Source organism: Dreissena polymorpha, chromosome 6 (assembly GCF_020536995.1).
Source record: "Dreissena polymorpha isolate Duluth1 chromosome 6, UMN_Dpol_1.0, whole genome shotgun sequence".
Classification (NCBI taxonomy): Eukaryota; Metazoa; Mollusca; class Bivalvia; order Myida; family Dreissenidae; genus Dreissena; species Dreissena polymorpha.
Window position 1 is genome coordinate 57,823,920 of NC_068360.1, and position 72,089 is coordinate 57,896,008.

The 72,089-nt window shown below is 34.1% G+C and overlaps 3 protein-coding genes and 1 long non-coding RNA gene across 5 annotated transcripts in view; 2 read left to right on the forward strand and 2 right to left on the reverse strand.

Moving 5' to 3' along the window:
• Positions 1-4,076: 4,076 nt before the first annotated feature.
• LOC127836499 (C1q-related factor-like) lies at positions 4,077-16,009 on the reverse strand. Of its 2 annotated transcripts, none has more exons than XM_052363148.1 (2): positions 15,815-16,009; positions 4,077-4,825 (listed from the first exon to the last, which is right to left on the reverse strand). In XM_052363148.1, exons 1-2 carry the CDS (start codon positions 15,981-15,983, stop codon positions 4,635-4,637), a joined length of 360 nt encoding a protein of 119 aa, XP_052219108.1. In that variant the 5' UTR covers positions 15,984-16,009; the 3' UTR covers positions 4,077-4,634. The 2 variants fall into 2 exon arrangements, with proteins under 2 accessions (XP_052219108.1, XP_052219107.1); XM_052363147.1 differs by lacking the exon at positions 4,077-4,825 and adding an exon at positions 11,067-11,680.
• Positions 16,010-29,910: 13,901 nt separating this feature from the next.
• LOC127836461 (uncharacterized) lies at positions 29,911-36,179 on the forward strand. The gene is made up of 2 exons (XR_008028772.1): positions 29,911-30,109; positions 35,620-36,179. It is a non-coding gene; the product is annotated as an uncharacterized LOC127836461 (long non-coding RNA).
• A 329-nt stretch (positions 36,180-36,508) lies between these two features.
• LOC127834712 (uncharacterized) lies at positions 36,509-56,143 on the reverse strand. Its single transcript, XM_052360731.1, has 4 exons — positions 55,737-56,143; positions 54,109-54,504; positions 50,254-50,649; positions 36,509-37,201 (listed from the first exon to the last, which is right to left on the reverse strand). The coding sequence occupies exons 1-4, from the start codon at positions 56,128-56,130 to the stop codon at positions 36,789-36,791; spliced, it is 1,599 nt and encodes a 532-aa protein (XP_052216691.1). The 5' UTR covers positions 56,131-56,143; the 3' UTR covers positions 36,509-36,788.
• Positions 56,144-67,914: 11,771 nt separating this feature from the next.
• LOC127836511 (uncharacterized) overlaps positions 67,915-72,089 on the forward strand; it is a 16,659-nt gene continuing 12,484 nt past the window's right edge. The window contains exons 1-2 of the mRNA XM_052363155.1: positions 67,915-68,047; positions 70,163-70,334. Coding sequence (XP_052219115.1) covers positions 67,993-68,047; positions 70,163-70,334 — 227 coding nt within the window. The 5' untranslated portion in view covers positions 67,915-67,992. The remainder of the gene's footprint in view (positions 68,048-70,162; positions 70,335-72,089) is intronic.

The following is a 72,089-nucleotide window of genomic DNA, read 5'->3' on the forward strand; positions in this document are numbered from 1 at the left end:
ATTAGATTGTTCATATTAAGTCCTTGAAAAATACATATGTGTTAATTGTAGTAATTTATTATTTATTGCACATTTACTTTTCGACTTTATATATGATCGTCCCCAATTAACTTGATACTCACCTTTATTCAATTTATAGAGAGCTTACTTTGTGTAATTTCTCAAGAGAATGGATAGAGTATAAATATATGATAATAACTCTTCTATGTTGTTAAAAACAATAAGCAAAGTTCTAACAGTGGTTATCTCCCTTTCTGTAACTCATTACATCATATTTCTGGACAGACTTTTAGTTTGTAATTTGCTTTTGCTTTTTTGTCGTCAAGAACTATATTTAATTTTAAATTACATTTTATTTACCTCGTCGATAGGTATGTTTGGATCGAGGCCGTCCTGTTTTTAGTTACAATATGTGCTGTTCGAAGGCACACATTTATATTGTTTATAGCATTTGTATATGCATCTACATCTTCAAAAGTTACTGGAAATATTTAACAAATGTATATACGAAATAAAAAAGAGAAAAAAGGTACATGATTGCCAGCTTAGGAACATACAACGTACATGTTGTATACGTCTTTACGTGTGTTAAAAAAGTAATAACGTTCAATGCGACGGCGTAATTTTCCCCTACAATTGATCAGCGTTGTTCATGCCCAAAATGGTCAGCTTTGTTTATATCTGCACTCGGTCAGCGTTATTTATACCATCCGTCATTATTCATACATATAATGAGTCAACGTTGGTCATACTTTTTATGGGTCAGCGTTTTTTATACCAACAATTGGTAAGTGTAGTTCTTACCTACATAGCTAGGCGTTGTTCATACCTTCAATTGGTATGTGTAGTTCATACCAACATAGGTAGGCGTTGATGATACCTTCAATTGGTGAGTGTAGTTCAGGCTTTCATATGTAGGCATTGTTCATACCTGTACATAGGTAGGCGTTATTCATACCTACCATTGGTAAAGTATAGTTTATAGCTATATAGGTCAGCGTGGTTCATACGTACAATAGGTCAGCGTTGTTCATACCTATAATTGATAAGTGTAGTTCATACCTGCATAGGTAGTCGTTGTTCGTACCTTCAATTGGTAAGAGTAATTTATACCTGCTTAGGTCAGCGTGGTTCATACCTACATAGGTAGGCGTTGTTGATAACTTCAATTGGTGAGTGTAGTTAAGGCTTTCATATGTAGGCATTGTGTTGTTAATACCTACAATGGATCAAAGGTGTTTATACATAAAATGGGTCAACGAGGTTCAAACGTAAAGAAAATGAATGAATACTCTAAGCAATATGTGTAGTGTTTTATACATATATTATGATGTATTTTGTGCAAGTTGTGTCAAGCAGTAAACAGCTCTCTTTGTAGATGTGTCTGGCTGTTAAGCGCTTGTGTCGGAGCTGCTTAGTGGATGACATAATTTGTACAATACTATCATCTCTTTTAGCTCAGAATGCTGAGCAGCAATAAATGTCATATGACAATTATTAGAGTTGCTTTTTGCCTGGTCTGTTCTTGGTAAATTGTGTTTTGGATCATATGTAGATCTGAGTGCCGTATCTGGTATATGATTTGCTCGGTTTCAAGTACCGAGTCTTTGGGCAATACTCAGTTTGATCAAACTCACTATCTATGTGTGGATTATTGGATTGTCACAAGTCATCGTTCTTCACGCAAAGAAATTGAAGTAATACTCTTAGCAATATGTGTAAATATTTATTGGTTGTGTTTTATACATATATTATGAGGTATTTTGTGCAAGTTGTATCAAGCAGTAAACAGCTCTCTGTGTTTGTGAGTCTGGCTTTTTGAGCGCTTGTGTCGGGGCTGCTTAGTGGATGACATAATTTGTACAACACTACCAGCTCTTATAGCTCAGAATGCTGAGCGGCAATACATTTGTTTTATGCTACGATTGTAATGCTCTTAAATGTGTAATATTGTGTTGATGAGATGTAAATAAACTATTAAATCTAAATCTACGTACAAAAGGTCAGCGTTGTTCCTGTCTATACTAGGTCAGCATGGTTCATACAAAAACTGGTTCCGTGTTTTGGGTCAGCGTTGTCAATACCTATAATCGGTCGGCGTTGTTTATAGCTACGTTTATTAATGTTTTCAATTGTTTGTTTAAAACTATTGAATACATAGCTCATTCGCGAAAAAAGGGAATTTTAAATCAAACAAAGGGAGTGTAATTGATCCAAATAAACGTTTCATTTTCCGAGCGAACATAATTTTCCTTAGCTTAAGCCATATATTCTCTTTGTCTTTGATTTAAAGCTCGATATAGTTTATGCAAAAATGAGACTTAAAAAATACAAAAACGCATCGGCTGTCGCATATCTCTTTCCGATTACAATATGAGGCAATTTCAATGTTCACGTTTCAGGCGAGACTGAAATGTTGAAAATAAGCTTTCTCATTTAACTTGGACTGTACTTCATGATTTATCAAGTTAATTGAAGTTGAATTGCACGGTGTTTCATCCGATTTTTGTCGATGCTGTTCAGTGTGTACTTGACATACACTCGATGTGGAAGTTCAAACCATCACAATGGCCAGGTAAAAACACTAAGTTAATCGTCGCTTTATTCTTGGAATAAAATGAAAAAACATCGTCCATAACCATCAGAACCAAATAAGTTTTCTTCCAAATTGAATCAATGGTTGGTGTATCATAATATGTCCGAAATGGCGGACCATAAACATCCTCGTGAAGTCATAAACGTCCGATATCATTATTTTTATTTTTGTTTTGCAGTATGCGATTTTTCTTAAGGTTGAAAAACACGTTTCACGAAAGAACTTATCCAACTTACATAAATCGATTTTCACAAGTAATTAAGTTCCATAACCTGATTACTATGAATCTTATTGCAAATTAATGTAAATGCATTTTCAAAATTGAGTATGAAATGGTTGCTATCTATGTCGGTTTATACGAGCCCCATTACTTATCAAAATCAACGAAAATAAAGGTAAACAATTAAAAATCAGTGTTCCTTATGGCAATTGCCAAAATTTCAACGCCAAATGTGGTCTGGTAAAATAGATGTTTGTAGATACAAAATGCTCGTTTTTATTATTGTTTTGCGTATTTAATTCCATTTTAATTTCCCGCAACGATATCTATTTATACGACACATGAACATTAACATGGTACCATTTTAGTGTTCGTGTGTCGTATGAATAGATATATTCGCGAGAAATTAAAATGGAATTAATTGTGCCACAAATAAATAAAAACGAGCATTTTGTATCTACAAAAATACATGTAATCATACCACATCTAGCGTTGAAATTGTGGCTATTGCTATAAGGAACACTGATTTTTTAGGTGTTAACTTTATTTTACGAACTACTTTACGAAATTTTCGATGATTTTGTGTGTATAGAGGCTTTAATTTTTTAACATGTGGCGCCCAAAGTTAATACATTTGTACATTATATGGAATGAATTATTTTGAATGCCTCTGCATTTAATGTTTGTAGGCAATGATTAAACGAAGGGTCGTCTGTCGATACAGCGTCTGCTACAGTCTCACAATTTACGGCCATACATTTTAATTCAAAAATTTGTTGTAAATTATTTATTGTAGGATGCGTTCAGGCGTTCCTGCAGCTTCTAAGCAGGAACACTCCGTTTTTGACGAGAACGTTGCAGAAGTGTTTTTGAAGGCGATGATCCCAGTTGTAATCATTATATGTTTATAATTATTTGGTTTTATGTTGACAAAGTAGTGGTTACGAACCCGAATAGCTCTATTGATAGAGTTTCTGGATTTGTTTCCTTGAAGAATTAACATAAAGAAAGCGTACAAATGTTAGTTTTAGGTAAATTTTTATGACGAAATGTTGCCTATTATGAAGAGGTGTGAACTGCACATTTTTGAAAAATATAATTTGACTGTTCTTCCTAAATTTAACAACGTGGCATCATATGCATCTGTGTGATTAAGGGAACTATATTAATTATTTTTAAATTGCATCTCATCTTTAACTTCAAGCCACAATGCTATTATATTTTATAAGTATAAAATGTTTCATGGTGTTGTTATTGACAAAAGTAGAAATCAAATAATGCGTCTGATTTGCTGAGATAATACGCAATAGGTTGCATAGAAGTAATTAAGCTTATATGTGTATATTTTCTAGTAGTACTGCTATTTTGTCAAGTTACACAAAGCGATTTAGTGTAAAACGTTTAAAGGACTTGAGTTTATTAGCTAATCACCAATGCAGCTGTTGTGTTTGACAGTTTATTTTACGAAACACTGTTTTAGAAGTAATTAGGTACTTTGCATACAATCTACAAGTCAGTGATTCTAGTATTTTTCACTACTAGAGTTATTTGTTAATTTGTCAATACCAATCTTAAATTCACACACACTTTATTTTAAACGTCAAAGCTTTCAAGCTAGTCAGCTTTAATGAGAACTCCACTGAACGAAGACCAGCTCTCAAAACTGCTTGCCGCTGTACAGTCGACCAATTGGACTGTGTCCCCAATCGAAAGGTGTAGGTAAGCCCCGTTGCTCACGCCGTAACTACCGGTATCTGCATTATCATAAGGGTCTGTATATGCCTTTATTCCAACCGAGATAACGTTTTTACCGAGGCTTCATTGACACAAATCTACTGCTGGACTCGCTCGTTTCTTCACCAAATGGAAAGTGAAATAATACAGCCCAGGAACATTGCATATGAAATGCCCCGAAGACTGGTAATACCGGCCGCCAATGTTGGTGAGGACGTTGTCGAATCTAAAAGGGAAATCTACCGGACCACTGGCTGTGAACGCTATGGCATTGTCTGAAACGTAAATATCAGACGTATTGCGCGTGTTATGCACATATAATTTATAATAATACTCGTACCTTTAAACTGGATTAAATTACAAATGACCTATATTTGAACTATGTGTTGGTACAATGTAGTAAAACATTAGTTATTAAATATGAACTTGTTGAAACAAAATTCGTAAATTGGACATTGGAAAACAGTTTATTAAGCATACTCTAAAAAACACAATGCAGATACAATATGAAAACATATCTGGAAAAAAAACGTTGAAACCTCTTCGGATATACCACAACAAAGGATCATTGATATTTACTCCGCTAACAACTGGACCGTAAAACTTAAAAAAATAATAATGTAGTAACGGAAATAACCGAGTATGCCGATTAGTCAAAAGTATAGCATGTTTTCTTTGTATGTATACACATCTTATGTCTTAAAATAGAAACCAACTGGACACACAACTTATCATGTACATCTCCATACACCTCTTTAAATGATTAAATTATGTACTTTAAATGCAAAAGGGCTAAACAATAAAGACAAACGCATAAAAATCTTCAAATGGTTAGACGACAAAAATTATAGTATATGCCTATTACAAGAAAGTCACTTGACACATACTTTAGCACAAAACTTAAAAGATGAATGGGACGGAGACATATATCTCAGTGGACAATATACTAATAAACAAGGCATTGCCTTTCTGATAAAAAATAATATAGGGATCACAGTCGATAATTTTAACGAAATAATAATTGGCAGACAAGCAAGTATAGATATCAAAATACACGAAACACAAATAACATTAATCAACGTCTACGGCCCTAACATAGACGATTCCACTTTTTACGAAACATTACAATCCTTTATAATTAATAACCAAGATAAAACTATTATAATCGGTGGTGATTTCAATACTGTCCTGAACCCATTAATAGATAAAAAGAATGGAAACCTTTATACTCATACTAAAAATAGAAACATTTTAAATAACATAATTGAAAACTACAATATGATAGATATCTGGCGTACAGTATACCCAAACGAAAGCAAATTCACCTGGCACTCAAACACAAAACCAACAATATTTTGTAGATTAGACTATTTTTAATATCTGAATCTCTTTGCAACATTATTGACACATGTAACATAAAACCAGGATTTATGACTGACCACTCTCTAGTTGAACTTAAACTGCACAATATACACCCTGAAAGAGGCCCAGGATACTTTAAAATTAACAACAGCATCTTATTAGATACACAATATCAAACACAAATAAAACAGGAAATAATAAATACAGTTGAAAATAATAAAGATGCAAACCCAAACACCCTATGGGAAGTAATTAAAGGAAATATACGTAACACAACAATTAGATACACATCATTTAAACAAAAAGAAACACACAAACTTGAAACTGAAACCATCAAAACCATTGAAACACTTGAAAAACAATTGCTTCAAACAAACACAAATGGTACCACCGACATTGAAAATGAAATAACATTAAAAAAACAAATATTAGATGGAATCTATCATACACATCTCAATGGAATAATACTAAGAGCGCGTGCACAGCATGTTGAACACAATGAAAAAAATACAAAATATTTCGCAAACATTGAAAAACGTAGAAGTGAACAAAAAACTGTACACAAATTAGTAGTCAATGGCAAAGATATAACAAACAGAACTCAAATACTAGAAGAACAACGATTATTTTTCGAAACCCTCTATAAACGAAAAAATGTTGAAAATAACACTCTTTTTAAAAATACACATCACGCTTTAAACCAGGAGGAAAAACAACTGTGCGACGGATTGCTTAATGAATATGAATGTGGATTAGCCCTAAAAGAAATGCAAAATAACAAAAGCCCAGGATCTGATGGCATCACAATCGAATTTTATAAAATATTCTGGAATGATATAAAAACACATCTAATCAATTCACTTAACTATTCATTTAACAACGAAAACTTAACTACGCTACAAAAACAAGGTATTATATCACTTATTCCAAAACCGGGAAAAAACTTAGAATCCTTATCAAACTGGCGCCCGATAAGTTTACTAAACAATGATTATAAAATTGCAACTAAAAGTATAGCAAACAGAATAAAAAAATATTACCATCAATCATTTCAAAATCTCAATCTGGTTTCATAAAAGGACGTTACATTAGTGAAAACGTTCGTCTTATCCAAGAATGCATAAACTATTTCAACAATTCAAATACTCCTGGTCTAATATTCTTTGCAGACTTTGCAAAGGCATTCGATTCGCTTGATCACTCATTTATGTTCTCTTGCTTAGAAAATAGGAACTTTGGTGAAAGTCTCATTCAATGGGTCAAACTATTCTATACCGATATTAACAGTATAATCATAAACAATGGCTTCTTTTCAAACAGTTTTAATATCGAACGAGGGGTTCGACAAGGATGTCCACTCTCATCATCGCTATTTATTTTTTGCATCGAGTACCTATCTCATCACATCCAATCAAATAAACACATAAAAGGCATATCACTAGAACCTGACGAAGAAATCAAACAATCCCTATTTGCTGACGATGCAACTTATTTTTTAAATAACAATTACGATTCTTTCCATAACCTAATAGAGTCCTAACCCTTTACGGAATGACATCGGGTCTTAAACTAAACAAAAGTAAATGTACTGTGCTACGAGTAGGTAAATTAAAACAAAGTAATGTTCAATATAAAAAAGAAATGAAATTTAATTGGACATCCGATGAAGCCACAACGTTAGGAATTACATTCACAAATAATGAAAAGGATACAGTTCTTAAAAACATACAGAATTTTAAAAACTGCTTAAAATCATGGCCTCATCGTAAACTTACACTAATCGGAAAAACACAGTATTGAAAACGTTTGCACTTCCTAAATTAATATATGTATTAACAGTTCTCCCAAATCCACCAAATGATGTTATTAACGATATAAAATCAGCAATATTTAATTTCATATGGTACGGTAAGCCTGATAAAATAAAAAGAACTCAGTTAATTCAATCTGTAGAAAATGGAGGTATCCAATTAACGAACATTGACTCATTCTTAAATGCAATCAAATGCAGCTGGGTTAAACGATACCTAGATAATACCAATACGAGTAAATGGAAATTATTCTACCAGAAAATCCTAAAAAAATATGGTGACTCCTTACTCTTTGAATGTAACATCCGCAATACTATCTTACATGAAATTGCAAACGAAAACATATTTCTGTCTGATGTTCTATCAGCGTGGAGTGATGTCACTCATAACTTAGAAACCCAAACCAGCAGTAAAACAATTTTATGGAACAATAAAGAAATAACTTCAAACAATAAGACGTTTTTCTATAAAGACTGGTTTGAACGAAGCATTAAATAAGTCGACCAATTATATGACTACAGAATTAAGGATTTCTACTCTTTTGATAATATATGCTACATATATGGAATACCTTCAAATAATTTTCTGAAATACTACACACTAATCAAAAGAATACCCATACATATAAAATCTGAAATCAATACAAATAATACACCATGTACTCAAACAACATTTGTAGAAAACATACTTGGAAGAAAAAACAAAAAAAAAATAAAATATTTTACACACTACAAATTAAAAACCCTACAGAAAACTCCAAAATCCAAAATAAATGGCAAGTCCTTTTTGGAGAAAATGAACTTAATTGGAAACACATATTTACCATGCCATATAAAGCAACTATTGAAAGCACACTGAGACATTTTCAATACAAATACATCCATAGAATTATAGCTACAAATAAATATCTAACTCAAATCTGTGTGACTTCTGCAGTGAAAACATTGAAACTATAGAACATCTTTTTTGGGAGTGCAAACACATCCAGCCTATTTGGAATCAATTAATATCTTTTCTTGAACAACATCAACTAAACGTTAAACTATCTTTCTTAAATGTAAGTTTCGGAATTAACTCATTGAAATCAATAGACTGTAATAATATTGTGAATTTTATGGTTATATTGATGAAATATTTTATCTTAAACATGAAGTACAAAAAACAAGTACCAAATTTTAATTGTTTTGTCCACAGTCTTAAACTAAAAATCCAGATTGAGAAAGAAATAGCCCTCAGTAAAGACACATTACAAATCTTTGAACAAAAATGGAATCGGATTAAATTCTCATAATGTTTTGTCCACTTATATACATTTCACTCTAATGTTAGTTTATCTCTCTAAAATAGTTTTGTTTATTTATTTTTTTATTTTTTTTATTTTTATTTTTCAATCTGACAAGATCATTGTGAATACACAACAGAACACACAAGTCCAGTATGCTTTTCTCCCGACTTTATACAACTCATCATTTTTCATAACTATTCCTCTGTTGTTCTTTTCTTTTCTCTCATTTTTTTAAATATATTAGCATATCTTGTATAACATGTCTGAACTTTATTGCTTTGTACAATCACTATGTTGTATGATCATATACATGTTTACATTGTATGTATGATATTGAATAAAAAAAAAAAAAAAAAAAAAAAAAAAGGTAATTGAAGTTGAATTGCAGGGTGTTTCATCCGATTTTTGTCGATGCTGTTCAGTGTGTACTTCACATACACTCGATTTGGAAGTTCAAACCATCACAATGGCCAGGTAAAAACACTAAAATAATCGTCGCTTTATTCTTGGAACAAAATAAAAACATTGTCCATAACCGGCAGAACCAAATAAGTTTTCTTCCAAATTGAATCAATGGTTGGTGTATCATAATATGTCCGAAATGGCGGACCATAAACACCCTCGTGAAGTCATTTAACGCCATAAACGTCCGATATCATTATTTTTATGTTTGTTTTGCAGTATGCGGTTTTTCTTAAGTTAAAATAATACGTTTCACGAAAGAACATTTCCAACTTATATAAATCGATTTTCACAAGTATTCAAGTTCCATGTAAATGCATTTCAAAATTGAGTATGAAATGGTTGCTATCTATGTCGGTTTATACGAGCCCCATTACGAAAATACGAAAATAAAGGTAAACAATTAAAAATCAGTGTTCCTTATGGCAATTGCCAAGATTTCAACGCCAGATGTGGTCTGGTAAAATAGATGTTTGTAGATACAAAATGCTCGTTTTTATTATTGTTTTGCGTATTTAATTCCATTTTAATTTCCCGCAACGATATCTATTTATACGACACATGAACATTAACATGGTACCATTTTAATGTTCGTGTGTCGTATGAATAGATATATTCGCGGGAAATTAAAATGGAATTAATTGTGCCATAAATAAATAAAAACGAGCATTTTGTATCTACAAAAATACATGTAATCATACCACATCTAGCGTTGAAATTGTGGCTATTGCTATAAGGAACACTGATTGTTTAGGTGTTAACTTTATTTTACGAACTACTTTACGAAATTTTCTATGATTTTGTGTATATAGAGGCTTTATTTTTTTAACATGTGGCGCCCAAAGTTAATACAATATATGGAATGAATTATTTTGAATGCCTCTGCATTTAATGTTTGTAGGCAATGATTAAACGAATGGTCGTCGGTCGATACAGCTTCTGCTACAGTCTCACAATTTACGGCCATACATTTTCATTCAAAAAATTGTTGTAAATTATTTATTGTAGGATGCGTTCAGTCGTTCCTGCAGCTTCTAAGCAGGAACACTCCGTTTTTGACGAGAACGTTGCAGAAGTGTTTTTGAAGGCGATGATCCCAGTTGTAATCATTATATGTTAATAATTATTTGGTTTTATGTTGACAAAGTAGTGGTTACGAACATGAATAGCTCTATTGATAGAGTTTCTGGATTTGTTTCCTTGAAGAATTAACATAAAGAGAGCGTACAAATGTTAGTTTTAGGTAAATTTTTGTGACGAAATGAAGAGGTGTGAACTGCACATTTTTGAAAAATATAATTTGACTGTTCTTCCTAAATTTAACAACGTGACATCATATGCATCTGTGTGATTAAGGGAACTATATTAATTATTTTTAAATTGCATCTCATTTTTAACTACAAGCCACATTGCTATTATATTTTATAAGTATAAAATGTTTCATGGTGTTGTTATTGACAAAAGTAGAAATCAAATAATGCGTCTGATTTGCTGAGATAATACGCAATAGGTTTCATAGAAGTAATTAAGCTTATATGTGTATATTTTCTAGTAGTACTGCTATTTTGTCAAGTTACACAAAGCAATTTAGTGTAAAACGTTTAAAGGACTTGTGTTTATTAGCTAATCACCAATGCAGCTGATGTGTTTGACAGTTTATTTTACGAAACACTGTTTTAGAAGTAATTAGGTACTTTGCTTACAATCTACAAGTCAGTGATTCTAGTATTTTTCACTACTAGAGTTATTTGTTTATTTGTCAATACCAATCTTAAATTCATACATCACTTTATTTTAAACGTCAAAGTTTTCAAGCTAGTCAGCTCTAATGAGAACTCCACTGAACGAAGACCAGCTCTCAAAACTGCTTTCCGCTGTACAGTCGACCAATTGGACTGTGTCCCCAATCGAAAGGTGTAGGTAAGCCCCGTTGCTCACGCCGTAACTACCGATATCTGCATTCTCGGAAGGGTCTGTATATGCCCTTATTCCAACCGAGATAACGTTTTTACCGAGGCTACATTGACACAAATCTACTGCTGGACTCGCTCGTTTCTTCACCAAATGGAAAGTGAAATAATACAGCCCAGGAACATTGCATATGAAATGCCCCGAAGACTGGAAATACCGGCCGCCAATGTTGGTGAGGACGTTGACGAATCTAAAAGGGGAATCTACCGGACCACTGGCTGTGAACGCTATGGCATTGTCTGAAACGTAAATATCAGACGTATTGCGCGTGTTATGCACATATAATTTATAAAAATACTCGTACCTTTAAACTGGATTAAATTACAAATGACCTATATTTGAACTATGTGTTGGTACAATGTAGTAAAACATTAGTTATTAAATATGAACTTGTTGAAACAAAATTCGTAAATTGGACATTGGAAAACAGTTTATTAAGCATACTCTAAAAAACGCAATGCAGATACAAAATGAAAACATATCTGGAAAAAAAAACGTTGAAACCTCTTCGGATATACCACAACAAAGGATCATTGATATTTACCCCGCTAACAACTGGACCGTAAAACTTAAAAAAAAAATAATGTAGTAACGGAAATAACCGAGTATGCCGATTAGTCAAAAGTATAGCATGTTGTTTTTTTTTTTAGACTAAGTTGTATACATTTGTTTGAAGAAAGTGTGTGTGAAGCACATATTTTATTTGTCAGACGAGATTTAGCCTTTACGTTAGATAAACGTTTATTATAAAGAAAATTAAGAATGCACAATAGCCGTACACTAATGGACGCAGGTGTTATGTTTGACGGGCCCTACGTGTCCCTTCAATGCGTGCTTCCAACCAATGATATTTAAAGTTGATAACTAGATATGCCACCAACAATATTGAAATATCAACATTTTCAAAGAGCAACACTACTAAAACAATTAAAGCAATAGATATGGCTCAATTGCGCTTCACTTCCAGGCCATGAAGTATAGGTATATTAGCATATGATACTGCGAATTGATACAAAAATGATCTTGGACAAACAATAACAAAGGGCTATAACGGCTCAAATATGCATCTCGTACACTGAACTTTCTTTAAATAAGATGTTCCCCGGAAAAGATATCCAACATCCGGACCTTAAGCCAAACAGACAACTTGATAGTTGTAAAGCCCAGGTTTTACTTGCTTTGTTTGGTCGATATGAAGTTCGAATAGTCTGTGTTGTATACAACTATAAAGAATTATACAACTATAACGAACCATTGTGAAAGAAGGACAGACAGACAGACAGACAGACAGACAGACAGACAGACAGACAGACAGTCAGACAGACACAGACAGACAGACAGACAGACAGACAGACAGACAGACAGACAGACAGACAGACAGGCAGGCAGGCAGGCAGGCAAGCAGATCAAAAAGATCAGACAGACAGACAGACAGACAGACAGACAGACAGACAGACAGACAGACAGACAGACAGACAGACAGACAGACAGACAGACAGACAGACAGACAGACAGACAGACAGACAGACAGACAGACAGACAGACATACATACAGACAGACAGACAGACAGACAGACAGACAGACAGACAGACAGACAGACAGACAGTTAATTCAGACTTAACTAAAAGTGCATCGTCTTCAAACTTAAATATGCACATTAGTTTTTGTCACGTAAAACGGTAGAGCAACATTACAGTACATCAATGTAATGGTCATTTAAGAATACAAACTCAAATCAACATACTCGATGTTAAAAGCACCTTAGTTATATCGACCCCGCAATGAAATTTATGAAACTGTATTATTAAGAATTGTATTTCTTATATGAAAAGCATCTTAGACATATTGTCATGCATTATAAATTACTAACTTGTAACAAGACATGAATACGTTTTGGAAGTTTTATACTGACGGGATAATGTAAAGTATACGGCTGGTATACGTTTTTCACAGATCAGTGAAACAGCGGCATATACATATAAAATGGTATTCGTCTTCAACATCAAAGGCATTGCAACATAACGTTCATTTTGCGAAACTCTACATTTGACAGGCAAAGAGCAGATGTCTAGCATGTAAGTCTAAATAGTCTTCATATTCCAATGAGGTTTTGAAAACGGTATAAATGTCTAATACAGAACTGTTATTCAATTTTTATACCACTCTTGTTTAAAATTGGCAAAAGTATTCAATTGTTCTCGCTAATAAAACTTTTTACTTGAACAACGTTTGAATTTTCAAATACATCACCAAATCAAAAATTATTTTAAATATTATTGACAATTTACACCCGATTTGTATAACCCGTTTTGCATTTTTTAAAGCTTGTTTGTTAACAATTTAAATAACGATATTTTAATTGTTTAGAATGTTACACCAATAAAATGAAATTTCAACAAATCTGTTTACATATAATTGTCATTTATCTATTTCTCAATAAACATCAACACTTCATGTTTTTATTTAAACCTGTAGTTATCGTTTTAAAAATTGTTAATGTTTGTGTTCAACATGAAAAGACTTTGTGAAACCCCGTCCTTCTGAAGCATAATGTTATATATAACCAAAATAAAATGGTGTCCAATAAAGACAATTTTTGTTGTATTTCATATTGATTAAATTGAAGCAAGTATATATGTACGGCCAAATTAGCTTTGCCAGTTTTTAACTTTCAGTATAATTCAATATAATTTAACACTTTGCTTAAATAGTTAAAGTCTTAACATTTAGCCCCCAATAATTGCAAGATAAATTGTGCTTAAACTTCAGCCGGTAACTTTCCGTAAATAGCCATTTCTTACCAAAACAATAGTTAAGTTATTCAACAGAAAAGGTACGTCAAATTCTGGAAATGCAGAATTAGGTTGAGGTCATTATTTAAAAATAAATTGTCTGCTTCAGTTATACTAAAACACACATACCGTACATGAGGTTTTCGAAAAACTTGGTAATTACTTCTTAAGATATTTTATTTGCAATGATCATTTGATTTTAAACGTTGCAAAAAGTTCATGTGTTTGTGTTTTCTCAATTGTTTAATCTCCAACATGTTTTGCCTAGAACAACAGGCTTTCTTATTGCGAATTAAGTCGTTATACTGTGTCTTAATTGTTCATAAATGTTCTCGATTTATATCTGTTTTACTCACGTTAAAAATTTTACTCACGTTAAAAATACGTAAAGCGTCGTTATTCAAATAATTTTGTGAAGAATTGCATTCGCTATCAAACCATTCTGTCTGAAACTAGGGTTTGTTTTATACATCCCTGTTTAAGAAAATAACCGGTCCGCAACACCGCGAATGTTTTCATTAATAACTATTCACTTAATTGACGATCTACTTGATTAATATAAATGTTACACACTATTATGAAATACAGGCAAAAATATATGAGCGAAATTTCCCTCATAACACATTGTCCCGTTTAAACTTACCATCGCTGTAAAATCGATACTCAGACAAGACACTTTTAGACAAAAGTTTAACCGAAAATAATCACCAAATACGTTAAAAGCATACACGGTAAATCCTATATACTGCAAAAGCTATATCCTTTTGTCAAGAAATAGTCAAAGACTATTAAGACTAATAAGAACAAATACTTTGCTTACTGGCATTGCCAACTCTACCATTAAAACAACGTACACCTGTGGTTTCCCATAATTCGAGTCTTTTTTACCAAATGAATATTAAGTGAGCTATGTACTTAGGCCTTAACTGAGGCGGTATCTGGGTTGTTCATGGCCTTATCATATACAGTATTAACTTTGTACTGTACACTATCATCACATTTATTGCTAACACGGATATCGAAATCGCCAGCAAGAAATTTTAACCAAAGTCCGACAAATAAGTAGTATCGTTTCACAAAATTTCAAACATATCTACATTTAACACTGGAAACCCATGACCCCATATAAACGTTGCTAAGATATACACATGATCTGAGATATTAACACTTTGAGGTCAAGTAGTGCTATTCAATGAATTATATTTAATATACCCTTAAAATGATAATTTCTCTAAGTGCATAGATTGCGTATAAAGTACGTATAATGTCTTTTGGACGTATTGTCTTTTCAGTGACATCCGATTTCTTTAAGTGTTCATGCGAAAAACCTAAGGTGAATGTCAGACACATTTAACACGGTGAATTCTTTGGGAATTAAAATAACTTGCTAATTACGTGTTGCACAATACTAACAAAAAAAAAACGACATATTCCAATCTATTTATTTCCTTTTTTCTTCTTTCCACACATTGCTATAGAAAATATGGTATAAATATGTAATGACATTTGATAATCGTGCTATAAACGATTGATAAGTACATCAAATTGATCAATAGTATTGTATTTTGTTGCAACAGTACCTTTTCTGCTCTTTTCAATTTTCTCAAGGGCGTCTTCCAATTTCAGCATCTTAAGCAGCATTTTCTCGTCGTAGTCAAAACGTGACAAACACATTGGTTCAGATGCCTTAAGGATCCCAAGGAGAAAGAACACAATCACAAGTTGAGCCATCAATTTAACGAAACCCATATTGACTTCCAGCTTGCTTCTCTTCTTTTCAAATGCAAACTCTTCGTTTTTCGAAGAAACATGAAGCACTATGCATAAATTCATTATGTATTTAAAGGTGCATGCTTGAGTTTAGTTGATTGTTAAGGATATTGATTCAGAAACATTTGAGCACCTAAACTTACACTGCTAGTTTCCTCTAAAACTTGATTTATACTTTAAATAGAGATAAGTAGTTGTTTGTGATGCACTTTCGGGTAATAATGTATAATTGACTATACTACTTTCGTTTGCATTTGTTAGAAATTATATTCATTAAACTACATTTTAAATAAAAAAAAGAAATTGAAGGGACATTTAACAACGAAAATATTCTACATTAATGCACCATTACTCGAAGCGAAACTGGCTATGCACGTTGTGTAACAACTAAGTTATTGGTCAAAAAGTATTCAAAGCAAGTGTTACGATCTCGATTTATAATAACGTGTTCTCCTTGCATAAATGCTGTGCATGAACATGGTTAACACGAATATAACGAAATGCGATATAAGCTTTACATAAAATGAATTCCAACCTTTAATATTATTATCCGGTATGTTTATTTCCATGGGGCATTTGATTACGTGAAAGCAGATGTTTTCTATATTATATGTCGCGCACTTTTTTACCAGAAGGAAGGAAGCAATTATTGGAAACTGAAACTGTATTCTAGAATGTTAAGCTCACCGGATAAAATGCAGAGCATCACAAGATAATACGATTCAGAGTCATAAAGACTCATGAAATAACTAATTAATTGTCAATCAAATTAATAAGTTGCGTCAAATGAAGTGAAGTAAATCTATCTTATAAGTGCAGCTCCAAGAATAAGAGTTTTGTTCATGTCGTCACGTTTTATCATCAAAACACATAGTTTTCAATAATTTATGTATACACGCTACATTATTCATTTAGAAAGAAGTATCTTGAAAAGTAACAAACTCCTAGTTATTTGGTTCAATAATAACAATAAAACTATTGCTACCGCACAAACAAAATAGTTTGTCTTTTCGGTCCATTAATTTAAATAACTAGAATCCTTAAAACAAAAACTAATTATGGAGTAGTGTATTTATTCTCGCTAAATGTAACAGTTTAATTAATTTGCATCATTCTTATAAAATGGCAAAAATTATATATTTTTGATTTTTATATAGTCATCTTCAATACCAATTTATATCACGTATTACAAAAAAATAATATGTTCTGCTGATAACTATGGCTAATTTCACTTGACCGTTGTTTTGGTGAATCATATATTTATATGAATCATTTATATTTTAACGATAATAAAACCATATATGTTGCTGTTTTCAGATAATAATATCACACTTGATTCAGCCCCTACAATTCACAAAGGGAAAGCCGTGCCTATGTCATTATATTTGACGATTTGTGTACTAGCTGGTGTTGGAATTATTGTCACAAACGCTTGGTGTTTTTTTTAAAGTTGTTTGGAGAAAACATAGGTATAATATTTAAATATTCAGATATTTAACATTTGGATGTTTGTGTAAAATAGTCAAAATTGTATGTTTAAGAAACAATCGTTTCTTAAAAAATAAAATCGGTTCATATTGGCAAAACCTGTGTTCAATATTACAAAGGCTATTTAAAACATGTTTTCCTAATTATATTTATGACTTGAGTATAGCATTATATACATTTCATGGGACTCTGTATTTAATTTCAAGTATGATGCTATCAGGCCTATTTTTATTTACACTAGATGCTTTGCGAACTAATGTTTTCTAATCGTTATGTTTTTGTGCATCTTTAACACCTGCTTAACACCAAGTTTTACATTCGATGTTTAAAGAATTGATCCCTATTTTATCCATCGGTGTGTGTTTGTGGCCTTGTCTAGTACACATGTTTTGTGTCTCACTATCTGAGAAATTGTTCGGATTAATAAAGAAAGAAAGGACAGAGAATTATTATCAGATTATTATCAGATTTCTCTACAGCTGGTTTTTTGTATAGATTATCACATTTTTCTAAATAAATGCTCTTCTAAAATATTGTTTTCATGTTGATAGGTGTCCGTGTAGGCTAATTTCACAGATTTATCCGTGATGGAAGCAATTTCGTAGAAAACCTCATTGCAATGCATCTACGTATTTGGTCACAAAAACACAATACACAAGCTTTGTTAACACCGCTTTATCAACAATCCTTAACAATTTCGGTAGTATTATTCTATTCCAAAGGTTTCCTTTTATAATGCTCCGGGGTGTGTCCCGGCACTCTTTTCTTATTTGCATTAAGACTCACACACTTTGATTTTTCGGTAGGACATTTGTACTGTTTTACTTTATGTTTGTTAGTATCTGTGCTGTGGGGATACCATGGTTCCCACAGTAAACCCTATTTGCCCCTATTTGATGACAAACTAAAGGTGGCACACTACAGTTGTTTTAGTCTCGGTAAATCTCGTACACAAGCAGGAGCGAACCAATGTCTGGAAACTGGTCACCTCGAAAATCTGAAAATAAACCAAGCACATTTCCAGAATGGTTGAGGTTGTGCCTTCTGAAAAATCAGGAACATTCAAATCAAATGAGTTGGGGCAAAATGTTTTAGTATTGATTATTTCAAGCGAAAACATCAGAATTCTGTGTGTTTCCGAGCCTTTTTAAAACAGTTTCAACAACAAACTGCCACTTTCCTGCAGACGCAAGGTGCCTGGAAACCATGTATTTACATTTAACAATATATTGATTTATTTAATTGACCAGGTTGTGTAACTATTGTATGCTGATGTAGTTGTTGCATTAACATTAAGTATAAATAAAATTCGGTATTCTGTGTACTACTAACATTTTACTGTCATTCAAATTGTATTATTATTTGTTCTTTAAAAAAGATATTGATTTATTTTATTGATACAACGACATATTAAAGCAGTTCCATATATAGCTAAATACACTGTTTTCATGTTTGTCTTAACTATCTGTAAAGTTCATCCATACCAAATTATGATCTTCTGTAAGAAAAAACAACGACTTACCATATTCATGTGTTTGTATTATCATTTCATTTAACACTAGAAACTGTAGAGTTTATGTGTAATAAAATTCTGTTCTGTTCTGATCTGTTTTTACATAGGTAACTTACCAAGTACTAAACAGCAATGGAGAAAATTGGGGGTAAAAGGTTTAGATTTTTTGTAATAGTTCAATGTCCGTACGCCCTTTCAAATTTCCAACAGAAATACTGACCGGCCAGCATGACACCTGTTTTCGAATTGCATTAATTCTACTTCCTGTATGCAGCTTTAGTTACAATACCAATGTTTTGGTAACTTACAAACATCCAAGAAAAATCACCACAACTCAAACCTGACATTTATCATTATTTAGACACTAAAAATGGTGCTTACCTGAGCAACTTTCTCTTTATTTAGAAATTTGACCGGGGCCAATTCGCATTGCTGGCTAAAAAGTGTTGTGTGCAGCCAAAATGCGACTGGCTGACAATTGAACATGTAACACAAAGGTAAATGGTACGTAAAGCAAGCACTTTGAATACCGTAAAGCAATGTTAACTAATGTCTCTATTCATAGGCAACGTCTGTGTGAGCTTATGGATGTAAGCGATTGTAAGGAAATATCTTAAGAATGTTTAGATATGTTTTGAGCATATACAATCCGTATTGATTGAGCACCTAGCATGATAGGGTATTGCCAAATACACAGTTTTAGATACTTTTTATGATGCAGTATAGTTATGAAATATGTATTCATTGGTTTTCTCACGTAGCTGCACGAAGCTGTACAGACCGAGATACTTTCCTGCTTACGTTCATTCTAGGTGTGAAGTGTGTCATCAAATTCAATTTGTTGTCAACACTTTGTTTATGAACATACAATCTCATGTGTCCGTGTTAGTTGGTTACATTGAATTCGAATTGCATGTATATTTTTTCAAGTAATTTTTCTCATATTTTCATCCGATTCGGGTCCACGTTGTTCAGTGTGTACTTGACATACACTCACATTCGAAGAACAACATGACACAGTAAATGCATTCACACCAAGTTTAACGCCCTTTTACTCGTAAAGCAAAATTAAAACATTAACCATACTCTTCAGACATAAATCGTTTTTCTTGCAATTGTAAGTAAATGGTTGGTGTTTGAACGAAATAGACGTCTGATTGTATTATTTTGTTAAGCAGTATGTATTTTTCAAAAGCAAAAAAGAAACAGTTTTTATGAGAGATTACATAACTTGATAACTATAATTCTTTTTGCAAATGTATGTACATGCAATTTCAAAATTGAGTTTATAATGGTCTCTATTGATGTCGGTATACTAAAGATTAATTTATTTTTAGACGTTCCGTCCATAGTTAATGCAACACGTGATAATTTGTATCGAACGCCGCTGAATGTAAAGTTTGCAGGCATTGATGAAACAAATGGTCGTCTGTATAACATTTAAAAACAGTTTCTGGTACATGTTCACAGTTTACGGGCATACATGTTCCTCTGGGGTAAGTGGTCGATGAGACATCTGCCTTTGCCCTGTACACAGACGTAAGATGATCATCTGGTCTTGATATGCTATAGAAGCTGTCCTGTTGCCATTTAGTTCTGAACATCCGCTTGATGATGATGCTCTTTTCTAATAGATTATATTACTCTGCTGGTCTTATTCTGCTCCCATATCTGCCATAGTATCTCTTTATCAATGCTGTATTTTGCACCGTGAAAATGTATCCACTGCAGACTTCTACAAAAGCACTCAATGTTTTGTGGTGCTGCTGTGAAGCGATGCAGTCAAGTCTTTCACCTAAACTCTTTAGTCGATGCCTGTTGCTATTTTCTCTACCTGCTGTTATCTGCGTGGTTATTTCTCTTACGCTACAGCTCCCACTCTCTTGACTACATTGGTTGCTAAGACTAGTTTGACAAGTGTCATTTCTCTTTTTCTAGCGTCACTGTACTCGTCTTTGGTGATGCTGTTGTTTTGTCAGGGTAATTCCCCTGGGAACAGATTATCATTATGGTTCAGGGAATTTACATCTGCTAGCATATGATCGCATTTATTGCTTAGCATTGCCTTGCTTTCTCAATAAACTTAGCTCTTTTCCGTAATGCTACTCCAAGGCTTTTCACTTTTCTTCGGATCAGGTGATTCTCTGAGAACCTGGCAGTTATGTTATATGACATAAATGACATAACGAGTACACGGTTTTCATTTTAATTTTGGTGGCAAATTTACACCGATCACCAGGTTAGCTTTTCCCCCACAGAAAGGCGTTATAATATAGAACTTATAGGCACCATTTCGTCCGTGCGTGCATCGTGCGTGTATGGTCAGAATAAATACCACAGTACATAGTTTACTGTGAAGGTATTTTTTAAGGACTTGCCTTTGCTCCAAACACTGAATCCGAAGCGAGGGATACTCTGTCTGTGACAATTTCCGGTCTATATAAACACTCTTCTGTTAAAATGCCTCAAAATCAGTGAACAAATTGTCAAGATTTATGAAATATTATTCTGAAATTTATCTTACCTTGACAACAGTACAAAAAGTGTCCACAACCAAAATATACATGTTAACTGGTCGTTGAAAATTAGTATATGTATTTCGTATTCGATGTTGCGATTTAAATAATATTTTGACCAACTTGTACACACAAATATTAACCAATATCTTCATATTAGTATGTGTGTTAAGATGTTTTTCATTCAACATAATAAAATGTAATTGGAGGACTTAACAGTATTCAATATATAAGACAGTACACGATTCTCTTAAAACTATAACATAATATAAAATTACATCAGACAAATAAACGTTATGTTTTTTTAAATAAAGAGTTAACAGTTTTAAGGCTAAGTTCGAATCTGGGTCAGGTTGGATTGAAAACTAGATCATCAGTTCAAATCGAAGAAAAAAAACTTGAATAATTAAAAGGGGTAATTAGTTACCTTGTTACGATAAGACAAAGTATACATAATTTTATTGACCAGGTCTAGACAAAGATTACAAATAATTCACAGGAGGTAAAAAGACATCACGTTCAAATCTTCTACAGTTGTATCATTTACCTCATGCGAGCGCTTTAGGGCAATGCAATTCATAACTAGTGTTTATATATCATAAGTTCCCTCTTTCATCTATGTTGAATAAAGGCGTGTTATCCTCCAAGAATGGTTTACATTTATGAATATGCAATTTGCTTTCGTTTAACAGTTTTGAAACGTTAAACAATACAAAAAATAGGTGCTTAACCGTTATACATAGTGGTGGACTGTGACTTTCATGTTGTTTTATGATCAAAATCTTTGCCATGCCCGATTCCAGTCAGTTTCGTAAAGGTTGTTGGTTTTATGCTTTTATAAAGACGGCTAAACGTTCCTAATTGTCCGGGTTTTGAATTCTTACTTTTGGTTAGAAACAAAAAAACATCCCATGCTCGATTAAAAGCGTAGAATAAAATAGTTGTATGTTTATGTGTGTAATGATGTGTGCAAATTTCATGTCTGCCACGCAAAATAAAAAAAAATGCCGACTTCGCACTGAACAACCAAGGGTGGTTTTAGTGACTTTAGGTTCATATGATTATTCATTTATAGCTGTTGTTTTTATTCGAAATATTTTATAAATAGTGATTAAGATTCATTCTTCTCTCCGCGAAACAGTTTTTGAACACATACTTGTTATTTGCTTATAATGAGTTGGTGTTGTTTCAATTACAAAATTAAAAATTTAACAACACGATTTGGGGAAAAACATATTTTACGTAAAATTTCTGATGCGTTTATAATAAAAACACAATTCAAACTTAAAAATGTTTGTAGTAGCCAGATTTCGATAAATATACTTAAAATGTAATAAAACAACATTTAAGTAAAAAATATTCCCATTTGATTTCAACGATTCAAGCAATTATTAGATATAAACGACATACATATAGAACACTTTTGCAGATGCGATTCCGAATAAAATAGGGATTAATAACATTCTTAAAAAAAAGGTGTAATAGTTTTCGACCAACGGTCAATTTGTTGTTTTTTAAAAGACATTTACATTACTTTAAACGTTATCGTTTTTGTTGTAAGTGGTTCGTTGATGCAATCTCGAACGTTAACGCAGCAATACGACAAGGTGCGTACCGTGATTGCATGAGTCGTGAGGTATGATTTTGCAGTTTTTTTCCTATAAATTGACATTATCTCTATTCTGATCAATATATAAGTTTATTGATTTTATTTTTGTTTAAAGAAAACGCTATATTTATGGTTTTCTACTATATTTAGAGCAAACTAATATTATGGTTTTAGTTAATATTAATTATTGTTGACATAATGTTGCCGGACAAATTGCTAGGTTTGTATCGCATTATTTATTTAATGTATGCTTTTCTTATCTGTTACGACACGACCTGTATTCAAGATTCCAACTGTGCCATTTAAAGGGACTGTCAAACACGACGACGAAGAAAAGAAGAGTTCTAAAATACCGTATTGTTTTACAATTATTAGTTTATATTGATTAAAATATCACGACTGGTATATTATATTACTTGAAAAAAATCATGTCTTCAGTATATTCGGTAATAAAGTATTACTGGGTATGTATACAATGTAACTACTATACATAACGCAAGTAGATTGATAAGCATCGTCACGTGGTAAACCCAGGAATGCAAATTGCGCATGCGTAGTGAATTGTATATATTTCCTAAATGGCTCCGAAAAAAGTCGGCTAGCGCGAAAAAGAGAAGGATAGCAAAATAAAGAAGCGACATCGGTTGAGATATGTTAATATTGGCTACCAATGTCATCGTTGGAAAGATATTAAATATATCGTAGGCTCTAAATTCAACTGGAAAGTAGCGAAGCTCCTTATTGACAGGTAGGCTTTATTTGGACAGTCGAGGCGTTTTCTCAAATGGTAAAAATCAAATACGTGTGAAAATGAATGACGTTGTAACATACTTGACTTTGCATGACATTGGTTTCAAAAATCTGCTGTAACTGAATACGCTTTAAAAATACACTGATCATTTGTGTAAATTCATATAGCAGTCGATTTCAAATGCGTTTCTAAAACTTTCTATACTGGTTAGTGCGTATTTTCTGGACAGTAGTATTTTCCGGACATTCTATTTATTTCATTTGATTTAACCCGTAAATCAAAATTACTCTGTCACATTATTTCATTATCCACAAGAAAAAGTATGAAAAAATTCAGCTAAAATGACATGCCTTTGTCAATGCGATTGTGTTCTCCAGAGCCCCTCGGACTCTCTGGTGTGTAACCTTAGTAATTGTTATGCATCGGTTGTTTCACTGTTAAATGGCGGGGTCTGCGCAAATCACTCAAAATACAAAATTATCAGTCTTTATAACCCCCACTGTGTAAGTTTGATGTATTTTTTTGCTTTGCAATTTGTTAGAGTTCATTTAGGTTTGATAATCTACTACAAGTACAACTCCGTTTTGTTTCTTTCTGGAATTAATTCGTACTCAATAACTTACGAAATCGTTTTTGTATAAAGCAACTTTTCTATAATATAAAGCTATGTTAAGATCTAACTCATACTTCTCACAATTCTGTAAGCTGTATTGATATTAATTTATGCAGTCGACAAAAGTTGCATTTTGCATTTAATGATTTCTGACTGATTTTGAGGCAATATAGTGAGCAATTGTCTGTTCTTCTTTTGTAGTATTTTACCACATTTAAGTCACAAGACGAACCAATAAACAGTTCTAAATGTACGTTGAGTTTGCTTGTACCATGGGGTTATCTTCATGCTAGCAACATCAGAGCATGACAGCGATGTATTGGTTTAATATAAAATTGTGTGTGTTGTTGTTGTTTTTTTTAACAAACTACCATAACATTGGCTGAGGTTTGTTTATAATGTTTTGAAAACTCATGTTTGGTGCAATTGATATATGATGCTGACTCAAAATACTGTCTTGATATAAGCTACTTGGACCAAAGGACAAAACAGGTGTTCTCAAATAGAAGTCCCTTGTAAACGCATGTCAACTTCAAAAACTCGGTCAAGGCCTGACATCTCTGAGCCAGATGTCTCTTCAGTAACATCAAGAAGCGAAGTTGAAAAAGTTTAGTATAAAATATGTACAAATGACCATTCGGTTAATACCCAAATAAGTTCATGATTTTATTTGATAAATCATTTACAATTGAAATTTTAAAAACATTTTCACCTTTAATTTATATGCATCACATGAACACTTTGATTGTATTATGTTTTTCATATTTTAATAATTGTTTTGTCTTTGTGGGCAGTTGGCTGCTGGGTGGAAAACTAATCTGCAATAAATAATTAAATAACATACCTTAATTGGCTCAATAAACGGATCTCCAATACTATCAATTAGCTTAGGAAAGAGAAGGGGGTCATTCATTGAACCTGAACAAGGACATTCGAAGACACATAGGGTTGCTGCATTTTATAAACTGATTGCTTTATTCTATGATTAAATTATCTAGATTTCATGTAAAGAATGAAGTCCGATAAGTTACAAAACTGTCTTCATTATTTTATTCGTAAGATAAATGATACATAAATGATAAAATATAAATAACAACACTTTCTATCACTGCAATGGGAACTTATAATGCATGCATGTTTCTCATGTAATACAACCATTACATATTTTTTTATATTACACATGTGTAATACAACATTTTAAAGCGTTTTTATTGGCTAAGTTTTCGTTTATTGACCAATCGCATTTTGTTATTTTGCTGAAATGACGTTGCAACGTCAAATGACGTCACGAAATTTAAACACCAATCGGGACTTATCATTATGTTTGCGTAAATATTTATTGAATTTGCTCATTTAAAAGCATGTAATAAAAAAGATCTGACACTCGTTGTCATATCATATCATATTTTATCAAACTCGTCCAGGAAATTCGTAAGTAAACTCGCCAAAGGCTCGCTTACTTACAAACTCCCTGAACTCGTTCAATAAAATATGGTATGACATGACAACTCGTGCCAGATCCTATATGTATATAAAGAAGTGAAACTCCAGCTGCTGGAGCAGTATTGAATTTTCATTAAAAACAATAAGTTGGTCCTTTATTTAAGGCAAGTGACCGATTGCCCAAACAGTACAAAACAGCACAATACAGCACAATACAAACCAACATAAACACAAAATATGAATAAAGCTGGGGTCACCGCCTTGGAACGGTCAATGCAAAGCATTGGGGGTTTAAACCTGGTTATAGAGCGCTCAGCCTCACACTTGGCCCAGCAATATTCATAATACATTTAAGTGTAAATAAAACTTAACGTCATAGCATTGTAACTCAAATTAAACAATAATAAAAGGGAATTAAAACGCATTCAATTTAATTACTATTTAATTACTCGATTGCATTGAAGATACAAGAGTAACAGAATTACAACTTTTTGACGAACGATCAAATAAAACTATTAACAATTGTCAACTACATTCCTTCTTTATAGAAAAAATTTGAGAATATAGAATCATGGAGTTAATATCTCAGATAATCATCGCGCGAATACAGGAAGAAGCAGCAATAATGGGTGTAAAAACTCCATATTACATAGCTTGGTTGTTTATGTGACTGCTAAAAAAAAATAAAAAAAATTAATTAAATCAAACAAGAAACGCCCATCAGAGAGATGCACTATCCAAACTACATGACTAAGAAAGAGCATAAGAGATTATCTTAAATGTCATTTGTATCAAATCACACACATATATGACCATTATTCCAGATATTGAATGGACAAGCTGACTTATGTAAAAAATATATATGTGTAATGCCTTTTTATCTAGATATGCAGAGACAGTGCAAAGTAGAGAAAAAGAGAAAATGGGAAGAAAAACACCGGTAATGATTTGTCAACCGATAGGGCAATACACGCATGTTGTTTATAAGAAATAAATTACATTTAATAAACAAAGTACTCATAGTGCCAATTTACCTACTCAAACCAAATTCTTCTTGCATTTAATTACATAACAAAGTTCATTTATATATTGCATGTTGTGTATCTTTACATATTTCCTGCATTATACAACTGTTAAGTACATTGTACTCTTAGTCATTCATTTTCAAACTTGTTTGAATTTATGACTTCAGGATTGACATTGATCTGTCTAGCACAGATCTATATGAATTCTACGATCCTGATTATAACCAAGACGATCCAACATATGAGCCCCATGAATGGATCAACATACCCATTGTGTAAGTAAAATTTGTTATTCTCTTTTTGAATTTGTCTTTCTTAAAAACTCTTTTCAGCTTGGGAAGGTGTGTATTAAAATTGATCACTTAATTTTGAAAATTTTCAATCAACTTTATTTAACACCATGAACCGACCTTTTGTCCTGTGTAACACTGTACAATCAAATTATATGTGCATGGTCATTTTAATAAATTACATTTAGGCTTGAGTCATTTTGCATTACCAGTTGGTGTTAACATCTGTAGGAACATTCTCATTTTATTGCATAATTTTATGTGACCAATATTTATTTTTCCAATGCATTAATTTTTCGGAAATAGAAATTGCCATACAATTGCAGTCAGTCAGATGATGAGTTCTTGGAGTAGCAGGGGCTTGAAGAGGATGTTTGCTAGTGCGGTGGATGAAGACGAACAGCTGGAAGAAGAGAAGCCCGTGCATCGAGACATTCCAAACCTAACGAAATGTACAAAGTACACATTCCTTGAGGAGAAATTCATTGTCGCCAGTGGTCAACTAGAATGTCTCCTGGAAATGGTTCCATTAACAGAGTGTGCCAAGTGTGGAAAGCCATTGTCAAAAACAATAACCAAAATTGGATGCATCATTAAATGCAAATGGGTATGCAATACATCATTTTCGATATTAATTGCTTTAAATTCAATAAAGAGATTTTGTCCTCCGACAACCTAGCCGACAACTCTGCATTACAATCAGTAAACCTAAAGTGTTTTTATATCATTTTACATTTGGTGTACTTTATACTGTGAAGTTTAGCGATACATCCGAGTAAATCCACATATACATTAACTATGTGTTTATATCATTTATACGAAAATTTAAGCCCTAAAACCAATAAGAATAAAAGGTCTTTAAAAAAATTTGATACATGGCTTGTGTTTTATTACATTATTAATTCAATCGTTAACAACTTTAACTTTGATTATAACTTTATAGTATATGTTTTGTGGTGTGCCAGTTAACGAAATGTATGTTCCAATAGAATTGGAAAAAGATAAAGTAAACAAAATTGATATGTTTTATATATTGTATAAACCTAATGTAACAATATTCATTGTTGGATGTCTTTAATAAAGATTTTGTTTATTTCTGCTGGTTTAAACATGTACCGATGAGCATGTGGCCTGCATATGGGCAAGTTCTACTGTGATGATGCCCAACAGGGTGTACACAACAAACTTCCAGGCAATGGCTGCAGTTTAATACGCTGTCGGGAAATAACTTTAAAAAGGTGGCACTATTTGCAAAATTTCTTTGTCTGTTATTTCCAAGTAAGACAACCCTCAATCGCGTTCATACCAAATGTGTTTTGACAGCTGTTGATAGATACTGGAATGAGATCCAGCAGAGTGCCCTAGAAGAACGCCGTGCTACAGGCCTGACAGTTTCTGGTAAACTTCTGTGTAGAGCAATAAAACAATAAATATTTAAATGGCTTACTTACTATTCATAGACTGAAAAGGCAAATAACATTTATTTAGTTAACCCACATTAAATCTTTTGAACATAAAATACTATGTTTGATAAATAATCTGTTTGGAACGTCATTTTTAATTAATTAAATCTGATTTTTGTACAGTATGTTGATAGTAAACACTTCAAAAGTTAGCACTGCATTGAGGTAACCACCTCTTGTTTTTACAATATTAAACAGTAAAAATTCAGTTTCTCCAGTAGTCCTGCTCTATCATTATACACCTGCATGTTTAAATTTTTAAAATATGCCCTTAGTAAGGGTTGCAATTATAACACTCTGTTCAATTATCTTTATTTATTGTTTTACAAAATTGTGATGTTCATCATTCATAATTATTATGTTTACATATTGCTTTAAGAAGTTGTTATTTTGCAGGGGAAGGTAGGATGGACTCACCTGGACACACGAATACTATACGTATACAATGATGAACCAAGCAGACAAGACCATCCTTGCCTTGGAAATTGTCGATAAAAGAGAAACTGGACTGAAATCTGGCGTCATGGAAGCCAAGGGTTTTTGTAGGGCTATGGAGGCAGTAAAGGAAGCTGGCATCACTCTGAAGGAAGTGGTCACTGACGCAAATCTTCAAATCTCCTAAATAATGAGTAAGCATCAACGCATTTATTTATTCTGTTATCCCGAGAAGAAAGTTGGTATGCGTATGAAATGCTTCTGCCCACTTGCTGATTAAACACTGAGCACAGTATATGCTTGGGAATTGTATTTCTCATTTCAATTTATAAATGGAAAAACATGAACATGTATGTACATTGTGTTAACTGACGTGTTTGCTGAACACATTATTACGTGGCGTATCTTCATCGTTTATACGTTAAACTAATAGTTATAAGGCAATATGTAATGTATATACATACTACAAGCTATAGCTATATACATAGCTTCTTATCATGAATAAACATTGATTCATATAAATAGTAATGTATAGGAAAAAGATTGTGTGACAAATTATTTGTTGCAGAGACATCGTGCACCGATATTCGTCACAGCTATGACATGTGGCAAAAAAATCTTGCAAAGAAATTGAGTAAAGAAAAGTGGGAGATGTATTTTAATAGTCGTGTCATACCCCCATCGAAGAAGAGGGATATATTGTTTTGCTGGATGTCGGACCGTCGGTCTGATTGTCAGTTGACCGTTTCATTTCTGATTAATAATGTTTATTCGCTCAAGAATAAACTGTCTTATTCAACGCAAACGCTATTTTCCTAAGGGATCGCCGAAACCCAAACCCCAATTTTATAACCCATCCTACCCAGTCTACTCTAACACATAGACTCGTCCACTAAGTATAAAAACAACTGCCCGTGCAAATTGTCGCTCTTTTACTAGCTTGTCGCATCACAGGGTAGGTCGCGCTATGGTTTACAAGTTTACATTTTAAGCCACGTGGTTTCATAAATATGTCTTTAACTCTTTCTTTTCATCGGAGAACTTATTTAAGTATAGACAATTGTATCTTGTTAGGCGTATTTACATTTAGAATATAAAATTCAGTATATATTTTGATGAAGATATTAAATATTTTGCATTTTTAGAATTCGGTTACACCGACCACGTGGTTTCATAAATTTAAATGGAGAACTTGTATAATTATGAGCAGTTGTTTCACTTTAGTGATTTAGTGAAATGTATATGTATAACATAAAAATCATTATAAATTATGGGAAAAGATGTTTTTGTGTTGTTTTTTTTTATAATTAAGAAAAACCGACCACGTGATGGCATTCTTCTCAAAATTGTGTTTTGTAAATTTTAATATTAAGTTTTCGTGAATTATAGGACAAAGCTTTATTCTTAGATATTTTATGTTTGCATTAATTTGAAGTTATGGTCTAATCATTGTTCTCTATCCGATTGTATGAACACAACAACTATTTTTATTGTTTTATATTGCCACCACGGGTCGAAAGATGTATTTTGAAGGAAGCGTTGTCGTCTCAAGTCATGGGCACGGAGAATAGACTTGAAACCGAATCGGAGGTAACGGCGTCGGTTATATAAAACGAAACGTGGAATCGTCTGAGCGGATGTTAAGGTCGGTTAAACATGTTGTGTTATTTATCATTACAGACGAGACAAACATTTCAAACGGAGAATTGGTTTCCTATGTGTCTCTTTAACAAATATGCCTAGAAATAACGCAGCAATTAGTCTGCAATAGAGAAATTATTGGGTGAACTTCCGGCGTTATTTAAGACATTGAACGTGTAGACGTTTGGTTTAACGTGTTAATGATTTATATGGCGATACAACGTACAACTTATGGAAGTAGAAACAATAATTTTATCTTTATTTTGTTTATGGGCAGTCACGCTTAGAAGTAACAAGAAATATCGTCACAAAGATCAACGGAATTTGACGGTGGTTTGTTTTGGTGAAAGATAATCATTTAAAACAAAGTTCGCATTACCCTTTCTGTATGCACAATTCCTAACTGCATTACGAAGAACGAAAATCGTGTAATGCTACAATCACAAATAGTTGGTCAATTTAATTACCTGTTTACAATCTAATCTGCTGACAAGGACGCGTCATTCTCGTGCAAAGCGTGGGTTTTAATACTTGAATGCTGTATAAAAACTCCGAAGTGCAGAGAACGTTGAGATCTTTAGTTTAAAGTGATATTATGGGCATCTATCAATTGATAGGTGTCTGTCGCAGCCGTTGTTTGTTTTTATGTTTTCGCTTCATATACACTTATATTTGTAAATGCAGCATCTGCATGCCAAAACAACATCCCGGAAAGAGAAAAATAATGCATTTGAACATCAACCTTACTTTCGTTTTGACAAGTGGCGACAGCAATAATTCGATTTACTATGTGAATCTAAATTTGCTTTTAGTGCAGATTCGTTCATACGACACAAAGACACTATTTTGTTTTACGGATCATTTCGGATTTGAGGACTCACCAGTCATGTAAAATATCGAATATAATATATTTTTATAAACAACTGGAAGCAAGATGAGTTGCAGATAATTGGTCAGTAACCAAGGTTTATCTGACTCTTTTGACCTGATAATTCTTTTTATCCCAGTTCAACAGTGAAAATGCCCATAATATCTCTTTGGATATACAAAGGGCGCCGAGCGCCATTACGCAATAGTGTCAACACATGAATTCTCTAATAAATTAATTACGGACTAGCTGTAAGAGCGCATAAATTATATCAGCGTGCATAAGAAATGTTTGAGGCGTTCTTTCAAATCACGAATACGATTCCCGAGTATATTATTTTATTAAATATCAGTCAATAAGATTTCCGAATATATTGCTTTGATAATCCTTCAATACGCTCATCCAACAGTAGGGTAACACAAAATAAACAACTTCCATTCTATACGCGAACATGCACAGTGCGTACAATTCTTGAAGGTTTAAAACGTAGTCACGTCAGAAGAAATTCTCGAGTGTCCCATATCTCAATCCGTTTAAATGCTGCTCGAAAGATATAAATGTATTTATTATCGGTATGGTGATACATGTTAAATAGAGCGGAAATCAAGATTTCCACGTGCACCGATTTGTAGGGTAGAGAGTAGACGTAATTCAAATCATTTTATTTATTTATTCTCTGTTTGTTTTAAGGTTAATATTATGTTTTACATGTTTCAGTATAATGGGAAATACTTGCGTACTAGTATGCATCAGTGCGTCAAAAACTGATCAATGCCGTTATGGTTTATTCGTTTGCAATCAGTTTGACCAACTGACCTTCGTCGTAACAATGCTATTTTAGTCTGGTCGATTAGGCCCACAAACAAAGTATGGGTGGAAATCTGACGCATGAAAGTTGTACATTCGTTAGAGGATATTATTATGCGCCAACAATCGGTGGATGCTAATTTTTGTTCTCGCTACGTACTCAATCGTCAAAACTATTAGATAGTGTGACGTTAATAAAATAAACACGAACGGGACATAACGTATTTTCTTCAGTATGGTTCCATGAGTGTACTTATATATATCGTAAAAAAAACTAGGTTCATTTCTAGCCATATTAATGCATGTCGGCATTACACTTGGAGTCTGATTTATTAAAGTTAATATACTCAATACGATTTGTAAAGCAAAATTGCTTATTATACCTTGGTAAAAACGCATTTCCCGGGTCCCTATTGCAACGAAGACTAAATCAACAAACAACAAATATAATCGCAGCCTTAATTAAAAAATCCCAGCAATCAATTGTATCGGCATACTATATTAATTGATGTGCGTTGGTGCGTATCTTACAGCACTTGTAATATAATCCATGTAACAAAATTAATAATAATAATAAATACATATAAAAGTGCTAATTATAACAAAATATAACACATCAATAACATAATAATGTATTATATACAATAAACTGCTGTAATACAAATTCATATACATTCGTGTGTGGTGCCCTAAATGTACGTCTTCGTGAATTTTTGAACTTGCTTAAATGATAACCTATGGGCTTATGTTTAAAAGACACGCACACAAATTTGATTCTAAGTAAATAATACAATGGGGCTTAGTCCTGTGAGATCAAACAATCTGGTTATATTGGAATAGGTTCGGTATTTGTTTGGTTGATGGTACGCTAAAAGCGCCTCTGTATTTTCAAAATTATTGTGATTAAACGATTGCCAATAGGCTTATGATGATCAACGTTGGTTATAAATAAACAAATATCAGGTTGTTGGTAAATAAGCAGTTCCAGTGCCTCTACTAAAACCGGGACTTAATCCCAAAAGAAAACCAAGGTGGTTTATATATACAATGGTACATGGTTGGTTGGTGGTTCACTAAAATGTGCTTATGTATTTTCAAAATTATGGTGTTGAAACGATCGCCCAAATTGGCTTATGGTGAAAAGCTCGGTGATCACTTTTGGCTATAAGTAAATATTAAATATCAAGTTCCTGGTAGATAACGCCGTTCCCGGGTCTCTACCGGAACCGGGACTTAATATCGGAAGAACTTTGTGGTGGTTATATAAAATGGTACATGGTTGGTTGATGGTGCACAAAATGTGCTTATTCATTTATGGTGAAAAGCTCGGTGATCACCTTTGGCTATAAGTAAATATTAAATAAAATATCAATATAAAGAAGTTCTTGGTAGATAACGCCGTTTCTCGGGTCTCTACTTTAACCGGGACTTAATCCCGAAAGAACTTTGTGGTGGTTATATATAATGGTACATGGTTGGTAAATGAAGCAATCAATGGGCTTCTATATTTCCGAAATTACGGAGAATACATGATTACCAATTGGCTTGTGGTAAAATGCCCGTTTATCATCTTTGTCTGTAAATAAATAGATATCCGGTTCTTGGTAGATACGCAGTTCCAGTTTTCAAGTTGTGGTAAAACGACCGCCATTTGGCTTATGGTGTAAAGCCTGGTGATGAATTTAATGTATTAAACAAATCAATAGATTATTTATAGATCTCTACTGAACTGGGACTTGCTCCCGGAAGAATAAAGGTCGTTATTTAATGCTATATAGTTACATATACTTGTTTATCAAATATTAAATAAAAGTGGTGTATAGTAACCAAGTGGTCTACGTTGGAAAGCCCGACTTAAAATGTTTTTTTTTCGATTCATGTACAATTTATTTAAAAAAACACGTACATACAACCGTAACATTTATATGACCTACTGTTCTGTGATATTTCATAACTTAAGTTCGCCGTGGTATTTACTTGTAACATTTAAAAACTGTATTACGTGTCGTTTTGTTGTAAGGTTTGAAACTCAACGGCCGAGTTCCTGGTGGTCTGAACCTGTATATTAATCGGGTATTAAAATGTCACGTAAGGAACGTATGAATAATCGGATAATCGATGATATGGGATGCCTATCATAGGGCAGTAGACGTGGCAGACGGTTCTGATCTAGGCTTGCAATATTTAGGGATCAACATCACGTGGGGTTTTAAAAGACGGTATGCGCCTGGAATACATAGAATAATCCTATAATTCGCAATTGCCATTTAATCAACATATCAACATGCTGTACTTTTGACCACCACTTATGATGGTAACGAAATCGAACCCCGATCAATGTTACACATTTCCCGTGATTATCGATACATAGTGGGCTACCTACAATAGCTTTTATCTGATGCGATCCAAGTTTACTTCTTAATCTTTCCGCGCATAAACTGGCGCTATGTTGATAGTAAACATAAAAACAACAATAAATAAGAAAACAAATATAGAATTCCTGAAGAGCGTTACTATTCCTAGATGCGGGAGGTTACTATATCAAATACCCTGCCATTGTTGAATCGCTTGTCTTTTTCAAATCCGATGACACGCACAAGTTCTAGTTAGGATCGTTATCATGTTGAACACTGTCCGGAGCAATCTAGCCTTTTATTTGAGCAAGGTTTTTCCAAACCCGATTTTAATTCATCGTTATTGCTTGTCAAGGCTGGCGTGTGTTCGTGGCCGCTGTGTGGCGGAAGGCCCACTTCCTGCGGCCGTGGTCATTTTTGGCATAGTTTCCACGAACACACTTCCCGCTTGTCACGGGGGATAGACATTATGTACTTAAATTTCCCGCCGTTCTCGGGGGAACCTGTAAAATACAATTGATCCCAGCCTTGACATTATTATGCCAAACCTTTAAGATAATAAATTGCGTAGTTAAACTGTTTGGCGTTTGTCGTTGAATAATAATGTTTATTCGCTCAAGAATAAACTGTCTTATTCAACGCAAACGCTATTTTCCTAAGGGATCGCCGAAACCCAAACTTCAATTTTATTACCCATCCTACCGAGTCTACTCTAACACATAGACTCGTCCACTAAGTATAAAAACCACTGCCCGTGCAAATTGTCGTTCTTTTACTAGCTTGTCGCATCACAGGGTAGGTCGCGCTATGGTTTACAAGTTTACATTTACCACCCACCCTCCCACTTAATTTTTATTGTAACACGATGCTTGCTAGATTTTTGTTATATTCCAGTGTTGTCGAGAATTACGAGCTCCATTAGAAACCCACATCGTCATGGCTGGGACTTAACAGCGTACGGCCCACCGTCAGTCTGTCCAATGGTCTACTTAGTTCGACCCCCGACGACAGTTCCCTGCGTAATTGACTGTGCCAGTGTTAGAGAATTTGCAATACTTTGATCAGTTAACTTTTGTTAATATTGGTTGTTTTCGGGTACAGTTTTCCAGAGTTATTTTACCTTCAGTGAAGTTTTATCTCTAGTTTTTACTCTGGTCTTGAAAACACCATTTTTGGATAACGAATAGAAGTGATGTATAGGCATAGTTTCCACGAACACACTTCCCGCTTGTTACGGGGGATAGACATTATGTACTTAAATTTCCCGCCGTTCTCGGGGGAACCTGTAAAATACAATTGATCCCAGCCTTGACGTTATTATGCCAAACCTTTAAGATAATAAATTGCGTAGTTAAACTGTTTGGCGTTTGTCGTTGAATAATACATTGTGAACAGATTGACCGATTGGCTTGATGCTTCACATGTGCATTTGCCTTGCGCAGAAGATGACCCCTATTGAAAATTGGATAACTAGGTCAAACGTGAAGGTCACTGCCACTCTACGAATAAAAATTGTTTCGGATCAATTACTTGTCAACATGTTGACTTATTGGCTTGATACTTCCCATGTGGCCATGAACAGTAGATGACCCTTTTTGAAATTATAATAAAAACAAAACATGCCATTAAATAACGATTACCAAAACAAATATAACGTCAAATGGGTAGAAAACAAATAACGCATCTGCTAACTTTTGGTTATTTGTAATCAATGTCATAGATATTATCATAATGATATTTGGTGTATTTGCTATATGTATCACTTGTACTGCTATTTTAACTATTTTAAATGATATATAAAGAAAGACGGTTTAAACAAAAATACACAACACGCAAAGGAAGTCATAAGGTTGCTACTGGGCACATACTCTAACAGTCAGTGACTCAAGTACATGTATTTTCAGAACGAATTGTTTGTGAATTGTTCAAAAGCAATAACACTTGCACATAAGCGTCAAAACGGAAAAGCTAGTAAGCCTTGAGGAGAACCCCACTGAACGAAGACCAGCTCTCAAAAGTGTTAGACGACGAACAGTCAACCAGTTTGACTGTGTCCCCTCTAAAGAGGATTATGTACGCCCCGTTGCTTACGCCATAGCTACCGATGTCTGCACCCGGATCTGCACCCGGATCTTGCGGATCTATGGATGCGTGTATCCCAACAGAGACAGCGTTTTTGCCGAGGCTACATCCACACCTATCTACTCTAGGTTCGGCTCTCATCTTCACCAAATGGAAACTGAAATAATACAGCCCTGGAACAGCGCAAGTGAAGCTCCCTGTATTCTGATTATAGTTGCCACCAATGTTGGTGAGGACGGTGCCGAATCGAACGGGGTAATCTATCGGGCCACTGGCTGTGAACGCTATAGCCGCACCGTCTGGAAATATAATATTTATTGCGTATAGTATATGTAGTCAGTTGTAAAAATCTGGTACACTGCACATTCTCCCAATGAGATCTGCCTCGGTACAGTTATTCGACATGCGAACGGATCGCAAGACAGTAAACCTGAAACTTGTAAAATCCACCTTATACCTGTGTCGATATGAAGTTCGATTTGTCAAGTTGGAATAGTCTTTTATGCAACTATAACGAATTATACAACTATAGTCTCACTTAGGTAACATGCATAAATAAATGATGTATACAACCTTCACGTTCACGAGCAAGACAGAGGAATGTTTATTGTTGAAAATCCGAAAGGGTAAATGTTCTGCAATTGCTTAGGTAAAACTTGGTGTTTTACCAGTCACGATTGAGAATTGAAGATGTTCATCTGTACAAAACTGGTCCGCACAAAGTTAAACGCACATCGCTAACCATTGTTTTACAAACTCGGCTGGAAAAAAACTTTTAAACATTTAAACTAAACACAACTAACAACTAACCATGCTAACGTCTATAAGATGACGCCTCATTGTAATTCTAAATGATAAACATGACGCGACTTTGTTAAACTTTTTTGTATAAATCGCACATACATAGAAGAGACGCATTATGTTTTCTGTCTATTAACTGTCTGCACTAATTTTCGTAATGTCATCGTATTATAATTTTCGATCTATGGCTACACAAAACACTATTACGGACATATTTTTAACCATGTGTGATGTACAAATTCCGCTCATTTTTATACATGACAAGTATTTTATTATGCAATGAATGACATTAACTTAATTTTAATATTATGAAACACGGTATATTCTCTATTTCATATACAGCGTTCATATGTAAAACTATTCAAAGAGTGCCTTTGAAATATTCTCTTTAAGGGGAATTTTCACAGATTTTGGCATTGATTGAAGTTTGTCATTAAATGCTTTATATTGTTAAATGCAAAGATTGGATCTAAAAAGCTCCAGTAAAAAACAAGAATAAAATTAAAGAAAGAAAAAAGTAACCCTCAACTGGGCTCGAACCACTGACCCCTGGAGTAAATGTCTATCGCTAAGACCCATCCGTGCTCACACAATAATTAGTGATGTTTTTTTTTTATACATGTACTTTATATAAGCAATCCTCGCAGTATCACAAAATATAACGACAACAACAAAACTCGCCAAATTATTCAATGGTTTTGCGTTGCAACGTTTTATAATTTTCAAGTTTGTAAATCGACAAAATGTGCATATAATGGATATTTTAGAGCATGGTAAATGTTTGGCATTACTGTTTTTGCGTAAGTTTATTGATTGCAAACACTTGCAAACACTCGCCGCTGAACGCACTTTCTTTCCTCCTTAAGTAATAATTGATCTATTCAGTGGTTCATGCGCGAAAGATTGCGGTGGAATATAAGACAGATTTGACACGGAGGCTTCTTTGTGATAAACAATAACGTGGTTATTATTTGATGCACAATATTCAACCAATAATGACATATTCCAATATATTTATTTACTCTGTTTACATTAGAACGATTGATCATTGAATGAATATATTGTTGAAACAATACCTTTCAGGGTGTCAAGATATGTTATCATCTGAGCCTTTAGTAATTCTGCTTCCCGCAGATTTCTTGAGTCGTTCATTAGAACATTTTTGTTTTCTTCCAGTGCCTGCTTTATGTTGAGTTTTGCTTCATCCACTGTCGCCTTTGTCTCACTGTTCCTCTTTCTTTCGTTATCTTCGAACGTATCCATAATGTTGGTAATCTTCTTGTCGAACTTCTCAAGAGAGTCTTCAAATCTCATTATCTTAAGCAACATTTTCTCTTCGCAGTCAAAACGTGACAAACACGTTGGTTCCGATGCCTCAATAGTCCCAAAGAGAAGGAACACAATCACAATATGAGCGAGCGATTTCACGACATCCATCTTTGCTGTCGGTTTGCCTCTCTTGTATTAAATGCCACAACTTCGTTTTTCGAAACACATGTAACACTCAACATGAATGCATGATGTCATTAAAGGTACATGCATGAGTTTGGTAGATATGTATTGAGTTTGGTAAAAGAAATATGTGAACACCTTAAATTAAACCGTATGTTTATTGTAAATCTCGTATCGGATGCACTGTCTGGTATTTATTTCGATGTGGCGAAATGGATATGGTGTCCTCCAAACGACCGGGAGATTCCGAGCTCGATCAGCAGCGCTCTTTAGATCACCTCCTTGACACCACGTACTGGTTCTACCCTTTCGATGCAATCGAGCTACGATAAATAGGTTTAAACTTATTATGAATAATTGTAATTGGGTAATTTGCATTTTGATATCAATTGTATTCATAAAATAAAATAAAAAAATAAACAATGATATAAGATGATAATATTTAAAAGTAAACACGATTTTAATGGGAAAGATGACTAAATGCAACACAGGTAATGTACGTAGACGAATAACTGATAAATAGGTTTATAATTGTTCAAAACCAGTGGCGATGTTTGGTATTACTTTTGCTAATACGGTAATATCATAATTTACGCGAAAAGAACGTGCCATGTAAGCTTTATATCAAAACAATTCAAGCCTTTAATGTAACGTTCTGGTATGTTTGTTTCCACGTTAAGTGGGTAAGTGTTTTCGTTGAAACACATCTTTTCCTTAGTGTACTTCGCGTTTATTTCTCTGAAGGCAGTCATTTTACATCAAGAACTTTCATGGAACGGAAACGGTAAGTGTATTCATTATTGTTTTGGCTCGCTCGATACTCAATACTGCGCTGTTCGTTACTCGTATGATGCAAACTAGTAGTCTACGAAACGGTGTCGAAATAAAGAATGTGTTGCCAGTCCAATGTAATTGAATATGCACGGTTCCTGAATGACTATTTGTATTGATTGTCATCAACAATCGGTTTACTTGAATTCGAATTGTTGAGTAAGGAGTTATGTCCCATCAAGGGCAAATGTAGATATTTTCCAATGTATTCTATTCCGGTATAACATACATGTTTTCATCCAACTGTCAGTAATAGTGTACAGTATACATGTATACTTAAAAAAGCTCTCTTATCTGAAGCAATAAACTAGTCATGTCTTTTTCGTTGAAAAGATGTGCAAGTATATCCATTTACATTTAGAAATGATTCATTGTTTTTTTCTTATTTGACGAAAGTGTACAAATGGTTATAACATGTGCAATCAACAGGCCAACCAATCACAATAAGTGTCGGCAGACAATTAATAGTGGGTTGTTGTTACAGAAGCATCTTTTCCTGTTAAAAGTAATATTTATAATTATTCATAGCGATAGTTATACAAATCCCATGGCATATTTCACGTAAACCCAAAATCTAAATCATTCTTGTTAATAATTTTATTCGTGTTATCTTCAAAGTTATCTTATAAGTTATAATGTGGATATCGCGTTCGATCATTGACCCGTGTCATGAGAAAATGGCTTTTATGTCCCATTCGACTAGCGTAGCTTCAGACTAGCAAGTGCACAGGTTTGTCAGGAGTCAAGCTGTCCGCTAATGAGACCACTAAGCTATGCACTTTGGAGCGTTTTATAATGACAACGCATAATTTTTAGTTTATTGGCTTAAGCCAATGAACTGTATTACTGCAAATGAGAAATACGTCTCGGGTACGTTTTTTTTGTAAAAAGTTTTAACGGATAAATAAATGCATTGTATCTTGCAGATGACTGACAAGTTGTAAGGGCTGGGAATATCGCTAAACTTTGTGACGGCAAACATTTACCTTGTGATTTGGGGCGACACGAGATGGGGTCAAAATATAGTGTTTATATATTAATCTGCAAATTATGTTTGATTGATTGATTTTATTTGGTAAACATATGAACATTACATAGTTACTACATAATGCAGACAATATAAAATATATTATCACAGCAATATACATAGCAAACCATGAAAATGCACACACAATACCAAGGATAACACAAAAAAGAGAAAAATGATTTTCACTTATTTCTATTGTGGTCCTTGTTATTGGTGGCAGTAACCATGAAACAGTCATGTATTAGATTTTAATAATGTATATGTATCAAATATGTACTGTTTAATAAAGTATATTACTGATTAAGAATGAATAAATATAATCACATGTTCATTATTATCACAGAAGTTGCATAAGAAAGTTACACACTGCATAGGTAGTTAATAAACACACTTTGTAGCATACTATAAGTTAAAGAATAATTATGAGATCCTTGCATCTTATTGATCATAAGACTTAAAAATGTATCACAGTATTTTAACAGAACATAAAATTCATATTAAAAATTATACTATAAAAAGCTATAAAGACTCTAAAAACTGTTTCTTGATGGCACCCTTGAAATTGTTAGGTTTAGGTACATCCCTGATGTTTTGAGGAAGATTGTTCCATAAACAGATACCATTATATGTAAATGTTTTAGAACCAAAACTTCCTACTCTTGGTTTGGAAAAACGACCAGAGTCTTCAAATGTAAAATTTTCAGCAAAATGATCAGATTCTGGCTGAGCTACCATATTAGACCTAGTACAACGATTATGTACGCCAGACACTGGCTTAAAATTCTCACCCATATACTCTGGTGCAAGGCCATTTTTAATCTTATGTACATGACAAAGTATGATCTCTTCTACTCTTTTTGAAACAGGCAGCCAACCTAAATGTGAAAACTGTTCTTGACCAACATGTGATCTGTTATCCATATTCAGAACAAACCTAATCATCTTGTTTTGTGTAGTTTGAAGCCTATTTTTAAGTGACTGAATAAGACCAGGGTACCAAAAAGAGCAGGCATAGTCAAAGTGGCACTGTATAAGAGAGATGACAAGGAGTTTTCTGGTGTGCAATGTTAAGAACTTACTATTTCTGTATAGGAACTTTAACCTTGAGTTGCATATTATTTAAAAAAAAATGAATAATTTGAATAAGGATTAAAAACTTCAGAACGTGTGCTCCATAATATAGTGTGCATATAATATTTTGCGTACATAACGAAGTCGGTTAATATAACAACAACAACAACACAACAGCAACAACAACAGCAACAACAACACATTTTTCATTTCTGCTTAAATAAAAATTAAGCGATCGATACAGTATAATAAATAGTAACAAAAAAAGAAAAAGATGCGAACTTAGCTTCCGAACGATAAGGTCGTCCTGTCTCTTAAATAGGAATGATGTTGCCATAACGTTAATTAAAACAAGAGCATAAATAAATGTCTAGCCAATCAGAAATAACATAAACATCCGGGCATTTACTTACTCGAAATATTACAAGCTCCCTTGATAAATATTTCTGATTTTCCGATTGATATTAGATGGTTTGTAATATTTCACCACTTCTCGTTTCATTTATGTGTACTTGTTCTTTAAAAAACTTTTCTGTTTGATATTAGATGAATAAAACATGGAATGTGTCATCATTTCTGTTTTTTGTATATTCTTGATAACGTCATATATGACAATTACGCAAACGTATATAAAAAACGAGTTTAAGGTCTTCTAATCCGCTGTAGCGTTAGGTACTAGACTACATAACAAAGTTTATGCAGAAATAATATTCCTCAAAAGCATAATCAATGTAGAGCCCTTTTATAATACAATTAGTCAAAATGAGCCTTTAATGTGTGATTGTCCATCATGTCATTTCAGTGCAGTTGAAGTTTTACCAACTTAATTTATGTGCAATTTCCTTAACCTTTTGCTTTAATCATTTAATGTTATCACAATGCAGGCATTGTTGTTTACATTATTTACCATCGAAAATTGTATTACCTAAGTACTATAAATCCTATTGCAAAAGCAAGTCTCGACAATTTTAAAACTTCATGTATATTAATTTATTTACGTGTATCGCCCTACGTTAAAGCCATCAATGGTAATTTACTGCTGCTTTGTTTCGAACGAAGGTCGAGTCTGGATGCGGTGGCCTTCTATATAGCCTCCCCCTATCAGTACAGCCTCTACATTATTATTACAGGTTCCGGTCGCACATTATCTCTTATGAATAGGTGGTCCCTTTCATTCAAAGGTTGTGTTCAAAAGCTTGGCAATCTTCTCCACAACGACACTTCACGGTTCGAGGTGAAATACCTTTTGTATTGTGCCATGTACGCAGACAGTTAAGCATGTCAACTGTGGTAGTCTGTAAATGTTATGGAAGCTTTATTGTGGCCATTTTCGGCATTAACAGGATCTCGATGATGATGTTCATTTCTAATAGTCGGAATATGTCCTTTTGGTTCACCTCTTTTGCTAACACTTGTGCCATCCCCTATACCTCATCATGTACGTGTATTCCGCGGGGAGAGAGAACAAACGAAGTTCAATTCTAAAGCACTTAATGTTTTGTAGTGCTGCTGTAAAACGAGGCAGTTAATATTACGGTATTGCTTCTTTATGCCACAATCCGTATTTTACGGACACTTAAGCGCCCATCCTTTGACTGCGTTTGTTGCTCTATCACTTAAGCATAGCTAGTGTCAGGGCTTTCTATCTTGCGTCATTGTGCTCGTCTTTCGTGGTGATATAGGGGGCAGAGGTACAGATTAGGCGATTTGTCTAAGGGGGCAGATTGTATCTGCAGTTTAGGCGCTCTGCATCTGCTACCAGCTGATCATAATTCTTTCTAAGCATTGCTCTACTGTCTTGAACAAAACCAGATATATTCAGTCTGGCAACATTTAACAGCATTATAATAAGAATAAGTACCAGAGCGCATATGCAAACGTTTCGTTATTTTTTTAAGGTACGATTGCCTTTTGTTTAAAGTTACATAAAAACAACGAACCCGTGGCTAGGAATACGCTGTCCTGTTTATATGTGTCTTGTTCTGAGAAAACTGGGCTTAATGCATGTGCGTGAACACAGGCACAGGCTAATCTGGGACGCCACTTTCCGCTTTTATGACATTTTTCGTTTAAATGAAGTCTCTTCTAAGCAAAAATCCAATTAAGGAGGAAAGTGTCGTCCCTGATTGGCCTATGCGGACTGCACAGGCTAATCTGGGACGATACTTTACGCACATGCATTATGCCCAGTTTTCTCAGAATGCGACTAATATAGAAACTCAACTGCTAAACTGCATCATGCCTAGTTACATTTTTACAAGGTGTAAGACACATTATTCAGAAAATGAATAATCTTAACATGCAAAACATGATATTAAGATTTGCCTACTGGTCGTTTGCAGTTATTATATAGTTGTGGATTACGATTTTTGTGTTTTAAATGGGAAAAAAGTAACAACAATGCATTGCTCAAATACTGTCAGTTCCCGCCCAAAACGTGCCGCCATTTTATAATTTATTGGTACAAAATGTATGTTCACTGTTGAAAACAAATTATTACCAACAATTCATTGATAAAACAAAGGAGGTTATTGTGATTTGAAGTTTAGTTATTTATTTGCTGATGTTTTTATTTTTATATTTCTATAAATAGTTATAGGTTGACCTTCTTCTCTTCGTGAAACTGTCTTGAAAATAAACCTTAAACTTACAAAGAATCCTTTTTTTAATTAAAGAATAATAAACGCGTAGTATAGATGTGTGTAAATCGCAGTACAAGATCTTTGGGGGAAAAACGTTATGCGCGTGTAAACAATAAGGGAACAAAGCGAGTGTATGTAGTATCCAGAATTGTATCCAATTAAATAGATGAGGCTGCTTTTTAGACAATAATACAGTTAAGTAGAAACGGTTCAATTGTTATTTCCATAAAGCCATCGACAAATGAATATATTAATGACATCAATGCAAAAAATCCTATTCTGATTTTCGGAAAAGAAAAACTTCAAAGAATGAATTATTGCGCATCATGTAAAAACTATTAAAATGTTTTCGGGCAGGAGGATATTTGCTTGTTTGTGTGTAGATATTTACATCACTTTAACGTTCATATTTTTATCGTTATGTGTTCTTTGATGACCGAACTGTGATTATATGAGTCGTGAAATTTGGGATTTTGTTTCAGAGGTGCTCGTATGACAAGAATGACCTTATCTCTCCTATGCTAATCATTTTCAAGGAAGGTTCTTTCTTGATTTATTTAAGTTGCAGCTATGGTCTTATAGATTGGAAGCAAACTTAGATGTAGGGTTTCAGTGAGGATTAAATTTTGTTTACAAACGAGTGCCTGACATTGTCAAGGTTTTAACGGCACATGTTCAATATTATTTGAATGCTCTTCTTAATTGTTACGACATGATACTATTTCCAGATTCTAACTGTGCCATTTTATAATGTTTAAACTTTAAATAACTTAAAACAGCATTTCGTTAATTTGAGATTAAATTAATTATCTAATTGTTTATAATGAGTAGTTTAGAACCATACTTGAAAACGAATCAAGTATCCGCTATTCTGAGGTAATATGCGATGGATTTTACCATACAAGTTATATTTGCATTTTTTTCTAGTGAAACCGCTATTTTTGTCACGTTACGCAAAGCTATATATTCATTTTGTTATCAATAATTGAGTTCATTTAGTCATTACAAATGCAGCTGTTGTGTTTGACAGTTTATATTTACAAATACACAAAACCTTGTAAAATCATGATGCTGATACTTTCCCCACTATATTAAAAACATATATAAATACCATATAAAAAGTACAATCTTTTGATAGGATGTTGAATGTACGTGTATTGAACAAGTAATAACGTTCAATGCGACAGCGTTATTCATCCCTAAAATGGATCAACGTCGTTCATGCCAAAATGGGTCAGCTTTGTTCATATGTACACTCGATCATCGTCATTCATATCTACAATCGGTCATCGTTATTAGTACCATCCATGGGCCAGCTTTATTCATGCCTTTAAATATTAAAATACCACATATTGCGATGGTGAAAAAAAGTGATAAGAAGCCATGATGTTATCTCCCGTAGTGGTATATTTATTTACGAAAATTTACGTCTGGTTTGAATAAACATGCAATTAAGTACACAAATGCGGTGAATATTTGAGTAACAAGTGACAAAAACAACAACAATTTAAATGAACCTTTTTATGTCCCCCACTGCTATATTGAGGGAAATATTGTTTTGCCCTGTCCGTTGGTTTGTTTGTTTGTTTGTTTGCCCCAACTTTAACATTTTGCCATAACTTTTGCAATATTGAATATAGCAACTTCATATTTAGCATGCATGTGTATCTCATGGAGCTGCACATTTGAGTAGTGAAAGGCCAAGGTCATCCTTAAAGATCAAAGGTCAAAAAACAAATCCAAGGGAAGTAATAAGCTTTAAAGGGAGATCATTATCTGAACCTGCAAAATGATTTTTTTTTAAATCAAAGGGGCGCAGTAGGGGGACATAGTGTTTCTGACAAACACAGTTTTGTTTATTTTAGTTATTAAAACACGTTTTATTTTCTAACTTTATTTCAAAGTCAGGACATTATATTTTAGCGTTTCCGATTGCTAAAATTGCAAATGGCGATTGAAGCTTTCAGCTGGCGATTAAAGTTGAAAATGAAACAGAAAAAGACGTCAACAAATTAAGGTTTCTCCTTAAATTTATAAGAATTCCCTACTATAAAAGAGCTCGGCCAGCAGCTTGAGCATGCACGTCGCGACCCTAATGTTAAGATATAAGACAAGTTAAAATAATTGTGTGCGATATAAAAGAACGAAGTAATGTCCTGGTCCAATGTAGTAAACAATTAAGTTATTTAATATGAATTGTTGTAAGAAAAATCGTATTTATAAGAAGATATTGGAGAACAGTGTTAGTCTAATCTTACAAACTCAATGTAGATACAAAATAAAGAAAAAAATATCTGGTATACTACAAGGGATCACTGAGATTTTATGCACCAACAACATTGAAGAATAATTAGGTTTGTGACTGAAATAACCAAGCATTCCGATTAGTCAAAAGGCATTGCTTGTTTGGTTTTCTGGACTAAGTTGTATACATTTGTTTTAAGAGAGGAGTGCGAAGAATATACTTTATTTGTCAGAAGATATTTAGCCTTTAAGTAAGATAAACATTTATATAACGAAGTTAATAATGTGCAATAACCGCACAATTTTGGACGCAGGTGTTATCGTTAATGGGCACTACATGTCCCGTCAATGCGAGCTTCCAACCGATGACGATTAAAGTTGATAACTCTGATAGTTTCTTAGATATTTCACCAACAAAATTAAAATAAAAAAATATTCAAATAGCATCACTTCTTAAACAATTGAAGCAACAGTTAAAGCTATTTGCGCAGCCCTTCCACGCCTTAAGGTAGAGATATATTATCATATGATATTGCAAGTTAATAATAAAAAATGGATCTTTTACAAAAAAATTACAAAGGGCTATAACGGCTCAATTATGCCTTTCGTACACTGAACTTTCTCCCCATAATAAGTTCCCCGGAAAAGATATCTGACCTCCGGACCTATAGACTGACAGACAACTCGAAACTTGTAAAGCCAACCTTGGGACTTTTTGCGTTGTGTCGATATGAAGTTCGAATAGTTTTTTTGTTTAACAATCACGAATTATACAACTATAACGAACCATTATGAAAGTCGCTATTGAACAACATGCCTACATTAAGGATCTTCACAATCAAAACAGAGGACTGTCTATTATTGAATATCCAAAAGTGTCAATGTTATGTAATAACTTAAGAAAAAGCTAGTATTTCACTACTATGGATTGCGTTCTAGACGATACTTAGGTGAACACTTAGAAAACAGACATGTTCAACTATGCAATACTGATTCACAAAAAAGTGAAATAATTATCGCTCCCCATAGTTTGGTAAACTGGGTTAAATAAACTTTTAAATAATACACAACTAACAACTAACAACAACTTACTAACGTCTATAAGATGACGTTATCGTTCTAAATGAAAACCTCGTTTCGAATGTTGTACAAGTTTATGTGTAAAGCGCAAACTCATAGAAGATGCCCTGTATAAAATTGCAACGCCACTCAACTTTCTTAAATTCCCTACGTATTTTAACTTATACTTTTCGAAGGGATGGCTACACATGAACGAAACACTATTTAGACGGACAGGACAACAGTCAAGCAGGCAGCCATTCAGCAAGGCAGGCAGGTAGGCAGATAGGCAGGAAGGCAGCAAGCTGTCTTGCTGTCTGACTGTCTGACTGTCTGACTGCCTGACTAACTGACTGACTGAATGAATGACTGACCGACCGACCGACCGACCGACCGACCGACCGACCGACCGACTGACTGACCGACTGACTGACAATAGTACAATTAACACAATATCATCACAATTAAATATAGTTCACAGCTAACATTATCATGTAGGCAAAGTTTAAGGTATTTAAAAATAAAAACAACAAAATCGACAATATCATCTCTCCTTGTCTCAGTCTAACCGCATCCCTAAAATAATAGGAAGTGATTAACATGATATAATGCGTGACGTAACGTTTTCATACATATCGTTCAGTATTCTAAGCAATTTTACTTGTATACCAGACTTTCATATTCAGTCATAATTCATTGCAGTTCATATAATCAAAACATATTTATGTAGATAACATACACACGTTTATTTTAATTAAATTAGTGTTATTACAATTGGCATCAACATATTGATAGCTTAAACATATTAACATACACACGTTTCTTTTCATTAAAACATGTGTAATCCAAATAAATATAAAACTAGCATAAGCATTTGAATAACCATAACTGCGCAGCCGAAACAATAGTTATTTAATTGCAATAAATAATAATGCGCTTATTTCAAGTCGTGGTTAATAACTTTGCAAAATCAATTTACTTAAGTGAAACCTTTATAGTTATTTACATCATCAACTCTTTTGATGCAAATCGATTTTACTATATCTCCATTTCTCGGGAAAGAAGGCCGTCAAAAAATACCGTTTAACAAATCACACAAATGCGCGAAAAATTAACAGTTCAGTAAACAAAATATTTGTTCAAAACCAAATCATTACCCGAAGATTTGTTTGTTTTAAATGAGTAACTGCATAATCAAGTTCTTTAATAGAAAAAGGTACGTCAAGTTTTTGAAATGCACATTAACTTTAAATCATTATTTAAACATAACTTTTCTGCTTCAGACTACAATAATCAGGTTATAAATGTTATTAACGTTCTATACGGTTTAATGAGGTTGTGAAAAACTTTGTAATTTCTTATATGGATATTTTATTTGAATGACCATTTGTTTTGAAACATTGCGAGAAGACCATTGGTTTGTGTTTTCTTAATATTTTTTTTAATAAATATTGTGTTGCCTATAACAACACGCTCTCTACTTGCGAATAAAGTGTGTATGTCATATCTTACTTGTACACGTTCATGGCTTATATCTGTTTTACTAGCATTAAAATACGTAAACCGTCGTGCTTCAAATATTTTTTGTAGAATCGCATTTGTAATCAAACCATTCCGTCTGAAACTATGGTCTGTTTGATACATCCATGCTTTTGAAAAAAGGCGTCTGTTACACTGCAAATGGTTTCAATAAAAACTATTCAATAAGTCATAAATTGACGATCTACTTGATTAATCTATATGTTGCACACTATTATGAAGTGACCCATTTATACTTGATATCGCTGTAAAACGGATACTAATACGAGACACAATTAATTATTAGAAACAAAAACTATGCGTAATCATTAAGAACGTTTAAATCATTCATGGTAAAATTCTTCATCCTTTAAAAGCTCTATTCTTTTGTCAACATATTATCAAACACAGACGTACCGTTATAAGAATACATATTTTGCATAAAGCTATTGCCAAATCTACCATTAAAAACCGTAATATTTGGCTTTCCATAAATCGAGTAATTTTACCAAAATAATATTTAGTGATCTATCTACATCGGCTTTAACTGAGGCGGTATTTGGGCAGAAATCAGCGTTATCATTTACAAATAAGTAATATGGTTTCACAAAATTGCACATATATCTGCATTAAATGTGGTATACACTGGGAACCCATGCCCCCATATATAAGTTGCTCATAAATACAAATGATCTAAGATATTTACCAGCCTTGACGAGAACTCCACTGAACGAAGACCAGCTCTCAAACGAATCTGACGGCGTACAGTCGACCAATTGGACTGTGTCCCCTTTGTTAAGGTACAGGTATGCACCGTTGCTCACGCCGTAGCTACCGAAGTCTGCCTGCCCGCTCGGGTCTATGAATGCCTTAATTCCGACAGATTTGGCGTTTTTCCCGAGGCTACAGCCGCATAAATCTATTTGTGGAGATTTTCGCTTCTTTACCAAATGGAAAGTGAAGAAGTACAGCCCAGGAACAGTGCACGTGAAATATCCTGTAGACTGTTCATACGAGCCACCAATGTTGGTTAGGACGGTACTGAATCGAAAGGGGGTATCCAGCGGACCTCCACTGACTGTGAACGCTATAGCAGCATTGTCTGGAACGTAAATATCAGAAGCATTGCACATGTAATTCAAATAGAATTTATAATAATTGCATCTTTAAACTGGATGTATTTCAAAAAGGGCCACTATTTGTATTAATTTAAAATGTTAAGATACAAGACAAGTTAAAATAATTGTGTGCGATATAAAAGAACGAAGTAATGTCCTGGTCCAATGTAGTAAACAATTAAGTTAATAAATATGAATTGTTGTAAGAAAAATCGTATTTAAAAGAAGACATTGGAAAACAGTGTTAGTCTAATCTTACAAACTCAATGTAGATACAAAATGAAGAAAAAAATATCTGGTATACTACAAGGGATCACTGAGATTTTATGCACCAACAACATTGAAGAATAATTAGGTTTGTGACTGAAATAACCAAGCATTCCGATTAGTCAAAAGGCATTGCTTGTTTGGTTTTCTGGACTAAGTTGTATACATTTGTTTTAAGAGAGGAGTGCGAAGAATAATGTGCAATAACCGCACAATTTTGGACGCAGGTGTTATCGTTAATGGGCACAACATGTCCCGTCAATGCGAGCTTCCAACCGATGACGATTAAAGTTGATAACTCTGATAGTTTCTTAGATATTTCACCAACAAAATTAAAATAAAAAAATATTCAAAGAGCATCACTTCTTAAACAATTGAAGCAACAGTTAAAGCTATTTGCGCAGCCCTTCCACGCCTTGAGGTAGAGATATATTATCATATGATATTGCAAGTTGATAATAAAAAATGGATCTTTTACAAAAAAACTAACAAAGGGCTATAACGGCTCAAATATGCCTTTCGTACACTGAACTTTCTCCCCATAAGAAGTTCCCCGGAAAAGATATCTGACCTCCGGACCTATAGACTGACAGACAACTCGAAACTTGTAAAGCCAACCTTGGAACTTTTTGCGTTGTGTCGATATGAATTTCGAATAGTTTTTTTATTTAACAATCACGATTTATACAACTATAACGAACCATTATGAAAGTCTCTATTGAACAACGTGCCTAAATTAAGGATCTTCACAATCAAAACAGAGGACTGTCTATTATTGAATATCCAAAAGTGTCAATGTTATGTAATAACTTAAGTAAAAGCTAGTATTTCACTACTATGGATTGCGTTTTAGACGATACTTGGGTGAACACTTAGAAAACAGACATGTTCAACTATACAATATTGATTAACAAAAAGTGAAATACACATCGCTCCCCATAGTTTGGTAAACTGGGTTAAATAAACTTTTAAATAATACACAACTAACAACTAACAACAACTTATTAACGTCTATAAGATGACGTTATCGTTCTAAATGAAAACCACGTTTCGAATGTTGTACAAGTTTATGTATTAAGCTCAAACTCATAGAAGATGCCCTGTATAAAATTGCAACGCCACTCAACTTTCTTAAATTCCCTACGTATTTTAACTTATACTTTTCGAAGGGATGGCTACACATGAACGAAACACTATTTAGACGGACAGGACAACAGTCAAGCAGGCAGCCATTCAGCAAGGCAGGCAGATAGGCAGGAAGGCAGCAAGCTGTCTGGCTGTCTGACTGTCTGACTGACTGACTGACTGACTAACTAACTGACTGAATGAATGAATGACCGACCGACCGACCGACCGACCGACTAACTGACCGACTGACTGACAATAGTACAATTAACACAATATCATTAAAATTAAATATAGTTCACAGCTAACATTATGATGTACTAGGCAAAGTTTAAGGTATTTAAAAATAAAGACAACAAAATCGACAACATCATCTCTCCTTGTCTCAGTCTAACCGCATCCCTAAAATAATAGGGAGTGATTAACATGATATAATGCGTGACGTAACGTTTTCATACATATCTTTCAGTATTTTAAGCAATTTTACTTGTATACCAGACTTTCATATTCAGTCATAATTCATTGCAGTTCATATAATCAAAACATATTTATGTAGATAACATACACACGTTTATTTTAATTAAATTAGTGTTATTATAATTGGCATCAACATATTGATAGCTTAAACATATTAACATACACACGTTTCTTTTCATTAAAACATGTGTAATCCAAATAAATATAAAACTAGCATAAGCATTTGAATAACCATAACTGCGCAGCCGAAACAATAGTTATTTAATTGCAATAAATAATAATGCGCTTATTTCAAGTCGTGGTTAATACCTTTGCAAAATCAATTTACTTAAGTGAAACCTTTATAGATATTTACATCATCAACTCTTTTCATGCAAATCGATTTTACTATATCTCCATTTCTCGGGAAAGAAGGCCGTCAAAAAATACCGTTTAACAAATCACACAAATGCGCGAAAAATTAACAGTTCAGTGAACAAAATATTTGTTGAAAACCAAATCATTACCCGAAGATTTGTTTGTTTTAAATGAGTAACTGCATAATCAAGTTCTTTAATAGAAAAAGGTACGTCAAGTTTTTGAAATGCACATTAACTTTAAATCATTATTTAAACATAACTTTTCTGCTTCAGACTACAATAATCAGGTTATAAATGTTATTAACGTTATACACGTTTTAATGAGGTTGTGAAAAACTTTGTAATTTCTTATATGGATATTTTATTTGAATGACCATTTGTTTTGAAACATCGCGAGAAGACCATTGGTTTGTGTTTTCTAAATAGTTTTTTTTATAAATATTTTGTTGCCTATAACAACACGCTCTCTACTTGCGAATAAAGTGTGTATGTCATATCTTACTTGTACACGTTCATGGCTTATATCTGTTTTACTAGCATTAAAATACGTAAACCGTCGTGCTTCAAATATTTTTTGTAGAATCGCATTTGTAATCAAACCATTCCGTCTGAAACTATGGTCTGTTTGATAAATCCATGCTTTTGAAAAAAAGACGTCTGTTACACTGCAAATGGTTTCAATAAAAACTATTCAAAAAGTCATAAATTGACGATCTACTTGATTAATCTATATGTTGCACACTATTATGAAGTGACCCATTTATACTTGATATCGCTGTAAAACGGATACTAATACGAGACACAATTAATTATTAGAAACAAAAACTATGCGTAATCATTAAGAACGTTTAAATCATTCACGGTAAAATTCTTCATCCTTTAAAAGCTCTATTCTTTTGTCGACATATTATCAAACACAGACGTACCGTTATAAGAATACATATTTTGCATAAAGCTATTGCCAAATCTACCATTAAAAACCGTAATATTTGGCTTTCCATAAATCGAGTAATTTTACCAAAATAATATTTAGTGATCTATATACATCGGCTTTAACTGAGGCGGTATTTGGGCAGAAATCAGCGTTATCATTTACAAATAAGTAATATGGTTTCACAAAATTGCACATGTATCTGCATTAAATGTGGTATACACTGGGAACCCATGCCCCCATATATAAGTTGCTCATAAATACAAATGATCTAAGATATTTACCAGCCTTGACGAGAACTCCACTGAACGAAGACCAGCTCTCAAACGAATCTGACGGCGTACAGTCGACCAATTGGACCGTGTCCCATTTGTTAAGGTACAGGTATGCACCGTTGCTCACGCCGTAGCTACCGTAGTCTGCCTCCCCGCTTGGGTCTATGAATGCCTTAATTCCGACAGAATTTGCGTTTTTCCCGAGGCTACAGCCGCATAAATCTATTAGTGGAGATTTTCGCTTCTTTACCAAATGGAAAGTGAAGAAGTACAGCCCAGGAACAGTGCACGTGAAATATCCTGTAGACTGTTCATACGAGCCACCAATGTTGGTTAGGACGGTACTGAATCGAAAGGGGGTATCCAGCGGACCTCCACTGACTGTGAACGCTATAGCAGCATTGTCTGGAACGTAAATATCAGAAGCATTGTGCATGTAATTCAAATAGAATTTATAATAATTGCATCTTTAAACTGAATGTATTTCAAAAAGGCCCACTTTTTGTATTAATTTAAAATGTTAAGATACAAGACAAGTTAAAATAATTGTGTGCGATATAAAAGAACGAAGTAATGTCCTGGTCCAATGTAGTAAACAATTAAGTTATTAAATATGAATTGTTGTAAGAAAAATCGTATTTAAAAGAAGACATTGGAAAACAGTGTTAGTATAATCTTACAAACTCAATGTAGATACAAAATGAAGAAAAACATATCTGGTATACTACAAGGGATCACTGAGATTTTATGCACCAACAACATTGAAGAATAATTAGGTTTGTGACTGAAATAACCAAGCATTCCGATTAGTCAAAAGGCATTGCTTGTTTGGTTTTCTGGACTAAGTTGTATACATTTGTTTTAAGAGAGGAGTGCGAAGAATATATTTTATTTGTCAGAAGATATTTAGCCTTTAAGTAAGATAAACATTTATATAACGAAAGTTAATAATGTGCAATAACCGCACAATTTTGGACGCAGGTGTTATCGTTAATGGGCCCTACATGTCCCGTCAATGCGAGCTTCCAACCGATGACGATTAAAGTTGATAACTCTGATAGTTTCTTAGATATTTCACCAACAAAATTAAAATAAAAAAATATTCAAAGAGCATCACTTCTTAAACAATTGAAGCAACAGTTAAAGCTATTTGCGCAGCCCTGAGGTAGAGATATATCATCATATGATATTGCAAGTTGATAATAAAAAATGGATCTTTTACAAAAAAATAACAAAGGGCTATAACGGCTCAAATATGCCTTTCGTACACTGAACTTTCTCCCCATAAGAAGTACCTATTCTGTTCAATGCAATAGCGCTTTGTAGGTTGTTAATCTCTCCTCTCATCTGAGCCTTCAGTGTTTCTACTTCTTGAAACTGCGTATTCGTGCAAACATTCGCTGAACGCACTTTTTTCCTTCTAAAGTAATAATTGATTTTTTCAATTGTTCATGCGCGAAAAAGTGCGTTGGAATGTAAGACAAATTTGACAAGGTGGCTTTTTTGTGATAACCAATAACGTGGTAATTATTTGAGGCACAATATTCAACAAATAATGACATATTCCAATATATTTATTTACCCTGTTTACGATTGAACGATCGATCATTGAATGAATATAATTGTTAAAACAATACCTTTTGTAGCGTTTTTCAGCCTGTCAAGATATGTTATCATCTGAGCCTTCAGTGTTTCTACTTCCCGCAACTGCGTTTGGAGATTTCTTGAGTCGTTCATTAGAACATTTTTGTTTTGATTTATCTCTTCCAATGCCTGCTTCATGTTGAGTTTTGCTTCATCCACTGTCGTCTTTGTCTCATTGTTCCTCTTTTTTTCGTTATCTTCCAATGTATCCATAATGTTGGTAATCTTCTTGTCGAACTTCTCAAGGGTGTCTTCAAATCTCAGTATCTTGAGCAGCATTTTCTCGTCGTAATCAAAACGTGACAAACACGTTGGTTCCGATGCTTCAATTGTTCCAAAGAGAAGGAACACAATCACAATATGAGCGATCGATTTTATGTAAACCATCTTGACTGCCAGTTTGCTTCTCTTTAATTCAAATGCCGACTCTTCGTTTTTCAAGAAACATATAGCACTCGTCCTAAATACATTATGCCATTAAAGGTGCATGCTTGAGTTTGGTTGATTTTTTAGGATATTGTTTCAGAGATATTTAAACACCTAAACTTAAACAGTATGTTTCCCCTAAAACTAGATAAATACTTTTTAAATAGAGATTAGTAGTTGTTTTTGATGCCCATTCGGGTAATTACGTATACTTGACTATATGCTTTCGTTTGCATTTGATAGCAATTGTATTCATTTAACAACTTTTAAACTAAAAAAAGAATTAAACGAACATTTTAAAACGTTTTACTACTACATTTAAACACGATGACTCAAATCGGCACTGGCTAATCAAGTAGTTGAACAACTAAATTGTTGGTCTATAAGTATTTAAAGCAATGATTAAATATCGATTTATAATAACGTGTCCTCCTTGCAAAATATTCTGCATGAACATGGTTAAAAGGAATATAACGTAATGCGATATAAGCTTTACATACAATAACTTCCAACCTTTAATATTTACGTTCCGGTTTGTTTATTTCCAGGAAAATGGGGCGTTTGATAACGTGAAAGCAGATGTTTTCGTTATTTTACATCGCGCACTTTTTACTATGAGGCAGGGGGCAATTTTGGGAAACTGAAACTGTACTCTAGAATGTTAAGCTCACCTGATACATTCCAGAGAATCATAAGATAAATCGATTTAGCGTCCAAAGGAGTCATGAAATAACTGATAAAGCAGCGTAAAATATAGTAAATCTATCTGATAAATGCAGCTCCATGTATTGAGTTTCGTTCATGTCGTCACGCGTTATCATCAAAACACATAGTTTTCGATTATTTATGTATACACGCTTAAGAATTCATTTTGAAAGAAATATCTTCATAAAATATAGATAACTTTAGGACACATTCATTTACTTCTGCCATAGTCTTTAGAAAAATACGTATCGGTTACGTATGAATATTGAAGTTAAAGTATGTTTCAGTACAAAACATTAACTAAAAATATTTGCATCGTGGTACTATAATTATATATTTACATAATTATTATTGTCCTTATTCTGGATTGTAGTTTATCTCAATGTCAATTTGTGTTGACACCAAGCAAACTTCGATGATAAATATTGACTCCAAAATGGTCATGCATATCTTGCAGGTCATTATTGCATAACATTATCTCAATCCGAATTAATATCATTAGCCAGGTAAAGCAATCACGGGCCTTCTTACCGGCGCTCTTATTTATTTCTGTTCTTCTAAAATGGATTCCAAGAAATTTCACCATGTATTTTGTATACTGGAACGTTATTTTTATAGGAAAAAAGATTGTTGTGACTCGGAAAGACTTTCACAATACATGAGTCATTTTATGAAAATTAAAGTATTATGGAAAACTGAAAGTGTAACAAAGAATGCTGCAGCATGCCTGCTTTCCAATCTGCTTCTTTGGTTAATCGTTTGCCGTAAAAAATGCATCCATGAATATATTGTTGTTTCTCATAAATAATAAAATACCTATCGCGCTCTCTTATTTTGTGTTTAATATTTTAAAACTTATTTGATAGAAGTCTGAACAATTTTCGTACACAAATATTGTTTGGTGTAACTTGCTGTGACACAAATTAAAAGCTGCTCTTGTAATTAATGGAAAGCTTAAAGAACTTGATATAATAGTGTTACTCTTTCCTGCAAAAATGTAGTTTTTAATTAATAAAAAGCACACAATTCTCTTTTACCAGACTCAGCGAGCAGTACTTACTTGCAATTTATTTAATTAATGTACATTTGCATTTTTTAGTAATTATAATGTATTTAAATGGACGTGTTCTCATATTTTCGCATTCCAGAAATTATATATAGGAACAATACAAATACTTAGACTCGTAAAAATATATAAATAACAATATCACGAAAGCTGAATGTGTTTTGTTGCAATCGCAGGGATTCAATCCTGCATCGTAAGCGAGTAAAATAATATAAACCAGAAACGCGCATTTTAGGGGTTTCGTCATAATTGTTAATTTTCAGTGAAACATGTGTTGTGATTTAGTATGATTTCTCGTACGTACTGAGCGTGGATGCACTGGATTTCAAAGAGAAGTAATAGTGACGGAGTTCACAGATTTGTTTCACAGAGTTGCCGTTGAAGACCTAATCACTTCGAATGCTATGCGGATAACCACGATTCATGAAAATTCAAGTTTAGGTTTTACGTGTTGAAGACGTAGAATTCAATTTCAGTACTATACAATAATGAAAATGTCCTGCTCGTGAAATTAAACAAGCATAAAGTAGTTTTTGCGTTTGATTTGAGATAACCAGTATAACACAATGTTGTATCGTACATATAAGTACATTGCGCTCAGTGGAGAAATCTTATATTATGTGCTCATGGTCAGTATTTCTGGACTAAGGTATTAGCCAAAGTAGGCGCATGTTGCTCTGTTTTAATATGCAATTAATAAACACAATGAATAAGACATGGCATGTGTCGCAATTTCTGGTTTATGTAGATTCTTTATGACATCATATATGACAATTATGCAAAAGTGTATCGAACAGCGGTTTACAAATCTAATCAGATGTTGCGTAAGGTACTAGAAAAAAGTGTAGCTACAGTTTTACCAATTGTATTTGTGTTCAATTTGCTATAAAGTATGTTTTAATATAATAAAAAAGAAGCATATTTGTGGCAATTATTTACCATTTATATTTGTATTAGCTTATAAATATAAATCTTATTTAAAAAGCAAGTCTCGACAAGTTTTAAACTTCAGGTATATTAATTAATTTACGACGGTAAATGTATAGCCCTACGTTTAATCCATCAATGATAATTGACTGCTACTTTGTTTTGAACGAAATTTGAGTCTTGACGCGTTGGTCTTCTATAGAGCCTACACCTGTCAGTACAGCCTCTGCATCATGATTACAGATTCCGGTCGTACATTGTCTCTTATGAGTTTGTGGTCCCTTTCATTCATTGGAGGTCGTGTTCAGAAGTTTGGCAATCTTCTCCAAAACACTTCATGGATCGTTGTGTGCCATGTACGCAGACAGTGACGATTGTCACCTGTTGTAGTCTGAACATGTTATAGAAGCTGTCTTGTGGCTGTTTGAGTGTTTGGGCCTTCACAGGATCTTTATGATTATGTTCATTTCTAATAGACGGAATATATCCTTCTGTTTGACTTCTTTTCCTAACACCTGTTGCCATATCCTAACCGCATCATGTACGTGTCTTCCTCGGGATAGAGAACAACCGAAGTCCAATACTAATGCACTTGATCTTGTATAGTGTTGCTGTAAACCGAGGCAGTTAATATGAAGGTACCACTTCTTCCTGCCACTTTATGTCTGGTACTTCACAGACCCTTAAGCGGCCATCCTTTGACTGCGTTTCTTGCTCTCTCACTAAGGAATAGCGTCAGGGCTTTCTATCTTGTGTCACTGTGATCGTCTCTCGTGGTGAGATAGGGGGCAGAGGTACAGATCTGGCGATTTTTCTAAGCGGGCAGATTGTATCTGCAATTTAGGCGTTCTGCATCTGCTAACAGGTGATCATAATTGTTCCTCAGCATTGCTCTACTGTATTGGACAAAACCAGATTTGTTCAGTTTAGCCATATTTAACAAATAATTATAAGAATAAGTTTCAGAGCGCATATACTAACGTTCCGTTATTTGTTGAACCAGCCTTTGTCTTGTGTTTAAAGATACATACAAACAACGAACCCGTGGCGAGGAACACACCGTCTGTGACAGCTTCCTGTTTATATGAGTCGTGTTCTGAGAAAACTGGGCTTAATGCATGTGCGAAGTGTCGTCCCAGATAAGCCTTTGCAGTCCGCACAGGCTAATCAGGGACGACACTTTCCGCTTTTAGGAAATTTTTCGTTTAAATGAAGTCTCTTCTTAGCAAAAATTCAATTAAGGCGGAAAGTGTCGTCCCTGATTAGCCTGTGCGGACTGCACAACCTAATCTGGGACGACACTTTTCGCACATGCATTATGCCCAGTTTTCTCAGAACGCGACTCATATAGAAACTCAACTGCTAAACTGCATCATAACTGGTTACATTTTGACAAGGTGTAAGACACATTATTCATAAAATGTCTTATCTTACCATGCCAGACATGATATTTGACTTTGCTGACTGGTCGTTTGCATTTATTATATATTTCTAATCAGATACATAGATTTATAAAATATCTAACCCTATTATACAATAACAATATTTTGCAATATCGACATATATGTATTTATTTTAAAATGTTGTTTGTTCAACATAATAACATGAAACTCGAGGCCACGAAAGTATTCAATATTTCAAATTATACACGATTTTCTTTAAAATAACATAAAGTAATATCAGTTAAATATTGTATCAACATACAAGGCCACCATTCTGAGTGGGATCGAACACTAGGTCGACAGGTCAAACCGTAGAAACATCTTATGGAACTTAATGCATAATTTAGCCCTTATTTACTATGAGACAAAGTCTGCATGTTTGTATTTCAATATCTACAGCAAAGGTATAGAAATGGCACAATATGAAAACATGACCCGGTCAAAATAACAAATCCTCTTCAATTGTTGTTCCTGTTGTACTCGTGTGAGCGCTGTAGAAAAATCATGATCTTCGTGTTTATAAATGATGTTTATGATTTGTAGGTTTCTTCTTCAACGTACATGTATGTTGAAAACTTAAACTACAAAGAATGATTTTCTTTCATGTACATGCAACTTGAGTCTGTCGATAAGATTTTAATCGCTTACCAAAACGTGAACCCATAGATGTGGGCTACGATGTTTTTGGTTTTCAATGGAAAAACAACATTATTGCATGGCCCAAATACTGTCAGTTCCCGCCGAAACCTGTCGCCATTTTATAATGTATTGGTACCAAATGTATGTCCACTAGTCATAAAAAATTATTACCGACTATAAGTTGAAAAAGCAAAGGAGGTTATAGTGGCTTGAACTTTATTTATTTGTTATCTTTATATTTCCATAAATAGTGATAGAATAACCATATTCTCTTCGTGAAACTGTCTTGAAAATAAACCAAGAATTTACGTAGAATCCATTTTAAGGAATTTCCTAAATTAAAGAATAAGTAATAATAAAACGCGTAGCATAGCTGTGTTGTGTAAATCGCAGTACAAGATCTTAAATGACGCTGCTTTTCAGACAATAACACATATAAGAAGAAAATGTCCAATTTGTATTTCCATAAAGCCATCGACAAACACATATAAATGACATCACTGCAAAAAATCCTGTTTTTAGGAAAAGAACAACTCCAAAGAAAGAATTATTGCACCGTCATGTCAACACAATAAAAAAAAATTCAGCCATAAGTAAATTTTCTTGTATGTGTATGGACTTTTATATCACGTTAACGTTAATATTTTTGTCGTTATTTGTTCTTTGATGACCGAGTCGTGATTATATGAGTCGTGAAATACGGGTTTTCTTTTTAGAGGTGCTCGGACGACAAGAATGACTTTACCTCTCCGGTGCTAATCATTATCAAGAAAGGCTCCTGTTTGATTTCTTTAAGTTGCAGCTATGGTCTTATAGATTCAAAGCAAACTAAGATGTAGAATTTCTGTTGAGATTAACTTTTGTTGACAAAAGAGTGCCTGACATTGTCAAGGATTGTACGGTACTTTATATATATTATTTGAATTGTCTTCTTAATTGATACGACATGACATTATTTCCAGATTCTAACTGTTCCATTTTACAATGTTTAAAAAATATATAATTTTTTACAGCACGCCGTTACTTTGATATTATATTCATTGTCTAAGTGTTTATTATGAGTAGTTTAGAACCACAGCAGAAAACAAATCGAGCCTCCGCTGTTCTGAGGTAATATGCGATGGATTTCATAGATACAATACAAGTTCTATTTGCATTTGTTCTAGTGATACCGCTATATTTGTCCCGTTACGCAAAGCAATTTAGTCATTTATGCTATCAACAATTGAGTTCATTAACTAATTACAAATGCAGCTGTAGTGTTTGACAGTTAATATTTAAAAATACACAAAACTTTGTAAAATCATTACGCTGATACTTTACCCACTATCTACAAGTCAGTGATATACGTATTTTCCACGTTACGAATTGTGTGTGAATTCATCCGTAATAGTTGATGCAACGCCCCACATTACCGTCAGAGCTAACAAGCTAGTTGGCTTTTATGAGAACCCCACTGAACGAAGACCAGCTCTCAAACCAGTTTGACGGCGAACATTGGACTAGCTGGACGGTGTCCCTTCTCATGAGATGTAGGTACGCTCCGTTGCTCACGCCGTAGCTACCGTTGTCTGCAGCCGAGTTTATGTATGCTATTACTCCAATAGAGCGTTTTTCGCGAGGCTACAGTCACAGGAATCTCTTGACATGTACGACTGCTTCTTCACCAAATGGAAAGTGAAATAATACAGCACAGGAACAGTGCTAGTGAATGTGCCTGTATTCTGATTATAGAGGTTACCAATGTTGGTGATGACATTGCTGAATAGTACAGGGGAGCCTTCGAAAATATGTGCTGTAAACGCTATAGCAGCATTGTCTGAAAAGAACATAGCAGGTTTATTGCGCCGGTAATGCAAACATGTTTTAATATTTTTATGTTTAAAACACCGTACGTATGATTGAGTGCGATATTTTAAAACGCGGTAATGTCCTAGTCCTAGTCCAATGTATTAAACAAGATTAAGTTTTTAACGTGGGCTTGTTGAAATATAACTCGTATTTTAAAGAGAACAATTGACATCAGCATGAACAACCTCTAACGCAATTCATATACAAACATGAACAACTTTAAAAATGTATTTAATCGTTCTTTATGTTAAAGTACAAAAAGGGTTCTTTGAGATAGTATGTACTTACCACTGGACCATACACAAAATAATGTAAAATATTAATGTCGTGACTTAATTAAACCATCTTGCCTATTATTCAAATGACATGACTTGTTTTTTTGTATAGAATCATTTGTATTCATTATATTTAGAGTGGGACCACATCCTTTTTTGCCAATAAAGTTTGAGCACTTGACAAACGTTAATAATAAAAAAATAAGCACAATCGTCGTACAAATATGGACGCAAGTATTATAGTTTATCTGCGCTACATGTATCGTTATTGCGAGCTTCCTACACATAAAGTTTATAGTTGTTTGTGTTGTCGATACGAAGGTCTAACAGTCTTTTAAACAACTAAAGTGCTTTAAAGAACTATAACAAGTCATTATGAACATCGTAGTGTGTGTATATATATATGCATTTTGTTGTAACAATACCTGTTTTGTTCTTTTCAAACTTCTCAAGGGCGTCTTCTAATTTTAAAATCTTAAGCATTATTTTCTCGTCGTAGTCAAACCGCGACAAACACATTGGTTCAGACGCCTTAAGAATCCCAAATAGAAAGAACACAATCACAAGTTGAACCATCCATTTAACGTAACCCATATTGACTGTCAATTTGTTTCTCTTTTTATGTAAATGCCGATTCTGTGTGTTTCGACGAAATATATAAAACTGCATGAGTTTGGTTCATTTTTGTAGGATCTTGTATCTGAAATATTTGCACATATACACCTAAGCCGTGTGTTTACCCTGCAACTTGTCTTATTTGACGTGTTACATTTTAAATTAATGTTAGAAGTCGTATAACACTTGTATTACTATCAAATAAACAATGACAGAAAATGGAAATATAAATGTGGTCGCTGACCCAAAGCTTATGTACATGGCTGAACAGCCCATTAAGAGATGTATACATTATTGTAAACCAGAATTAAGAACTTGATGTATTCTCCTTGCCCAACATTCTTCAGTAACATAGTTTACACAAATACAACGTAATGCCAAGTAAGTAACAATAAAAATGAATTCGATCCTTTAATATAACCTTTCTGAATTCATGTTTTCAAGTAAACAGGGGTTGGTTTTACGTTAAAACAGTTGATTTCTTAATTATACAGCGCTCATATTTGATCAGTAAGCAGTCACTGTTCATTAAGAACTTTAATAAACGGAAACTCTGAGTGTATTCTAGAATGCTTTAGCTCTTCTGATAATCTCTACTGCGCCGTTCGTTACTGGTATGCCGTCCACAATAAGATTCGCTGTCCCAATATATTGACCACTAGCATTATTCAAATTCAATATTAATATACACAATTTTCAAATGGCTTTTAATTCCGAATGCCATCGACAATGGGTTTACTCGGATTCGAAATGTATGAGTACTGTCCCCTTTAAAGCTGAATACAGATTTTTTTAAATAAATTCCATTACGGTAGCCTTCTTGTTTTCATCCAATTTTGATAAATATATAGAAAATGCATTGTGTTCTACTTTCTCTTTTCCAAATATGACTAGTATGTACTACCAAAAGTTAATTACTTGTGTAAACTGAATGACAATTGATCAAAATCAAGAAAACATGATTTATAGCCAACTTATGGTAGTGTGTTGTTATTGTTGCAGTTATCTAGTATCTTTGCTTGTGAATAGAAACGTTCATTAGCATTCATAGCGAGAGCTATGCAGACGCCGTCTCTTATTTCACGACAGTCTTAGATGACCATAATATTTGTTAATATTTTAATTCCATTATATGAATCACGTTCTGAGAAAACTGGGCATAATGCATGTGCGTAAAGTGTCGTCCCAGATTAGCCTGTGCAGTCCGCACAGGCTAATCAGGGACGACACTTTCCGCCTTAATTGGATTTTTGCTAAGAAGAGACTTCATTTATCCGAAAAATGTCATGAAAGCGGAAAGTGTCGACCCTGATTAGCCTGTGCGGACTGCACAGGCTAATCTGGGACGACACTTTACGCACATGCATTATGCCCAGTTTTCTCAGAACGCGACTCATATCATCAACTTCATCTTATACGCTTTATTCTGCAGATCAAGCTCGATGATTGACCCTCGTCAAGCAAAAACGTGTCTTTTTTTCTTATGCGTTCAGCGTAACTATAAGATCTGTAAGTCCTGCAATACTTAACTGCGAATCGGCCATTTGAAACAAACGGCCATAACATCTAACAGATCAGAGAAAAAAGCTGTTGTGAAGCGGCTGTATGTATTAATACGTTTATTATTATTATATGTATCAAATCACGTGGTGTCAGTTAGAAGCCATGCGATGACTTAGCATTAATGAAATACTAGTTTCTACAAGAAAACAATACATATTAAGTAGAATATCATAAGGCGCTTGATATATAAGAACATGAATCAAGTTAAGTAAGCATGTGTAATGGAATAAAGCAGTGCATTCATACCGTTATAAAGTAAAAGTAATCAAGCTTCCTTAATGTTTGAATATAACCATAATTTATATATGCACAATTTAATGAGTATCAATTCAAGAGCATCAAAGTATATCAGCGGCGTACCGATGAGCAGGGCCGGATTAAGCACTAGGCTAACAAGGCTGCAGCCTTGGGCCCCCGATTTGTAAGGGGCCCCAACGACAAGACCAGTTTCCCAATATATGATCTTTCTTTATGACGCCATTTAACGACTCTATCGGGATTGCAGTAGCAATTTTCTGTGATTTTACCAGTTTCCCGATATGCATTTATCAAATTGTAACCGTTTAGTTCGCTTTGATTTACTATGCTATCAATTTTCTTTCTGTGTTGTATATACATTCAGAACCATTTGTTTCTCTGTTTATTATGCGACTTGCCCGTATGGTCATGACAACATCTGGACAGTTTAGTTCGGTTTGATTTGCTATACTAGCTGGAAGCGGTCCAAGACAGAACCATCATCCACATGAGTGAACTGCTGAAGTTAGATGGAGGTTGCTGAACGAATACATATACTTAACAATCCCAGTTAATAACTGTCAAGGTGAGAGGTCATTTTCAACATTATAACTCGTGAAAATCTATTTGAGGAACGCCATGAGTCAGGAAAGGTTGGCAGCATTGGGGGTACTGTCTATTTAATGTCAAGTCCTCCGAGAACTAGACTTCACACAGCTGATCGATGACTTTGGCCAGCTGAAGCGCCGTAGAAGAGACGTATAGGCTGGAATCTGTTACATGAAACATGTGTGTTAAGTTCAGTAATAAAATAAATAAACATTGTTTTACTTGTTTTGCTATATATAACATGTTACTGTCAATTGTGTACACATGCAATTTTTCTAATTTTTGTAGTTGTAGTATCAAGTATGCTTTTCAATATACAGAAGTGGACCAGAGGGAAAGGGGCCCCTGTAACATTTGCAGTCTTGGGCCCCAAAACAGCTTAATCCGGCCCAGCCGATGAGCTGTCACATATACATTTCTCCTTTAAGTACACTTCTTAATAAAACAATATAGTGACTTGGCATTTAAGCTGTTGGTAAGTTGAAATTTCTGTACTCAAATCAACTATCTTTTAAGAATTAATATCAGGTGGCGTTTTAATAAACAAGAACTTCGAATTACTGGAGTAGCAATGTAATAGTGATTTTAACGTCATATCAGCAGAAGAGAAGCCTTATTATGTTCCTTATAATAGCGCGTGGGGCTCTATATATGCAGAGGCGGTAATCACGTGATAGTCAAGATGGCGACGTCCATGCTGAGACAAGTATTTTTCGCCGTTTTATACCCTTTCTTTCTTGTATCAATGTGTTGAATGCTGCTCACTTTCCAGCAATTTCAGCAAGAATGTTACTAGCGTTTATTTCGTATTAATATCTCTCTATAACTCGACATTACTCGATGCAAACTTTCTTAGCGGGATGACCAAATAACAGCTCTACGAGATATAAAGCGAATCATAATGCGAAATAAACGATAATCACCTTTTTACTGATATGACCGGAAAGTGGGCGTCATTTAAAACTTGAACAAAGGTAAAAAAGGGTATAAAACGGGGAAAAAATGTGTCTCGGCGTTGACTTCACAATCTTGACTATCCCGTGATTACCCCCGCTGTATGGAATGTGACAAGTTGTAAAACAGTCAGAGAGAGATTAAACGCACTAGACAAAGCTGTAAAGGAAGGCCAATAAAAAGCTTTGGGAGTTTAAACATGCTCTGTAGACCTCCCGACTTCATACCTAACAGAGATTTATTTAGAACATTGAGATGTTCACAAAAAAGAGAGCCGTAGCATTTTGACTATAGCTGTTAAGTCTTGCTTGTCATTGTTTGAGTCGATATGTACATTTCTTAGTGTTTTCTAGTATGTTCTGAACCTCATCAATTTTTGAACTGATATGTTTGCTGCAGTGTTATTGGCGTATTCTTCTTTCTTTTTTCCACTCACCCCTAAATGTTTTGATAACATAAATATAATTATGTTTAACTTATTTTAATTTAACATGAGCAAAAAACATCGAACAATAATAATCATACATATCTTAGAAGTGAAGCAATTTATTTTACAAAAAATATTTTATGTTTTCTGTTCACGTATTAAAAACAAAATATGCTTCATTATACTGGAATGAGTTTCTATTTCGATTACAAACGGATATTCCGCACAAATAGTGATACACAAATTAACAAACCAAGCTAGTTTACTAATTTTGCGTGAAATAGATTTAAAACAATGTATAAGCATGAGCATAACGCAACACGAAACGACTAAAGCTCAACGAAAAACAAACAATCTTACGCAGCTTGCTTACACAAGTGTTATGTCAAGAAAAGCTCACCATACTGAGTTATTTCAGTAAAGTAGCGCGCGCGGGATGTTGTTTGGCAGCAAATAGGATCAATACCAAGCATCGAGAAGAAATCCTTGCTGCGACCTTGTGCTGTCAGTTACATGGGATTACAAATGTGGCTATTATCTGTTGTGCTGTCGCTGGCATGCTTGCTAGGTAAGATGATGTTTCTTTTTTATACGATTTTAATAACTCTTAGACGAACATCATGCATGATGTTTTTGGATCTTTTTTGATAAATTGTGTTTTTAATACCGGTCTGTTATGAATAATTTATTCTTGTATTTTTTATGAAATATAGTTTGAACTTCAATTAGTACCGTTTACAACCAACATATTTTTCATTTAAAAAGCATACACTATTTTTGCTTCCACAAAGAAACTGCGACTTGAGGCAGTGCTGATAAAAATGCATAAAAGGTTAATGTTATTGACTCATTCAGAAATCGATACCGTGCAGTTGACGTTATATTCGATCCGTGAGGAAACCGGTTAGTCCTGAATCAATACTAAAGATTTTTTATGATGCGTATGTTTATAAAATAAAAAATAAGGAGTTGAAAATTGGAAGTAGTAGTAGTAAGTAGTAGTAGTAGTAGTAGTAGTAGTAGTAGTAGTAGTAGTAGTAGTAGTAGTAGTAGTAGTAGAAGTAGTAGTAGTAGTAGTAGTAGTAGTAGTAGTAGTAGTAGTAGTAGTAGTAGTAGTAGTAGTAGTAGTAGTAGTAGAAGTAGCAGTAGAAGTAGTAGTAGTAGTAGTAGTAGTAGAAGTAGTAGTAGAAGTAGTAGTAGTAGTAGTAGTAGTAGTAGTAGTAGTAGTAGTAGTAGTAGTAGTAGTAGTAGTAGTAGTAGTAGTAGTAGTAGCAGCAGCAGCAGCAGCAGCAGCAGCAGCAGCAGCAGCAGCAGCAGTAGTAGTAGGAGTAGTAGAAGTAGTAGTAGTAGTAGTAGTAGTAGTAGTAGTAGTAGTAGTAGTAGTAGTAGTAGTAGTAGTAGTAGTAGTTGTAGTAGTAGTAGTAGTAGTAGTAGTAGTAGAAGTAGTAATAGTAGTAGTAGTAGTAGCAGTAGTAGTAGTAGTAGAAGTAGTAGTAGTAGTAGTAGTAGTAGAAGAAGTAGTAGTAGTTGTAGTAGTAGTAGTAGTAGTAGTAGTAGTAGTAGCGTAGAATACGCTCCCACTCGACGGTTATTAATAATTTACCAATCCATTTTTGAGTGATTGACAAACAAATGTGTAATTGAAAAACGGTGATAAGTTCAAGAAATAGTTTTGTACAGTATCCACCTGCGTGGATAAACAAATTATGATCTCACTTGGGTGGGATGGTCTCGAAATATTGCGTATGAGATAAGACACATGTTCTTCGGTGACTTGCTCCTTCTGCACGCCTGTTAACCAACTTATAAATCCCTAATAGTGATACGCTTAAAATCATAAGTTGTACTTCCGGGGATAGTAGTAGTAGAAAAAGTAGTAGCAGTAGCAGCAGCAGCAGCAGCAGAAGTAGTAGTAGAAGTAGTAGAAGCAGTAGTCGTAGAGGTTAGTAGTAGTAGTAGTAGTAGTAGTAGTAGTAGTAGTAGTAGTAGTAGTAGTAGTAGTAGTAATAATAGTAGTAGTAGTAGTAGTAGTAGTAGTAGTAGTAGTCGTAGTAGTAGTAGTAGTAGTAGTAGTAGTAGTAGTAGCAGCAGCAGCAGCAGCAGCAGCAGCAGCAGAAGCAGTAGTAGTAGTAGTAGTAGTAGTAGTAGAAGTAGTAGTAGTAGTAGTAGTAGTAGTAGTAGTAGTAGTAGTAGTAGTAGTAGTAGTAGTAGTAGTAGTAGTAGTAGTAATTGTTGTTGCCGTTGTTATTATTGTTGTTATTGTTGTATTTTAGGTTTTATTAGTAGTACTAGTTGTTGTTGTTGCTGTTGTTGTTGTATTGGTAGTAGTAGTAAAGGTTGTATGATATTGGAGCGGTAATATAAGTAGTGCAGTAGAGGTAGTGGTAATGGTAATTGTAGTCGTTTTGGTTGTAATAGTAGTAATCGTAGTAGCAGTTGCAATATAGGAGCGGTATAAGTTGTTAAAGTTATAGAAGTAGTGTAGTTGTGGTAGAAGAGAAGTATGGCTAGGAGTTGCAGTGTTGTTGATGATTGTGGTGGTGATGGTCGTGCTGGTTATAGTAGTAGCAGTAGCAGCTGTATAATACCTGTATCTAAAACAACTGTGCTATACATGTTCTGTCGGCCCACGTATTTCCTAAGCTTGTTCTTTCTACACTTGCGTACACTGTTATATATTCAGGTCATGGCGGAATGGTGCAAGGGTCCGTTACCTCTGAACCACCGCCCACAAGTGCGAAGCCGACGAACGCTTGCGTTGACAGCATACGCATGGAGGTGGAGGCGTGCATTAACCCACTGAAAGCCGACCTGGCGTCGAAAATACCGACTGATGTTAACAACTTCCTTTGCGGGTAATGTTTTAACGTCGCTTTAGTTGTGTGAAGTACAGGTAATTATTTTTCAATTTAAAACGTTAATTCTTAAATAAATCTGAAATTGTAACTACTTAACCATTTTAAAATAAGAATATATAAAACTGAATAGAAAATAATTAAACATTGTTTTACTTTAGTATTGATTAATCGAAAGATATCTCAATGGAAAACTGTTTGAAAAAAAATCAGTATTCGTATGATTGGGTGTATTTAATTAATTTTAAGTTGAATACACATCATTTAGTATTGTTTTCGTCGTTTGAGCACGTGCGAATTAGACAAAAACTACTTTCCCCTGTCAATGTAGTTTCCGATAGGTGGCTCTGTAAGAGAGCGTTTTACTCGTGGCCGAGTATCTCTGTTCAGTCATTCAGCGTTGGGATTGACTGATCGATACATGTGTTAATTTGCACGGGGTAAACTTGCATATGAAAATGACCACGCGGTCTGGCGAAGAGTGTGCTTCTCAGGAAAACATGGACTTAAATAGTTCAATAAGGGAACTTTGAGTAGAAATAGCGAGAACAGAAAAGAGAATTAAGTTCTCTAAAAGAAGAAGTTCGAGGGAATTCGCTTTCCGTGCGTTCTAAAGTTAAAAAATTGAAGACGGAACATGAACTAAAATGGCGATACGAAAGCAACAAAATTCAGCACGATTTCAATTCGGAATTGCAAGAGAACATTAGCCAGGTGCTTTGGGCACTTGAAAACAGCAAACAAGAGTACGCTCGCGAGCTAGTTAATGACGCTTGTGAACAGTTAAAGCGACGAAACAAGCTTATCCGTATAGCAGACACGTCTGAGGGGGGATGGGAGACGGTTCGCCAATATGAGGCAAACCCCGTGGCTAGCGACTCGAGTGATGAATCTAGGATCAACAGAGCGGAGGCAAGAGCATCAAAGAAGAAGAAGAAGGCGAAGTCAACTAAAAGTTTTTAAACCTTCCGCTACCGTCACGTCCGGAAGCTTGCTACGTGGCGGAAACACGTTTTCGTTTCCGGTGCAACAGCAGCGCTCAGAATCCATGCAGCAACTGAATACTTTTCGTCCCCATTACTTCAAGGGCAATGCAAGAGACGGAATTGGTCCCTGTTTCGCTATTGGAGAAACCACCCACCTCAGACGCCACTGCCCCTACACCCGGCGGTTCCCGCAGCTTGACGTCCCTACCAAACAGTAGTCACAGACCGCAGAACCCGGTTATACCAGACGTAGATTTAAAAGATGAGTATTTAACGTTTACTGATAACTTTGCTAACAGTCAGGAAATATTTACTGACGACTATTATGAGTACGAACAAGGCCAGAAAGAAATACTGGTTAAAAGTAGACTGAAAAATCATGTGCAATTTTGGAAAGATATTCGAGCTAACCAATTCATTTTAGACACTATTCAAAACGGTTATAAAATTCCATTCTTTTCTTTACCAGACCATGTACATTGTCGAAACAATCGTTCAGCTTTATATGAAAATAATTTTGTGACTAAAGCTATAAAAAGTTTGTTAGATCGCGGTCTAATTGTGAAATGTTCGAATGCTCCACACGTTGTTAATCCGCTGACAGTTTCTTGTAATAATTATGGGAAAAAACGGTTTATTTTAGATTTACGAAAGGTTAATTGGAAGCAATCAGTAAAGTATGAAGACTTGCGTTTAGCATTGATGTATATCAAAAAAGATTGTTGGATGATTAAGTTTGATATAACGTCACCATATCATTTTGTGGATA

What these genes read in the sequence shown, in the direction of transcription:
- LOC127834712 (XM_052360731.1), bottom strand. Translation starts at nt 56,130, where the DNA reads ATGGTTTACATAAAATCGATCGCTCATATTGTGATTGTGTTCCTTCTC. An exon ending in GCTGAAAAACGCTACAAAAG is followed by an intron (nt 54,505 to 55,736) that starts GTATTGTTTTAA and finishes TTTACGTTCCAG; the next exon opens with ACAATGCTGCTATAGCGTTC. An exon ending in TGGAGTTCTCGTCAAGGCTG is followed by an intron (nt 50,650 to 54,108) that starts GTAAATATCTTA and finishes TTTACGTTCCAG; the next exon opens with ACAATGCTGCTATAGCGTTC.
- LOC127836499 (XM_052363147.1), bottom strand. Translation starts at nt 15,983, where the DNA reads ATGGGTTTCGTTAAATTGATGGCTCAACTTGTGATTGTGTTCTTTCTC. An exon ending in AATTGAAAAGAGCAGAAAAG is followed by an intron (nt 11,681 to 15,814) that starts GTACTGTTGCAA and finishes TTTACGTTTCAG; the next exon opens with ACAATGCCATAGCGTTCACA.